Source organism: Lactuca saligna, chromosome 7, assembly GCF_052625555.1.
Source record: "Lactuca saligna cultivar CGN05327 chromosome 7, ASM5262555v1, whole genome shotgun sequence".
In the NCBI taxonomy this organism is placed as follows: Eukaryota; Viridiplantae; Streptophyta; class Magnoliopsida; order Asterales; family Asteraceae; genus Lactuca; species Lactuca saligna.
The window spans coordinates 10,214,422-10,286,510 of NC_136423.1; the positions used below are offsets into that span (position 1 = coordinate 10,214,422).

The following is a 72,089-nucleotide window of genomic DNA, read 5'->3' on the forward strand; positions in this document are numbered from 1 at the left end:
GATATGGTGATGGATTACGACTGTGAGATCCTCCACCACCTAGGGAAGGCTAATGTTGTGGTCGATGCACTGAGCCGCAAGATAACCCCGATCTGAGACATCTTCTTGAGGATGACAGAGGTGACTCCACTTTTGGAGCGAATCCGAGAGACGTAGGTTGAGGGAATGAAAGAGGAGCGCCGGAAGTGTGAGAGGATCATAGGCCAGGTGGCCGCGTTTGACTATGACAATCACAGGCTGCTGACCCTACATAGGAGTGTCTAGGTTCCATACTGGGGCGGAGTACGATAGATTCTGATGGAGGAAGCCCACAAGCAGGGCCGTTCCAAACATATTTTGGTCCCAGGGCAAGAGAAAAAAACGGGCCCTTAAAATACACAAATTTCATCAAGTTTTTTATAATAACTCAATGATTGTAAGAAAATTATTTGTACTATCTTCTAAATATAAAAATTTCCATAAAAAATTTGGGCTCCTTTAAAAGATGGGCCCTGGATGGTCACCCCTATCACCCACCCTCTGGGACGGACCTTCCCACAAGTCCAGGTTTTCCATCCATCCCGAGGCGAGAAGATGTATAGAGATCTTCACCTTGACTACTGGTGGCCCTGCATGAAGCGGGATGTAGCCCGGTACGTCGAGTGATGCCTGACCTGCAGGAAGGTCAAGGCAGAGCATCAGAGGCCTCATGGCAAGACGTAGCCGTTACATATCCCTGAGTGGAAGTGGGAGGATATTACTATGGATTTCATCACGAAACTTCCCAGGACCGCACGGGGAGTGGATTCGATTTGGGTTATTGTGGATCGGTTGACCAAGAGTATGTTGGATTAGGTGTCTAAGCTCATAACTATAATTGGTATGTAGTTGACGCAATAATAGCATGGTCCATTTGGGTTGCCTTCACCAGAGCAATTTGATAGGATGGATATTTGAGAAAGAGGTTATTTGTGATTTATTAATATATTATAAGAATAATATATTAATTGAGAAATCATATTATTTAATTGGTATTGATCAGGAATTAATTTGGAATTAATTTAGTGATCAAAAGAGACTGATTAAATTAACAGGGACTGATTAAGTAAATCAGTAATACATCTAGTTTGGGCTAATGATCCATGTTGATTAGGATGGACTAATTTTGTGTGGGGTTCCATGAAGACTTAGTCCAAAGGGATTATCATATGGATTATTGGATTAAAGGTCTATGGAAGTGAATTGGGGTTTACAAGTGAAACCCTAGTAATTCCACACTATAAATGTAACCCCTAGCACCACCAAAATGGCCCCTAAGAGTTCCAAGAAGAACCCTAGTTGTTTTAGTGTCTCCTAGCCTCACTCTCATTATCCTCCATTTTTTTCATGGTGTTTGTGACACATTTGAGGTGTTATGCTCTTGAAAGGCCAAGTTCTACAAGCTACAAAAAGAGGTATTCATCTAACTAGTTTTTTATGTTTCAAATATCAAAGTTGTATGCTAGTTAGGCTTCATGCTTTGGAAAATGAAAATTGCATGTATAACTAGAGAAAACTTAGATCCAAAGCATTAGGGTTGTATTTGCACCATAGGAATGTTATAGTGCTCAAAACCCAACAGAGTGCCTATTTCATTCCAATCCAGGAGAGCATTTCAGCCGAGAAGCTAGTCAACATCTACATAAGAGAGGTAGTAGCTCGACACGGAGTGCCAATTTTCATGATTTCTGATAGAGATGTACGATTCACTTTCAGATTCTGGAAGAAGTTTCACGACTAGTTGGGTACTCATCTGCACTTTAGCATGGCTTTTCACCCGCAAACAGATGGTTAGAGCGAGCAGACCATCCAGACTTTGTAGAATATGTTGTGGACATGCGTCCTAGACTTCGGTGGTAGTTAGGATACCTACCTTCCCTTGAAAAAGTTGTCCTAAAATAATAGCTACCACGCGAATATCGATCGTCCTCCCTTCGAGATGTTATATGGGAAGAAGTGCAGAACCCCAATATGTTGGGGTGAGGTTGGACAGAGGGTCATGGGGAGTACCGTAGTGGTACTCAAGACGATGGAGAGGATACATCAGGTCTGGAGCAGGCTTTAGACTGCTCAAAGTCGGTAGAATAGCTACACCGACAGACGCCGATCGGACATGGAGTTCCAGATTGGGGATATGGTTCTCCTGAAGGTGTCACCTTGGAAAGGTGTCATCTGGTTTAGGAAATAGGGCAAGTTGGGCCTCAGGTACATTGGTCCTTTCAGGGTTGTAGCCCAGGTGGGCAAGGTGGCGTATAGGCTAGATTTTCCAGCCGAGCTTAGTCAGATCCACAGTACCTTTCATGTTTCCCAACTGCGGAAGTGCCTGGTAGATGACTCTACAGTAATACCTATAAAGGATATTCAGGTGGACGATAGCCTGAACTACATCGAGTGACCAGTAGCCATCCTCGACAGGAAGTCAAAGGATCTGAGGAACAAGAGGGTTGAGTTAGTGAATGTGCAATGGCAGCACCGCAAGGGCTCATAATGGACTTGGGAGCTGGAGGACGAGATGAGGGAACACTACCCCGAGCTATTCCCAGACGCATAAGACTTCGAGGACGCAGTCTAAAATAAGTGGAGGAGATCTGTAATGCCTTGCTCCTAGTATGTATTTTAAATAAGAATTATTAATTTTGCGAAGGGACTCGATGAGTTGGAGGCCCCAAACTCGTCGAGTAGGATAGGATTTTGGACGTGGGACTTGAAGTGTACTCGATGATTTGAGAAGCCTCAACTCGACGAGTAGGGCTGCGAGAGTGAAACCCTAATTTTTAGGGTTTTCACCCTATTTAAGGACCTTCACCTTATTATGGCCTCCTTCATCGCCTCCCTCAGTCTAGCAAACCCCTAATTCATGATCTTAAGCCTTTTGAGTGTGTGTGAGGGAAAAGAGAGTGGTTCCTTGGTATTTCCTTGAATGAGTGGAAGTTAGAAGTGCTTAGTTGAAGGAAGAAGCTTTGGATCCAGAGAGTTCTTTGTCAAAGCAGCCATATTGAGGTATAAAGTATATACCTTGACTATTCATTTACTAGATCTCTTCATGGAGTAGTTTAGGGCCGTAAGGAGCCTATTTTGGAACCATTCACGGATGCAAGCATGTTTTGGATTCATGACTTCAGATCTAGAGCCTTTGAGGGACTTGTAACACCGTGAATTTCAAACAATTTTTTTTTTGAATTTGCGTAAAACATAATTCATTTAATATTCATAAAACAACCATATTAATTATCCAACTCAAGTCATTACAACATCCCAAGATCACATATGTATAAACTCCATGTGTGTGTGTGTACGGATCAAGTCGGCGCCTTCCCGCGGTTGTCACTAGTACCTGAAACAATGACATCAAACACTGTAAGCACAAAGCTTAGTAAGTTCCCCAAAATACCACATATAACACATATTAGCCACTCGAGGCTATAACTCTGTGGGTCCGTGCACCCAAACTCTGTGAACTGTCAGGTTCTAACTCTGATAAACATGCACCACATAAATCACATAGAAATAATGCAGTTCAACACATAACATACATAGCGTACAATACTCTATCACATAACTCTGGTTACCTACTCAAGGTAAAGTATAGTGAGAAGACTCACCTCGCGTATCTCGGTATCTCACGAATCCTAGAAATCCCTCGTGCTCGATCCTCCTAGCTCTAATCCTCCTATATCATCACATGTCTCTGATTAACACTTTATATTTCTAAGGTTGACTATCCCTAAGAAGTCAACACAGGTCAACGGTCAACGGTCAATGGTCAACTTTGACCGGACTCGGCGAGTGCGCTATGGCGACTCGGCGAGTCTAGATGTTTTCACCAACTCTCTAGAATTCCCATTCTACACGTCGAGTACTCCCCCTGACTCGACGAGTTCCATCTGGAAGAATCGTGGGGCCACCCCGACTCAACTCGCCGAGTCTCAAGAACAACTCGGCGAGTCCCAGTTCGACTCAGTCCACCTGCCGTCCCTCTCTAACTCACCCTGACTCACTGAGTCAACCTATGACTCGATTGGACCACTCACTGAGCGAACCCAAGGCAATCTTCAAACTACTCGCCGAGTCTGTTCATCGAACTCGGCGAGTCCATGCCATGCAACCACTCCAACTTGCTTCTAAGGTCAGATCTGCTTCCACAATCTATAGATCTGGCCTCCCTAGATTGATTCATCACGTAAAGCTTCTAGCTTGGTGTCCATAACACACCCCATGGCTCATAAATAGAATTTTGACCTAAGGCATAAGGATTCCAATCCAAAACCTCCATTGATTCCCAAAAAGCTTGGGCAAAGGGACACTCTGGACCTCCAAGGGTCCAGATCTATGGTTTAAACCACATAAGGGACCAAGGGGGCACTAGATCTTGCCACAAGAGGGTTCCACAAACCCTAAATCAAAATAAACATCAACAAGGAAGAAGATAACTCGAAATTATTACCACAATAGTGATGCTCTGAACTCCAAACTCTCAGAAGTGGCTCCACTTGCTCTCCCTTAGCTAGCTCTCTCTTTCCTTGCAAAAATGACACCTCCAAGATCAATAATGGCCTCCTACTTTGCTCCAAACGCTCACACTTGATTAGGGTTTCACTCAAGGGACTGGTGAGCATAAATGACGGCCATAAGGCCCTTTAAATAGGTCCCAAACCCAAGAAATTAGGGTTTCATTACATAGCACGGACTCGCCGAGTCCATATCCTGGACTCGCCGAGTCCAGGCGCGATCCCGCGACCAGATCCACGACCCTACTCGGCGAGTCTGAGCTCCAACTCACCGAGTCCCCTCTCAGAACACCAAAATCATAAACATAAATGATACCTGGAAATCCGGCTATTATAGGACTCCATGGCATAAAGGTGCCAACTTTATGGCCATGGGAGTCCCATGAAACGTGTGAACCACTTTTAAGGGCCTTTTGAGCTAAATAACCCATGCATGGATGTAAAGTTAGTAACTTTACGTGATATATCAACCCTAGGGAACCAGATCTATGGTTTGGAAGCATTGAACCCGACTACAAATGATTGTATGGATTTAGACTATGGGGGACTCAACGAGTTAGGTCGTGGTTCCCTAACCTTTTTTGTTACTGGCTAAACTCGTCAAGTCTAGGAGATGACTCAACGAGTTGGACATGTTTTTGGGTTTACAGATTGAAGAACTCAACGAGTTCAAGGTGGAACTCGGCGAGTTGTGAGAGAAATGTCCCGACTCTGTATAAAGGGGAACTCGACGATTTCATGAAAGAAATAGTCAACCAGGATGTTGACTTTGACTTCGACCATTGACCAGAGTTGACCCTTAAAAGGGTTATGAGTATAAAAGGGTAATTAAAGGAAATTGTTATGTGTAGGATTTTGAGAGGAGTTGATCCCAGAGTGGAGGACAGTTCAGCTACTACGAGACATTCGAGGTGAGTTATCTTCCAGTAGTAGTGGGTCGAAGGCACCATTTTTGGCCCACTAATAGTTGATTATAGTAGTGATGATTGTCTTTGTGATAATTGTATGGTATGTCACTATCTGTTATGCTATTTGTGCTACTATGCTATGATATTATGTGATAGTGGTAGGAAGGGGACTAGTCCCTAGACCTAGTTAAGATATACCAGCAGGGTAGGTTGGGTGCCCGGATATGCCTGACAGTATGTTATGTTATGTTTTTATGTGGTAGTGGTAGTAGTGAAATAGTCCCCGTAGCTGGTTGAAATAAACCGGAGGGTAGGTAGGACACCCAGATATGCTTGGCATGTTAGGTCGAGCACCCAGATATGCTTGACAAGGGGTAGGTCGGGCACCCCAGTATGCCTGACGAGGTTAGGTTGAGTACCCAGATATGCTCAACAATGTAGGTCGGGCACCAAGATATGCCTGACAGTGTGTTTATTGTATGCTATGCGGTATGATGGGGGAACTCACTAAGCTTTGTGCTTACAGTTTTCAGTTTTGGTTTCAGGTACTTCCTCTTCGAAGGGAAAAGAGTCGACATGAATGCAGCGCATCATACCCTATTTTCCGCACCAGAGATCTATGGGATTTATACTATGATATGATTTTGTTATGACATGTTTTGACTATGTGTACATTGGTTTTTGATATGTATTATTACTATGGGGTTTTCAAACAAATGATTTTATATTTGTTCAATTTAAAATGAAATTTTTGGAATGTATTTTTTGGGTGTTACCCATGAGGATCAAACGGATAAAATTCTATTTGTTAGGGTTTGAATTTCAAACACCTTATCTCCGTTTAAATGAAGTTATACCTTTAAATATTCGAAAATTAGCTTAAGTATTTCACATGTATAATTTGGGGGAAATTGTTAGTGCCAAGATCATCAACCCTATTCAGGATCCCAGATCTTCAATAACTCTCAGGATCCCGAACATATCTCTGGATCCTAACCATTATCATTATTATTATATTCTAACATTTTTAACGAATATATTTCTAGTTTTTTTTCTCACATGTGCATAGATGGTCAACATAAGACTCGTTCTTAACGAAGAAATGTTTTTACCAGGAAGAAGACCCCGGAATACCAAGTCAACCAGCATGTTCATATTTATTCGAAAGGTTCCCGAAAATATCGGACTTGTGGTTACAAGGACGGTTCTAAGGGGTTCCCGGTTTGGCACCGGCAACCCCTAACTTTTCTGGTAGTAGTGAAATTTTTTTCGATTTTTTTAGTTTTTTCTATCTATTTTTTATGTATCGGCAACACCTATTCATCCCGGCAACACCTAACATGTATTTATGCGTCTATCCCTAGGTTACTTAGACTAGACTATAAATACACATGTACTTCACACACTACACATAAGTAAACCTTTCAATTAATACAATTAAACAAAGCAGATGATCATTATCATCTTCCAATGTTTTATACCGAAAATCCTACCAAAGCAAGAATTGTTTCAAAAAATAAAATATGATACACCAAACATTCATAATAATTATGTTTCAGTTTTTGCATGTTTCTTTGTCGTGTTTTATATTTTATTTTTCATATTTTTAGAGAGAGAAGGAAAGAGATAATGTGAAAATAAAAATAATTAAGGTTCTAATTGGGATGTTTATAACTTTGATGTCTAATTTAACATGCTTTAAACTAATAGCAACCAATAAACTTGAGATAACTCGGTTACAAAATCAATATGTTCATAAAACTTTAACAAAACTGATGTTAAGGTTAAGAGGACAATAATGTTTTTTTAATTGATACATAGCTAAATCTGCTAAGGACCGTATGATCACTTTCCAAATATGAAATTTCAACTTTATATATGTATATACGAAATCCATATTATGGATATGTTTGGCGGACTAGCTGAAAAGCTAGCTGATGGCTGAAAAGGTAGCTGTTAAATAAAAAGCTAGCTGATAGCTGAAAAGTTAGCTGATAAAAAATAACGTTTGGTAAAACTAGCTGAAATATATAAAATTACATAAAAGGACATGTAAAAATATGTGTTTCTATAATTAATTAAGGGGTGTATTTGAAAATTTTTAAAAAAACTCCTAAAAAGCTAGTCTAAGTAGCTTTTCAAAAAGTTAACTTATAAGCTAGCTTTTTGGCTTACCAAACACGACAACATAAAAAAGCTCGAAAAATAAGCTAGTTTATTAGCTAGCTGTGGCGCAACAAACACAACCTATATGGATAATACTTCAAATAACAGTCAGTTATCAAGACACTGATAATAGACCACAAACTATGGATTTATAGAATCTGAATTCTAATGATTACCAATGATAATAGAATGTCAATATTAAATATTGATTTAATCCTATAAATGTGGGTTAATAATTTCAATTATAATTATGGAAGATATATACATAAAATAATATTTTTATAGCAATTTTCTTAACTAAATTAATTTTCGTACCGGGGCATTGCCCTAGAACCCTAAGCAACCTCTTTGACTATACTATTTTTATGAAAGAAAATCAAACTTGTTTTATATAAATATATGCATCGTATCTTGTGACTTATCTAAAATTAAATTTTTAATTTCGTAAATTCTTATAAATTCCATTAGCAATCTATAATTTTTATTACATTAAAGTTACCAACACCCAAAACTTTTTTTTAGTAAGTTTTATCAATAATCCTAAACAAAACGACCATGAGTTAACAACCGGCCAATACTAAAAGTTTGATTATTTTCAGGTGATATGTAACAAGTTGCAATAACACACAAAACATCAAACATAATTTGGAATGAAAATTATACTTTCCTACATATATAAGGAAACAAAATTCTCTCTCCACAAGTAATAGAGAAAAGAATCCCCATGTGGTTCTTTTTTTAAAACCTAAATTTCCTCCATTACCACCATTCTTTATTATTCTTCGTCTCTTTCTCCCTGTTCCTCTCTTTTTCTACTTCTACATGGCTACCAACAACTTAGACTTGGGTTCTACTTCACCTTTCAACCTCCAGCAAACCCTCCAACACCGTCCTGATCTCCACCTTCAAATCCCCCAGCAGGACTCCGAAGACGATACAAACCAAAACACCCCCGGTTCTGGTGATGGTAGCGGTCGCCGTCCTCGTGGTCGCCCTCCGGGTTCCAAAAACAAGCCCAAACCACCAGTCATCATTACCCGAGAAAGCGCCAACACCCTAAGAGCTCACATCCTTGAAATCAGTAGTGGGTGTGACGTTTTTGAATCTGTCGCTGATTACGCCAGAAAACGTCAACGTGGGATTTGTATAGTGAGTGGAAGTGGCACCGTAAACAACGTTAGTCTGCGGCAGCCGGCGGCAGCTGGATCTGTTGTGACACTTCATGGCCGCTTTGAGATACTTTCACTGTCGGGATCGTTTTTGCCTCCTCCGGCTCCACCGGGTGCCACCAGCTTGACAATTTACTTGGCTGGTGGACAAGGTCAGGTTGTAGGTGGGAATGTTGTCGGGGCTCTGGTTGCTTCTGGGCCGGTGATTGTTATAGCTGCTTCTTTCACAAATGTAGCGTATGAGAGGCTGCCATTAGATGAGGAGGAGGCAGCTGCAAGTAGCGGGGGAGGTGGTGGCGGAAACGGAGACGGAGATGGAGGCCCCAATCACCCCTTTCCAGACCCATCATCGATGGGTTTACCGTTTTTTAACTTACCCCTCAACATGCCAAACGTTCAGTTACCAGTGGACGGTGGTGGTTGGTCTGGTAACACGGCTAGTCGGCCGCCTTTCTGAGAAGAAAAAGGTCAGACAAGGTTAATGGATCATCATTTACCATCATTTCAACTTTCTTTTAGTTCCATTTTCAATGAGATTTGATTTGATTCGATCCACCTCTGTTGATCCAACTGTAGTGTTAGCTCTTTAAATTTGCGAATCAAGATCAAATCGTCATCTTCTTGTTGTTTGATAGTGTGTTTTGTGAAACCATTTTCATCTTTTGAGTTTGTTTATATCAACTCCAAAATTTATTACTTATTTTAAAAAAGGCAAACTTCTTGCAAAGAAGTGCCATGAAACATAAACTAATCTTCTTCCTTCTTGGGTTTGATGAGTTTTCAAATTTTCTTTTTAAAATGTTAAAGATGGTACATTTTAAATGCAATATGACGTTTTCACATATTTAATTGTATAATTAACGTGTAGTTATCAGTTCTTGGAATCAAGAAGTATTTTAATCGATTAAGGAGTCCAATCAATCAATTTGACTTTTAATATTAGAAACAAATAGACTTTTAAGTTTTAATAACATTTAATAATACACTTAGTATACTTTCTATATATATATATATATATATATATATATATATATATATATATATATATATATATATATATATATATATATATATATATATATATATATATATATATATATAGGTTAAATTTATTGTTCTTGACTGAACAAATACGAACCCCATTATTTTATTTTATTTTTTTTATCTTTTTCTGAGGCAGACTCCATTCTCAGGTCTTAGTTCCTTGATAAATTCGATGGATAAACATGTGTTCCCAGGGATAATAATAATCTTGCCATGTGAAGATCTAACCTTTTCCTGAATAGATGCTCCTTCCTTTTTTATTCTGAATAAAGATTTATAAATAAAGTTAATTGTTTACAACTCCAAGAGTCTCCACTTAATGAACCCAATTTCACGAATCATTATCTCCATAACGAGTACCTGGTTTCTAGGCTTTTCTCGCTCTAAAGTGACACTAATATTAAGTTAATCATATCTATAGTTCTATATATACCATACTTTGTGAAAATAAAAGTACACTAAAGCATAGGATTTTGTGTATACGTCTTCCCTTAGATATACCATTTCTAGACCGTTGATCATCGTCATAGTTTCGGGGACCATGGTCTTTATTATCCTTTGTATCTTTTTGGTTGCACTGATAAATTAGGGTTCATACTATAAAACCCTAAGAGATAGGGTAAGTGTTCTCGTTGAAAAGTTTGAAATATATCGTGAAGTCCTAATCGAGTTTGAATGCTAAGTTCATGTACTCTCGTCAAAGAGGCAAATGGGTACATCTGTATAGGAGTTTGTAATTACTGTCTGCTTTAGGGTTATGAATTGCCAAATTTTCTTATGTATTTTCTCACCTGTGTTGTTTTCTCTCTCACTATACAGGATCGATACTCACTCCTATACTAGGTGAACCATGTCAATCTTTGTGTCTTATGTGATTATTAATCTTAACGAGTACTCTAGGTTGGATACGTATACAATCCACATTGAGTTTCAAACAAAATAGAAAGTCGTTCTTATTAGGGTTTACTGAATGCCTTTAGCACAGCGACACCCAATTAATCTTAATATCTGAAAATTGAAAATATCGATGAGTATTAGCTGTGTGTGTAATTAAGATTCTAATTTGGGTGTTTCTGGTTATCAAATTCTTCACGGATGACAAACAGTTTAGTATCTATCAGCATGATAAAGTTCTTGATAGTATGAACCAGAATTATTAACATGTAGAGTATGATCCTTAAAATACTATTGTCGTATGAAATTTCGTGTTTGAATCTCATTGACCTCATCATCGTGTTGGGCCACACCAGTCTTTCAGAATGTGAGAGGATGATAAACTCGGAATTACCAACTATAAGATCAAAGACGTTGAATTAAAAAAGAAAAAGAAGAAAAAGAAAAAGGGCATAGATGATAGAATCATTACTTCTATACACCAGAGGATCGCCTGAGCACTTCCATTACTTAAATGAGTATAGGACTCCCTCTCTCTCTCTCTCTCTCTCTCTCTCTCTCTCTCTCTCTCTCTCTCTCTCTCTCTCTCTCTCTCTCTCTCTCTCTCTCTCTCTCTCTCTCTCTCTCTCTCTCTCTCTCAAATTATTATCAGCTTCAATTGTAATGATTAATTCACATAAAGCAGTAGCAATATATCTTGTTATTTTAACCCGATAGATACGGCTTGAGAACTTTTTTCAGCTTAAAATCTCAATAGTGCGCTATATAGTTTCAACATGCCGTACTCCTTAGAACTGGAGTTAAAAAGTTATTAGGTTGGACGTTTTATATAAAATCCTCTGAATTAACTAGTTACGCAAATGTGTCAAAAACCACTAAAAAAAAATACTATATATTTTGTTATTTTCTTTTCTTCTTGGTCACTGTATTTGGGCTGTAAATCTTATGTTTTTGGCTTACCTACCGTACTATATAATTACAGGGAAAAACTCTCTCCGTCACACACTGTTTTGACTGTCTTGTTCTTCTTGTATATTATATATATATACAAATATGCTCCTTTCATATGGCATTTAGTTTGAGGTTTATTCTTTTATTGCACTTTTACTTTTCTCACTTGCAGTTCTTTTCATGTTTATAGAACTCCCTTAAAGCCGCAAAAAACCAGAAACCCTAAATAAATGTGTTCTAAGCTAATGAAACGTGCATGTCTTCTTGGTATGTATTTCAATATTAAACTGGTAGTAATTAAGTGTCTTAAAATCAACGACTAAGGGTTCTAGACTTATTACTAAAAAAATATAAGTATTTTGACAGCTTAAATACGTTCGATATACAAATGATGTTAAAGTAGCAATTATTTAATTAGAGTACAAATGAGAAATCTTACCATGAAAAAAAAAACATGATTTTTGGTGCCCTATTCTACATTACCAAACAAGCATTAGGGTTTTCATCACTAAACATCTGAGGGGCATACACATAGTGAACAAAATACGGGACCTCACCATCCTTTGTCTTTGCTTCAACTTTCCTTTTCTCTTCGAATTCCACAATTTTTGTAGATACAACATCAACAATCACCTTTTCTTTCGTTTCCACCTTCACTTTTGGAGGAGGTATGGGTATGATCTCTGCGTGTTTGCGTGCTCTCTTTTGCATATAAGTCACAATCTTTTCAGCTTCGATAACTCCTTCGATTACAACACTTTGTGATTTTATGTCTGTTTTCACATTGTGTATACCTGCCATTTTTCATAGTTTTAAGTTCAACTGTGATCGATATATATATATATATATATATATATATATATATATATATATATATATATATATATATATATATATCACAATTTACATATGAAACTCCTTTTTTTCTTTTATTTGAATAAAGTGTTGTTGACATTAACCATGTATAGAAATTTTTTGATAAAAATGACAACACACATGGGAAGAAAAAATTGTATCATGTAATTTCTAAGTCAAAATGACACATCCATATATAGTTTTCTGGATTAAGTATTGTCTCCACAAGTCTGTTATGTAACAAAGAAGCAAAACCTATTACTTTCAACAATATCATTATGCCTTTACCTTTGTGTTTGAGGAGCTTCGCTCTTAAATCGTGCTCACACTTTTCACAGTGCATGTAAGCCTTTATTTTTGTCATCTTTATAGTTTCCTTCGTGCACAAACAAATGTTAGATACTGTTAGAATTTGACTCAGGGCCGGGCCAAGACGATTGGAGGCCCGGGGCAAAATAAAAAATGGGTCCCTTTCAAAAATTTTATGTATTCGTATATTACACTATTTTATACATACATAACAATGCATTTAAATTCGTACACCGTAGAATGGGGAAAACTAAAAGTACAATGTTATTAGAAGTACAAATATATTAAAGTCTCATCTCCTTTGTTTCTTTATTAACTTGTTAAGTTCTATTTTTGTACATAAGTTGTTGACCTCTAACTGAAGTAGATTTATCATCGACAAAAAGTTGTTAGGTGAATTGCTTAAATCCAGAATACTTGTTGTTGTTAATAACCTAGAAGTAGTTGAAAAAACTATACAGCAACAGAAAATTCTATACATATCAAAAACATAGAAATAGAAATAAAAAGAGTACTATTCATAAATCAAAAATAAGAATATTAACATTACAAATCGAAATTAAGCAATGAAGTTCAAGAATTATCTCTAACTCAAAAATATTAACATTTGATTATGTCTCTTACTTGAACAGCCTCATAAAAATCGAATTTCAAAAAAGAATAAGAAATTTCAAGAGCGATAAAACATACAGAGATTCACAATCATTATCATAAATCAATTTCACCTCTAATAGGCAATTCTGAAAATTGAACCTTCAAATTTCTAGCAATTAAGAAAGAAATCCAATTGAGGCAGTGACTGGAACTCTCGATTCAAATCTCTAGGCTAGATTCCTAAAATAAATCAAATAACTTGATTAACTTCCCATTGGTGCTATATCAGGAAAAGGAAATCGACAACAAGAAGGGAAACAATAAAGTTTCCCATTTTCTGAAATCGTGAAAAGAACGAGACACAATCAGTCTCTCAATTCTAAAATAACATTCGATTCACTAATGGTTGTTGTGGACGAATTCAGAAAATCATAAAAGAATGATTAACTTGAAATCTTGAATAAGAAATAGAAGAATGATCGTTAACTCTTGCTTTTGGAGAAGACGTCGTTTGGATTTTCCATGGAAATGTTTGGATTTTCTATAGAAATCTGATTGTTGAAGAGTTACGACGCCTTGGAATTAGGACGCACGCCAGATAAGTCTCGTTCTCTTTCACGCTCCATCTTTTGGATTAGTTCCTGATCAGAGTATTGGGGTTTGAAGTAGTCTAATAAGCTAAAAAGTAATGGGGTGTTAATATATAACCAAAATAACAAGTTAAAAATTAGGGCCCTATAGCATTTGGGGGCCCGGGGCGGTCGCCCAGCTTGCCCATGCCCACGGGCCGACCCTGATTTGACTATTTGTTCATCAAAGAATATGGTCTTATAGGCCACATTTGTCATATAGGAAAGGACATTTACGTAATAAGACTATTTTATATTAATTACATTTGACATGCACTAAATTAACCGTATAAATAAGGGAAACATGGTTTTTAAAAGATGTTTGTACCAAAGTAATGAAATGAATTAAATATCTATAGCTTCTTAATATACAATATTGAAATATTAGATCAATATTGAAACAAAGTAATGGTGTGGTGGTATGAGGTATATTCATGGGTGTTACTAGATGTGTGTAGGGCGTATTAACTACGATTGAACCATATCAAGCACAACTAGGCCTGTCAAATCGGGCCGTCGTGTCGTGTTTTTGTCTGACACGACACGACACGATAATATTTTTGTAACAAGAACACGACACGACACGATGTCGTGTTTTTTTTCACTAACACGAAAACGAACCAATTAAAAAACGACAACACGACACGACACGACAATGATAATATTACATAACTATTACTTTATTTAATTCATATTTAATCATATATAACACGATAAAAACGACAAACATATGCTCAATCGTGTCCATTTCGTGTGGATTTGTAAACACGAACACGACACGACACGACATCGTGTTTTTTATACTTGACACGAACACGACACGAAAACGAATTCGAATTTTGATTTCGTCCCAATTTCGTGTCGTGCCGTGTATTTTTGTCGTGTCGTGTCATAAATTGACACCCCTAAGCACAACCCATAAATCATGTTGGCTATAGATCGCATACCCTAGTCATTACAATTAAGAGCATTCACAATGCATAACTTGATCAATTATGGTTTAAAATATGTTCCATTGAACTTTTGATAGTTCAATATATTGTTGGAATTAACGAATAAAACTATATGAAAAGTAGAATGTCAATATGAGAATATTAAATTTTATAGAGCTCGATCCATCAATTGTGAATGCCCTAAGTCTGATTTCCATTTCATTCTTTCCTAGTTTGTGGTTGTATTATACATTATAGGTGTGTGAAAAAGATAACCGAAATATCAACCCAAAATCCAAAATATTAAAACCTTTAAAATGGAATATTTCTATAGGCTGACACTCTGATTTTGTTAATTTTATAAGATCATGATCTTAGTTTTAAGTAAAAAAAATTAACAAAATGAACAAAAACTTATGTTATTAAACTACATAGTATACCGAAAGTCAATCGTTTAAATGAAAAAATATATATATAAAAACCATGAGTACTCAAATGATTTATAAAGGTTAAAAATCGATTGATTATGATTTTGGCTTTGGTTTTAGATCGAAACCTAAAAAATCAACTCACTTTCATGCATAAGTGAAAATTTTCATGGTCAAGGAGAGCAACATGACCTTTTGTACAAAATCGTTGTTCACTTAGCCATAAGTATTGCATAATGTGTGTTAATGACGGTTTTAATCTTGCACGTTACGGCAAGAGAGGGTTTAAGAAAAAAAATTTATGAAAATTGATTGTGTTAGAGAGAGAGAAAGAGAGAGAGATATGTAGCAAAGACAAAAATAGCAATGCACTTTCTGTTTTTTGCCACACATATACACAACCATACACACATGATAAAGTCACATATACACACATAGTGACATGAAATGCAATTGCACACATTCACACACTCAACCATAAACACATGTATTTATATCTTTGTACTTTAAAAACTCATGCTAATTATACCCATACATAATTTGCAATAGGATTACGAATAAATATAAATAAAAATGTATATTATTTTCTCAAAACAAATATAAAAAAGAAACTATTTTTTATATGTGTACAACCTACATACATGAAAATAAATATGTTAAAAATAGAAAACAAATGTAAAACAAAATCTAAATAGGAATAGATATAAAATCAAATATGTAAAAATAGTAATTTTGTAAAAAAAAAATCAATTTAAAAAAAAATCATAAATACACATTATAAAATTTTATAATGTAAAAGTAGGAAAAAACCATTCAAAAAAACTTAATTTATAATATATTTATACTCCCTTCATCTCATATTTAATGTTTATTTTTTATTTTTTAAGTTTTTATTTTTCAATTTTAAATTAAATTTTTTATTTGTGTCATATATTATTAGTTGATGAAATTTATAACAATAAAAAAACATTTAAAAGCAGCCCACTTACCTTGTAAAATTTTCATTTTTGGCTTTTATTTTATTTTATTTTTCAAATTTTTTTTATATAAACCATTAAAAAAACTTATACTACTGCTGTTGCATATTTACCATCAACTATAGATTTTTGAAGTTTTTATTTTTCAATTTTAACTTTAAATATATTTTTTATATATTATTTGATGAAAAAAATAATAATAATGATTAAATCTATAATTTTTCTAGTGTAATGACCATTTCTGTATATTTAAAAAAACTATGGCGACTACAAGAAAAAACTATAACAAATGTGTTCACTCTTCGAAACGGTAGCAACCATTTGGTGTAGGAAACGAATGAAAAGTATAATTTGGTGATGAAACTGAATGAAAAGTGGTTATCTATTTAAACTGTTATTTAAAGCTCACTTTATATGTTCGTTGGATGTGTGTTAGATGGTTATTACGAGGTATATATGGAGATGGGTGTATGTAGGTTTAAAGAACATAAAAGGGACACCAATACATGGACACCCACAAAATGCAATCACACCATAACAATCACAACGATGTATAATTAGATGAACATATAATCTACATTTTCATTCCTAGAAATGCTCAACAACTATATTTCTCTTGTCTATAATAAAAAAAAGTGTTATGTTTATAAAAAATTTATCAATAATAATATATATTGATTCAAAGGTAATATTTAGAAAAATCTTAATATTTTGATTATTGGTTAAAAATAGATAATATTCGGAAAAATCCAAATATTTTATCCAAGTTACTGGAAAAATATAGGACATCAACTAAATTTGCAAAACCAACAAAAATATAGTTTTTCCGAAGTTTTAATCGATATTCTATGTTTTCCTGTATATTAAACTTAGTTTATCCTTTTTTCATAAACTGAATTAATATATTGAGACTTCACACAAGATTTCTCTTAAAATTAAATAAAAATTAAGTTGAATTAGAGATCTTACTTTCTTTGCATCCTTCTTCTCCAATATTTTCTTATCTTGGGATAGAATTTCAACCTTTTTCCTACTCCATTTCTCTAATCTTTCATGAATCTTCTTCACTTCAAAGGTTCCCTCCACTGTAATTTGACCTTTCTCATGCTTAGCATCCACTTTATGGACTCCTGTTTTAACACAACCAACAACAAAAAGTTATCTTTACAAAATTTGGTTAGGGTGGGCATAGTTGATCCCTTGGAAACTTTGCACTTAATGTTAATATTGTAAATTTGTATAAAAAATGAGAACCTTTTAGACGTTTTAAGTGCACCATAAAAGTTGGACAAAAAAAATTAATAGATAACTATTTGTTGCACTTATTAATCAATTTACATAGAGAAATTATATCCTCCAATTTTTTTTTATCTATTTTTTTATTATTTTTAGATAATAACAAATGTAATAAAAATTTATTAATTTTATTAAATATAATAAGTATCATAATTTTAAATGTGTATGAAGATGATAGAAGAAGAAAAATAGTAGGATATTTGATTTCTCTTTTACATATTAATAATAACGAGTTGGATTAACTCACTTGGCTAACAAGGTGTTTAACAAGAAGATCATAAGGTTCTATCTCAGGCATATACTAACCCGGCCGTTCAAAAAGAAAACATACTGATAATATATATATAAGGGGAAAATGACTTAAAAATCCAACGAAGTTTCCAAACCGTTTAAAAAACCCCAATCATGTTTTGTCTATTTAAAAAAACCCAACAAACTTAACATTTTATCTAAAAAGCTCAACTAAGTTACACTTTCTCGAAAGTCAAATAAGAGAAACAGATGATGTGGCTTTTTACCATATCAAAAAAATGATTTGTTAGACCAACGAAGTTTCCAAAACGTTTAAAAAACTTCAATCATGTTTTGACTGTTCAAAAAAAACCCAACGAACTTAAACAAAACAAAATTGGAATTTTCTAAACGATTTGAAACTTTGTTGGACTTTTTAGACAAAAGGTTAAGTTCGTTGGATTTTTTGAACAGACAAAACATGATTGAGGTTTTTTGAATGGTTTGAAAACTTGGTTGGGTTTTTAAACTATTTTCCCTGTATATAAGATATGTTTTAAGTTTTGAGTTTCCCCTTATATTTTTCTTTGGTCCGCTCCTAGTGGTTACTTTCTCGGGTCTTCTTGACCAAACAGAGGGTCATAAGGTTTGCACAAAAAGAATGGACGAAAAAGCCAGAACCAACCCTTATAGACCCGAATATAGTGACAAAAGTACGAGACAAAAACATTTTTGTCAATTAACGGAAGACATGGTAAGATACTTCCATGAAGCCTAGTTTAATGAAATTATTTGATTGTTAGTTAATCATAATGGCAAAAATAGAGTTTGAGATACTAATTAACGACTTGCATGAATGCGTCTTTATTTAATTATATTGAAATAAAAGCCAAACGTAATATAATTAAAAATGTTGCAATTTTTTAAGAAAGGTGGGTACCTGGGGTTCTCAAGAGAGGCTTCTTAATATCATGAGCACATTTTGGGCAATGCAGATTAGCTTTATAAACTGCAATGGTGATGGTTTCTTTCTTTTCTTCTACTATGGCCATGGCAAGAACTTGAAGATTTAAAATTGTTACTACAGTTATGAAAAGCTGTTTATGCACGGTGTTGTAAAAATGAAGTGCTCTTCACGAAATATGTTTGGTGGGAATTCGATTACGGTGGTTGACTAACCACTGCAAACATATGACCCAAAATCATGGTTGGTAGCCATCGCCCATCAGTGTGAGCATGTTCAGTCAATGGAATAGGGCCCAGATTTCTTGGGTATTGTTTGGTTTCCTGTGACGAGTTTGAGATTAAAAAACTAAACCCCGAATTAACAAGTATTAATCAATAAGAGCTCATTACTCATTATTTATTTATTTATTTATTTTTTTAGCAAACGCAAATCAATTCAACACATATATTATCTATTTTATCTATTTGTCAATAAATATTTACATAAACTTAACGGGTAAACAAGTAACAAGCTATGTTGCAACCTCTTTTTGGATGGCAAAACTAATTTTTAAAACATAATGTTGTTTATAAAACATAATATCAATCTGGAAATTCTAATATTCTAATTAACATATATATTTATATTTGTATTTTTTGTATTTTTACAAGTTTCAAATTCTATAATGGCATGAACATTTAGAACGTGTTCGGCAAAACTAACCGGTAGTGGATAGCTTGTCGCTGATAGCGGATAGTTTGTAGTTTGTAGTTGGTAACGTTTTGTTAAACGTTACGTGAAATAGTATTGAGATTTAGAGCGTTTTGTTCAAAATAAACGCTAGAAGCTTATAGTGTCAAATAAGGTCTTCTGTTCAAAACGGAGTGTTTTATAAATTGCATGAAGCTAGAAGCTCTCAAACACTCCAAAACGCTTCATGCCAAATACACCCTTAATAGATTTGTTTTTAAGTCATTAAGTGTTAGTTTTAATGTTAATTGAAAGCAATTTTTTAGATAATCTTATACAGAAGAAGTGAAAATGTTGTTTTTGAAAACCCTAATTAATCTAATTTAAGTTGGGCCAAGGCCCAACTCCAATTCTTAAGTTGGGCCAACTCCAATTCCTTAATCCAAAAGCCCAAAATACTAGGCCCATAACTGGCCCATTTTCCAAATTGGGCCAAACCTTTAATTGGGCCTCACCCTAAGATCCATTCCCATATTTGGCCCAAAACACTTCTATTCAAAAATTCCAGCAAAGGCCCAAACCATACTGGCCCAAAGGTGGCCCAATCAGAAACCCAAATCGCAAAAGCCCATAAGAGGGCATACGCTAAGCGTACCCCTCTGGTACATTGGGCTTACTTCGCCTTGCATTGACCACCATCGGGGTGGTTGGCTCTGTACACGGTTCGTACAACGGCTTACGCGGGGCGTATGCTTGTTAAGTCTAAAATCATGATAATTGCTTAAGCACTTAAGCCCATATTCTAGATCCATTGACTAAATGTACCTCAGAACCATAATGTGTAACGCCCGGGTTTCAGGGCTAAGCATATTTGTCAATGTAATAGTCTAGGTCAACTCTTGTAACACTTTTTGAAGTAATAAAGATGAAATATTTGAGTATTATGTGAATTATGTGTATTTATGTGCTTATTATTTAATTATAAATGTATAATTAATAAAGAATAAAAATAAGCGTCAAAATTAAAGTATGAGATATGCCCGATATCTTTATATAAAGTTGTAGTGGTCGAGAAAAAAAGATTTCGGGGATATAGAGAATGCCAAAATCCGAGTTATAACGAAGAAGTTATGGCTCGCTAAAGTTTTACGGAAAAACCGGCACGACACTGGGAGACGTAAATAGTGAATTTATGATGAAAGGATTTTTAGCCTTAGTGATCTAAATCAAAGTTGTAGTATATGCTAAACCGAGAACATCCATAAAAAGAACGCCCAAATCTGACTTCGTATGAGGAAGTTATGATTTTTCTAAGATTCGGCTTAGCAGTGCACGGCCCGAAACTCGAATTTTAGTTCGAGCGGTTTTTGGCTTACGCAACCTAAATGAGAGTTGAAGATCTCATTAATAGGAAAACAACGGTAAAAAGACAGACAAAAACAGAGTTCGTATGTAGAAGTTATGAATTTTACGCAGACGTTTAACAGTATAATCTCTTTGTACTGTTAAATTTAAGATCGGTCGAGAATTAACCAACGGAGTCAAAATGAAAGTTGTAGATCTTATTATTACCTACGCGTGGATATAAAGAACGTCAAAAACGAAGGTTGTATGTGAAAGTTATGGATTTTAGAAGTTGGAAGTGTGCTGTGCGAAAATGGGTGATGTGGCACAATCTTGGCCATTGCTTTCTCCCCAATGCTTGCCACCAGATGGTGACATGTGGCACCAAGTTCAGCCACATTTCACCCTATAAATACCACCTCTTCCACCCTCATTTTCTTCACACCTTTCTCATTCTTTCTTCTCTTTACTCTCTCTCTCTCTCTCTCTCTCTAGAACCTCTCTCTAGCCCCGAAATCCCCCGAAAAGCCTAGGGAACCTCCCTAGCACGAGGCGGAAGCCCCGGAGTGCTCGAAGGCTCCGAGAAGAAGATCTTTTCGGCTCGGGAACGCTGCTCCAAGCAAAGCCCGATTTTCTATAAAACCCGCTGTAAGTGAGCTACGTCTACGCTATTTTTAATATAGCTTTTATTTAATTATAGTAACGTTATTAGGAACTTATAATAAATACTTGGGCTACTATTATGGGTTATATAAGTATTTTTTAACGCTTATATAATAATAATAATAGCTAGACTATTAATTAGTCTCGGCGAATAATAGACTAAACTCTAGTGGTAATAATACTAGGTTTCGTCGAAGAAAATTCTTTTTAAGAAGCGAAGCGTTGTCTATGTTCGGAATCACCACCTTTTCAAGTGAGTGCATAGTTACTTTCATCTTACACATAGATATGAAGTATTTTATATATTACGTGCTATGTGTGCATATTATCTGTATACTTGTTATCTATGCTGGATGAATGTTTTTTTTTTATACAAGTTTTAAATGATTTAAACTGTATATGTATTTTATATCTACAAAAATGTTGGGGTAAAACATGGGTAGATGTAATAAGACGATGTGTGATAAAATGATGAGAGGCCTCAATGTTGTTGTTGATCCAGTCATCTAGCGGAGTATAGATGACGACCACGGACTCTTCTAGACAGTCCAGTGGAACGCTGGCAGGCTCGCAACCTGCAGGTGTTGTGAACGATGTGTTCACCGGTGTACTCCATCCCCCACATGGTTGCCTTTAGGACATTTATTGCTGAGGAACCCCCTTAGCAGTAGTGTCCATCCCGATGATGATCCTTAGGATAGGTCCCTTATGATAGGTGTTTAGGGACGTAATGTGAGGATAACGGGAACGGGTAATCGGGTTATTGTTGGTTGATGAAATTAATAAACTTATTTATTGTGGGTTGAAAACCCTATGTGCTCACCAGGCTCCCAAGCCTGACCTACTCAGTTTTATGTATTACAGGTAGTGGCGCATGAGCATAGATGTGATGTTTTGGATGAGGGATTATGGATATAAGCCAGTAGATATGAAATAATGTAGTAAGGCTTATATTGTATTGTTTATACTTATGTACTGTATCGAACATGACATCACAAGTCTTTTAATGAAATACATTTCTAAGGAAATGATTTTGATAAATCTTTATCATATTATTGTTTTGGGATAAATTCCGCAACCCTTTTATTAAAATATAACTCTGATTTTGAAATAAAGTATAAACAAAACCGGTCTTTTCTGACCGTGATTTTGGGGATGTCACATAAAGTCTCAAACTTAAGACTTTGGACATCCAAAAAAACCCTTAATACATAGTCTTAATCCATTAAGACCTTTCTACTACTTGCATGGGACACTTATAACCATTTGGACTTCATTTTTATCATTTAGAACCCTTCCTAGGGTCTAAAAGGATAGCTTAACATGTCTAAATCATAACATGCACAATATTGGGACTTTTGGGGACAAGAATGGTGTCATAAAGCTATCAAGGCAAGATCTACATCATACAAACATAAAGGCGGAAGCTTTTTACCTCCTGGAGCTTCTAGAGGACAAGATAATCTCAGATATTCAAGCTTACCTTACTTCTCCAACACCTTGATGCAATTTCCTCTTCTTCAACTACTCAAAACACACACTTTTAGCTCATATACTCAAGAGAAAGGATAAGGTACGTTTAGGGAAAACATCTCAAAGTTGTGGAGTCTGAAATGATAGAGGGTTATCAGCTCATAAGGACACATATATAGCACCCAAACCATAAATATTAGGGTTTTCTCCTAACGTGAGTACGCCCAACGTACACAAGTGTATGCCCAGTGTACTAAGGCGCGCCTAGTACTCTCAGTGTACCCTTATGTACGTGTAGCGTACTCCTCTTGTTCCAAAATTGTGTATTAGTCATTAGGGCATCTCGTGGCTATATCCTCCAGAACCCAAGGACTAAAAATGACAATGATAATAATGAATGAAAGATTCGAAAATACCTACAAAATCTTGTGATGTTACATGTGAGATGGGAACCCCCCATGGCCTTAATTGGAATGCCATGCCCCCCCCCCCCCACACACATGGTTTTATAACGAAGTGTCATGGGCACCCCCATGGTCTTTACTTGGAATGTCATGGGCACCCCCTACATGGTCTGACAACCAAGTGTCATGGTCACCCCCATGGTCTTTAGATGGAATGTCATGGGCACCCTCACATGGTCTGACATCCAAGTGTCACAGGCTTCCCCCAAGGTCTTCCATGAAAGTATCACAAGACAACTAGCATATCACGTACCACATAATCAACTAGCATACCACAAAACACGTAATGGGATGACCTTGGTGCCTTCGACCCATTAGTATGGTGAGGAGACTCACCTCAAATGCGTATTGTAGTTGAGTAGGTCCAAACTTCGAGTATCAACTCTACCACCTCCCTGGTCAAGGTCAAAGTCAAAGTCAAAGCACTACTAGAAAAAAGACCTTTAATGACGCGCTTTTTACGACACGTGATAATTAACGATACACAAAAGGACGTGCCCTTAAAATAGTGTCATCTCTCCAAAAAATTTAAGGATTTACGTCACGCTTTATTGCGTACCCTTAATTTGGTGTCTCAAGAAAAAAAATAAAAACACGGAGGGCGCTTTATCTTAAACGCGCGTCGTCTGTACCTGTCGCTTTATAATTTTAATGAAACGCGCTTTTAGTAGACAAGGGGGGAAATGAAATCCCCAAAATTTTGAAAACCCGCCTTTTTTTTTCTATCTTCTATCTATCTTTCATCTTCAACATAACAAGGACGAGCATTGCACTCTTGATTTCCCTAACTCTTTCTCATTTTCTGATTCAAACTTGAAAGAATCGAAAAAAAAATATCTATCAATTTTGAAGCCTAAAAAAATCTAACAAGGACGAGTATCCATCGATCCGACTTCCAAAAATAGAGGGCATTGATTCCACGTCTTTCGGGGTTGGGAGGAAGGAAAAAATGTTGGTCCCGTGTGATCTAATTGGTAGAGGGCATCGATTCCCTAACTCTTTCTCATTTTCTCCACCATCGCTGCTTTCGCTAATATCCACTCCGACCTCTTATGAACGCAAATGGTAAAGATCTGCTTCGATTTCCCGATTAGTCTTCATCGACGGTGGTGGTGAGTCGGAGGTGCCATGTTGATGTGATTATTACAATCGATTGCAGAAAATGAGAAGATTTAGGGTTTTTTCTTGGTCCAGTGGAATACTTTCAGGTTTCGTCTCGACTCCTTTTATTTTATTTTCTTTCTTTTCCTTTCCTTCTGCCATCTGCTTCCTTTCCCCACCTCTTCTTTCTTATTTGGATTCTCCAGGCGATATGCTACTGTGGCGATTCAGTCGGTGGCGGGTCAGCCTCAATTTCATAACATTTTAAGGGATTGCTGTTGGTGTTCATCGACGGTCGTGGTGGGTCGGAGGTGCCATGGTGATGTGAAGAAATAGAGAAAAAGGAATATAGTCATCACTTGCTGATACCGACGACGATCCGTTTTCTGCATTAGCCAGATTGAATGACTTCAATGGAGGTTCGTATTTCTTTTGTATGTTTTTTTAATCCCAATCAATGAATGGATTTTTTCCCCTGTATACGTTGGGCATCTTTCTTTTTTTTTATCCCAATCAATGAATGGATTTTTTCCCCTGTATGTTGGTTTTACAAGTGCAAGTATATTAATCTACTAATAATCCCAACTTGACATGAAGTTGATAAGTAACAAGTAAGAATAAATTGTGTTTCAGTGAGTTTGTGTTCGACCCAATTAAATGGCAGCGGAAGCAAATGAACGAGGACTTCCTTGACCTATCAAAGATGTTCAATGCAGTTAAATCGCTTGTTCGAGTGCCTTCTGTAGACCCCAAATATAAAATTGCTCTTCTTGCTTCTAAGCAGGTTCTTCTTCTTCTTTCTAGAAAAAATTGTTAGTGAAAACCAAAAATAGTATTACATTAGTAAGGAGGTTACTGGTGCAGGACCATTGTCTTGTTGATCTACTGCATGCTTGGCAAGATGGAAAACTTCCGGTTCAGATAAGCTCTGTAATCAGGTAAAGCATGGAACTTTTTTTTTATTTGTTATCTTTGACCAGTAAATGATGTGTATAATATGTCTGTATTTTGAACAGCAATCATGATAGGGTGGGGAATACCCATGTGATGCAGTTCCTTGAAAGACATGAGATTCCATATCATTATCTGTCCAAGTCAAAGGAGAAGAATGTAGACGATGAGATATTGGGGTTGGTTGAAGATACAGATTTCTTGGTCCTTGCTAGATACATGCAAGTAAATGTTTTTCTAGTAGTAGTATAGCAGCAGGATTGGGAAAAAGGTCTTATTTGTTTATTTACCCAGGACAGGTGTTGTCTGGAAACTTTTTGAAAAGATATGGGAAGGATGTGATCAACATACATCATGGCTTATTGCCATCATTCAAGGGAGGAAATCCATCTAGGCAGGCAGGTTCTGTGTTCCAATTTCCAAATTCTATTTTAAGCTTTTTATGTTTTTATGTTTTTTACTGGAGAATGACAGGCTTTTGAAGCTGGGGTCAATTTGATTGGTGCCGCAACCCATTTTGTCACGGAGGAGCTTGATGGGGGCCCAATCATTGAGCAGATGGTAATCAAAGAGTTTTAAGTTTCTCAGTATCAGTAGTATGCAGTATATATATGCTAAGGTGAAAAGTCAAATAGTTTCTGTTTGGGTTTGCAGGTTGAGAGAGTCTCGCACAAGGATAATTTGCTGAGTTTTATTCAGAAATCTGAGAATCTTGAAAAACAATGCCTTATGAAGGCAATCAAGTCATATTGTGAGTTACGCGTTCTACCTTATCAACACAACAGGACTGTTGTATTTTGAGTAAGCTCAAAATGATGCTGATCAAAACTACAGAGTCCATTATATTCCTTGTGTTGCAAAGTTTTTGTATTTCATTTTAATTATTCATTCTAATTTAAGTTGTTCTTGTTCCAATCCAAGATTTTTTGTTATTCCCTTCTTGGAATCGATAAAAAACCATCACTATCTCTAGTGGTGGCCATTACTCTGCTTCTGTGAAAACTGTAAAATGTGCAAAACCAAAAACATGAATTTTCGGAATTTATTTTTTTATCAGGTTGTGAGCTCTGTAAAATGCCTAGAGGATGAATTAGAACCTAACTCTTCTATATATGTCTAATGTCTTAACCTTTACCACAAACAGATGAAGAAGATACCAAATACAATAAGATTAAAGACGCTTTTCTTACAAGACCAAGTTGAAAAGCAAAGGAACTGTTCTTTTTACAGCAAAGCAAATAAATTTTGTAGTTTGATACTTTAAAAAAGTTGAAAGGTTACACGGTTAAGATGGAAACGAAACATAATTTTCACAACACATGGAAAATCAACACAGGTCAGCCTAATGAAAACTTAAGTAGTGGTTTAGTTTGGTATGAAAAAAATGGAATTGCTGATGGAAATCATTGTTAACCTCACTAATCAGCAATTCAAAATCAATATTACTAAATACTAATCTAATGGTATATAAAATTTTCATGTTGCATAAGAATCATGATACACAATAAAAATCATAATACTTAAAACAAACTATTACATTTGAAAAGTCTTGCTGTTACTAGGAGGAGTCTTGAATTGGGGAAAATGGAAAAAAGGAAGGAAAGAAGGAGAGGTTACATATAGACTTAAAGAAAGAAAGACTTAAAGATCAATAACACGAGAGAGATTCTGAATACGATTGAGCAAGAAATCCCCTTGCTTAATAGTCGCTTGATACAGAGCATTCTTTGCATCTGGGCGGTTGGAAGGGTAAAAAAACTGCCAACATTCTTGCAGTAATGGCATCTGCAGCTGCTGCATCAGGTGATGATAGGCGTGTCCATTTCTCTTTCTAATTATACCATCTGTTTTTTCTTGATAATCCGTACTCAGTTTGGTCCATAGTGATTTCTCTTTGATCAGCCCAAATATCCTTGATTGATAACTTTTTCATAAAATTTCTCAAACATGCACAGGATGATGATGATGATGATGATGACGTTTCTCACGAGAAGGATATTTATCTCCAATTTGGTGTAGTATTAAGTGATGTATCTGCTTTTTTTGTTGATGGTGACTATCATTGAAGTCAACGTTCGTTGACAGGAGGATTTGGCGGTTCTTCGCAGTCTAGTATCGTTAGTTTCTTGCCTATTATTGATAAGTGTGGTGTGACTTGTAAGCTTCAACAGGTATATTCATTTCAAGTTTGAAACATGATTATTATAATTATATGTTTTCAGTTGATAACACTTCATCTCTCCATCTAGATCCAATCAGAGAATCCATCTTTCCCCACAACAAGATTGGTCGTGCGGCTTCCTTTCCTTGGATTTCAGTTTCCCCCTGCGCGTTATCATTGACTGATGCAAGTTGCAAAGATCTTTCAGGGAGAGGATAATGATAACGAAGGTCTTGTCCGCCCTTGGGATCAAGCTGACTCTGAGGGTTGGTTAGATGTTCTTAATTGGAAGCTTGGTTTGATTCCTAGAACCACTCATGCTTTCATCCAATCCAATCAGCATTGTGATTTCTTAAACTTTTGGAATTTTTTGTTTATCGTTATTTTGGTGTAGGGTGTGGGAAATAGGGAAGCTATTTGGCAGAGGAGATATTTCTTAATCAGAAAGGGCCAAATTCAGGAAGATCACCTTATCAACCAAGTCTTTTCAAGATTTTGTGAAATTAGGCATAACCACAGACAAGATCAGAAACCTACTGATTTTGGTGAGTTTTTATTACAATTCAATTAATTTATTCACATAATTTTGATCATTTTTTATTTTAATTTGTTATATCAGAGCTTGAAATGATGAAAGAAAGATTTTCAAATCTTTTTGTGGGGGAGGATATTTTCGATAGTAGGGACAAAATTTACTACATTTATATAAGAAGCTTATGGCTTGATCATATCAGAAAAAGAGGAAGCAGATGAAATTCAAGGTACTTTTCATCAATCATTTTACTGTTTGACTAAGTTTTTTAACCTGAACTCTCATTGTTCATCATTTTAACTTATCTTTTATTTGATTTCATAATGCATCATTGTGTCTTTAATTCTTATCTGGTTGGCTTGGTGTATAGATGCTTCATGAAGGATTATGCATTGGTATGGATAGTATGATCTTTTCCTTCATGTATATATAGATTGTAGAATAACTTTTTTAATGTTTTGCAGCCTGACATTGTTACCGGTGATATTAATTTGTAATTTTTTTAATTAAAATGAATTATTTGTATTTGACATATTAGTGAAATGAATTATCTTTGTTGTTTATGGTATTTTATTTGTATGACATTAAATTTTATGAAATGGATTATATTTTTTGTATATGATATTTTATTTTATATTGTGAGGCATTAAATGCAAATTTAATTTGAAAATTAGTAAATCTATAAAAAATAAATTTTTTTTAACATTTAAAATTATGATACGCAAACATGCGTGTCATCTTCATTTATGACATGGCCTTTCTTGACAGAGGCTTTCTTGATACGCATTGCGTGTCATTAACACGCGCGTCGTAAGGTTATGACACGCGAATGCGTATTGTCTTCCTTTATGACAGGGCCTTCCTTGATACGCATTGCATGTTGCAACTGCGCGTCGTAAATGCGCGTCATAAATGTGCGTCGTCTCTCTTTATGACAAGGCCTTCCTTGACACGCATTTGCGCGTCGTCTGAGCGTTTTACGACGCACAATGAGCGTCGTAAAAGGCCTTTTTTCTAGTAGTGAAGTCAACGCTTCAAGATGACCTAACATGTCGAGTTACCCTTTAACTCGTCGAGTCCACCCCAAAGTTAGAATTGTGATATCGCGACCAACTCATCGAGTTTTCCTATATCTCATCGATTTTCTCCATTTTCCAACAGAATCAGGGTAACCCCAACCCAACTCATTGAGTTCCCTTATGAACTCGTCGAGTTCTTCAGGCTGTCAACTCACTTAATACACTAAGCCCTTTTTCTTGAATCCAAAGGTTCCAAACTTTAGATCTCCCTTCATAGATATGTCTAGAAGGGTAAAGTTTCCAACTTTACCCCAAGGATCATCTAATAAGATTTAGACCCAAACCCTAGCTCCTTTGAGGAGGGTCTTGACCCATTAAGCCTCTAGCCCTTGCTTCAATGTTCCATATTGCAGATCTGATGTCCTAAGGTGAACAAAGCACGTAAAGTTTCAAACTTTACGTCCATTCATGCTTGAAACACACTCCAAGATCCACTTTAGGCTTAAAAATGAACATGTTGCATGAATGGGACATGTAGGCTATTAAAGTTTGCAAGTTTATTCCTCTAGAGGTCTTATAGAGGCCATATCTACACCTTCAACCTCTGGAAACCTCTTTTCTTTCGACATCCAATCCAAAGTCCCAAAACCAAGCCTAAAACTACAAAATATGAGATCTAATAAGCTACATGTCAAGGTTATGAATTTATACCTCTGAGATGTTACCCTTGATGTAGAGTTTCTGGATCCAAGTTCACTTATCCAAGCTTGATACTTCTCTCTTCAAAACCTACTTCAAAGATCTCAAACAATCACTCAAACACTCACAAAATTCAATGAATTAGGAGTAAAGTGATTCTAGGGTTTTCTCTGGGAAAAGGGGCTGGTAAGGAGGCCATCCCTAGGAGTTAAGTCCTTTAAATTGGGTGCAATACCCGAAAAATTAGGGTTTTCCTTTCTAGTGCCAACTCATCGAGTTGGGGCTCCCCAACTAGTTGAGTAGGTCCTCTAATCTACGCGGCTAGAATGCTTTCTACTCGTCGAGGAGCCTCCCAAGTCGTCGAGTTCCTTCCCATATTTAAAAATAATTATAATTAGTTCATACTTGAACCAAGTGTTACACACCTCTTTCACAAGAACCAATGAAAGGTGATTTAGTCATCTTTCCAAGAAAACAAGATTTGCATGTATCATGTGACCTTAAGTGAAATGATTCCAACACTCCATCCTTTTGGAGTTGGGCATTGCGTTTCTTGTTGACATGTACAAGACGACAATGCCAAAAGCATGCTTTGTCTAAACCATCAGACGAATCAATTTCCAAAACACTATTACCTAAATTGTCTATAACCATCATAGTTTAATACACACCATCAAAAGGTAATGCTTCAAAATAACATACATCATTTTTATAAGCATAAATAGAACCATTATCATTATCAAAAGAATATTTGAAAATAAACCATGAAATGTAATGATGTTTGTCGTCATTTTTGACGAATAGCAATAATTGTTCAAATCCAAACATAACCCACTACTAAGCACTAAGTAATGAACACCAATCATGGTAACAAGTGACGATCTCCTATTGCTCATAATCAGGTTCTTCTTCCCATGCTCCACATCCTCACTTCTTTTTATCCCCTGCAAGTCAGAACAAATGTGAAAACACATCCTGTATAAAGGACCCACGAATTAGAATGTGATGATTTTTGGATAGGATAGTTTTAATCCAATACTTCAATTCTTTTAGTGTGGGTTAATCTAATACTTAAATTCTCCATTTCAAAAGTACTCATGAATATTGCAGCAAACCATTGCTATGTCTAAAACCTTAGTCAATCTACAACCCAATTCATGATAGCCTTAATTCATTACTTACTTCCAAAGTATGATCGACTATGGATATGTGAATAATCTAATTATTTGGGAAGTAAAACATGCAAAATGAAACACACATATAACCAATTGACAGAATACAGTAAACGATATTTTTAAATAAATCTCCATTATTTAATCATCAAATGTCAATTACATTTATTTGTTACAAGTTTCTAAATATCAATCTAATCACTAAATCTAATATCATCCTTCAGACCAATGATCATCGCATGTTGAATGTGCTTAACCCTACTTAGACCCTTTGTGAGGGGATCGGTAGGATTCTCTTGAGATGATACCCTTTTTACGACGAGGTGTCCTTCTTCTACTCTATGTTTGATAAAGTGGTATTTTCTGTCGATATGTCTAGATCTGCCATTATCACTTAGTTCCTTTTCCAAGGCAACCACTCCTTCATTATCACAGAAAATCTCTATTGGCTCCTTTATGGTTGGCATGAATCGAAGGTCTCCAATGAATTTCTTCAACCATATAGCCTCTTTTGATGATTCGCTTGTTGCAATGTACTCTGATTCATAGGTAGAATCAGTCGTTGTTTTCTGCTTGGAACTTTTCCAAGTTATCGCTCCTCCATTAAGGGTAAACATCATCTAATTTGACCGAGACATTCCTCGGGACCAAAGAAAAGTCACTAGAACGGAAGTCGGCACCGAATGCAGAAGAAGGAAAATAGTCACTAAACTAGAAGCCGGTGATGAGACAAAATTCTTTCTTCCCGAAAGACAGCCCGTAACCCCCAATCTCAAAAACCATTTCCTCTACTTGGCTTCGGGGGTCCGTGACAACTTCGTGAAAAAAGATGTAATGTAGAAGCACAAGGTCCCCATTTACATTAGGAATGTCTAGCCACCTCCTAAAACATGTATTCCAAAACATGGTCTCGCACTTCGGGTGTCTCTCTAAACGTTGCAAAAATTTGTTCGCCGATTTTGGTTTACAAGACAATGTAAGGGATGCATCAACAACCTTGTCGTGCTGCACAAATAAAAAAGGTGTTATCACTTCATTCCTAAACGAAAACTGACCTAATATTTTGTTCCAGGTCCTTGTGGTCGGACTAATTCCTTGTGTTCTGAAACAATTCATCGCATTCTGGAGGCTTCCAGAATGAAATTTTAAGATCCAGAACAATACATTCGATGTAAGTTAACAATACCCAAACATATAAACTATTTTTAAGTTGGTCCTACAATAATGACATTTATAATTTAAACTTCGGATCGTTTTCAGTTCATTCTGGAGGTGTTCTACGAATTCTCGAATAATAACTGTAGATGAATAAGCATGTTATACAAACAAGCAAACTAGGTTTTTGAAGTGAATAATGGGGATCGTAGTGGTCTTTTTCCACATTGGAGTTGCGTGCCAAAGATCATAGTTGTGTGTTAGAGATCGAAATCAGGATCGGGGTCGTGTGTCAGAATCGAATCGGAAAGTCAGAGCAAGATGTGGAATGAAGTCAAGGGTCCGGATTTTTTCAAATTAAAATCCAGAATTTGAATTTCAAATTCCCAATCCGGAACACGGACTGTTACTCCGGAATGAGAATTCTGGAAGTAAGGTTCTTGTCCACCCGAAAATGAGTCCGAAATATGTTACAGAATACCTTAGATCAAATGATCATTTTAAAAAAATAATAAAAAATGGTTATACTACTCAATTTCACTATGATATAACTATATAACTATGAAATATAACTATTTGATGCATAAAATATTAAAATGACATGTATCGTCAATTGTGAACTCAACTCTTATGTCATGCACCACCAAGCTGAGGGACTAAATTCTAAAACTTAATTGTTGAAAGTCATTCCCATTCTTCCATCCCTTTTTTAACCTCTCTTCGGAAAATTTACCATTTCTGCTCCTTACGTTGCGCTTCACTCACTCCCAGAGCAGTTGAACACGTTTCTCAGTCTGTGTTCTCTTCAAATTAAGATCATTAGAATCGTATACAGCATCCATCAATGGCGGTAGGATTGGGCGTGAATGATTTCATAGCTTGTTGTGGAAGCACAAAATTTGCGGAACAAATGGTCGCCGATGGACCTTTTGATACTTACGACAAAGCTGTTGTCGCAGCCAAGAACATCTGGTTCAATAAGGTCTGTTTATTCTTCTGTGTTTTTATGTATAATCTATTAGATCGAATTTTGATTTTGATGGATATAGTGACCACAGGTTGATGTACATGGTTGGCTCGAAGCATTTGCTGCCCATCCCCAAATTGGGCAAAACCCTTCTTCAGCTGCTAACAAAAGTTCCACAAGTGTTCAGTTAGCTCTCTTTTTCTCTACTTTCGATTAGATAACAACCGATTGATTATTGCTAGCTGGATCATCTCAAAACTTCTGATCACATTTATTAAGAGATCTGCTTGATAAAATTTAGAAGCTTCATCCTTTTAGATATGAAATATCCTTGATTTTATGTTTTGAATTTTGATGGGGTACAATGGACAGATTTCAACCTGGAAATTGATCTGAATCATAAATTTCCAATGCCTTTATGATAAGTATGTTGACCTTCATAACAAAATCGTATAAATAGAAGTTTGTTGTTTCGAATTCACATGAAACTTTATGTAATTACGACATCAACAGTAAAGAGTTAATGAATAGTAGAAAGAAGATCCATGGAGGCGATCTTATTGCTTTCTCTGTTTGTAGGTGGAGCAAGGGGGAGCAATCCACTGCTCTAGCCACTGCAACCGATTCTAGTCTACAGGTATCTTTATGTCAAATCCAATGCTATTTATATTACCTTTGTTTAATCATTCACAAATCGTGAATATAAACATTAAGGTACAAATATATAAATTGGATTACTTATGCAGGAATTATATGAGTGGAATTCTCAGTATAAGCAAAAGTTTGGATTTGTTTTCCTTATATGTGCATCTGGAAGGAGTACTCCAGAAATATTAGCCGAGTTGAAGGTATACCCGTATTTCTTCCAAATAAATATTCATACACTGCTTCTATCTCATTTCTATAAATATAAATATATATATATATATATATATATATATATATATATATATATATATATATATATATATATATATATATAACATTGTGTGGTTGACTTATTGACTCTTCTTATGATACTGTTGTAGAGGCGTTTTTCAAACAGGCCGATTGTTGAGTTTGAGATTGCAGCCCAAGAACAAATGAAAATAACTGAATTACGCCTTCAAAAGCTTTTCTCAAATGTTGATGTCACCAAAGCAGAAGGTAATATTATATTTATATTATTTCACAGCTTTGTCTTTTTTAATTTATTTTAAAAAGTTTGGAAGTCCATTCATATTCATCTTTTTAATGTGGAAGGCCGTGTGACCATTTTAGGAGGGCATTTAACCGCTCCATCCATACCCACACGGGTTCGCCCGCCCATCACAACCCACGTACTAGACATAGCCCGTGGGTGTCCAGCTGGCGGAATAGAAGTCCTATTGGAAATGTACACTTCCCAAAAGTCTGGCCCGGTGTTTGGCCAATCAGGTGATGACATGTGGACATTTCAAGGCTCGTCTGCTACCGATAAAGATGGAAGAAGCGGTCAATTGATGAAAATAGTCAATGAGTTGACTCCGGGTGTATACCGAATAAGCTTCAACACGGGTAAATATAACCCGGATGGTTTCTTCCCGTTTGTTTCAATAGTTTTTGAGGTCAAAGCGTCGCAAAAAATGGAACATTTTCATGTCCCATTGTTGCTTTCTCCTTTTTCATTCTCGACCTATAGGGGTAGCTAGGTGTCTTTTTATGTTATTGAATGTTGTTAATGTGTAAAAGTATGTTGTTATTTCTTGTGTTTCCCTTTGTGACACTTTGTTATCATGGGTTTGGGATGATTAAGTTTGTATGGCATCATTGTTATTATAGAAATAATATTTTCTATTCACAAAACCATTTTTTTGAACCTTGAATGATCTGATTATCCCATTTAATGGCCTCTAGATTAAATAAAACAAAAAGATAAGGTCAAGCTTAAAGCACTCCTATATTTACTATGTTCCAACACTTTGTCATTAGCCACAAAACATTCGCTTCTAATTTTGGAAACATTCAAATGAATATATATATACATATAACTTACATATATTTTTGTTGAATGTCCTATCTCTATATTACAATTTTGACTTTTGAAATCAAGAAAGTTGTTAAAATGCAAGCTATCAAAGAAAAGATCAGTGATATCCGAGGGTTGCGTAAGTCAAAGTCCGACACCAGAGAAGAACAACATCAGGTACGGTTGTTTGTAAAATTTGGTTTTCCCCGATCCTCTTGTTCAAAATGATCATTTTGTGATTAGACAAAAATTATATAAATGTTATGATTATGAAAGTATGGATAATAACATTATTAAGTATGTAAATGGAAAAAATACAATAACGGTTTATCTACTTCACCTTTTTATGGTATAATCTTTAAACATTGGCATGTATTATCTTTTAACATAATTGTATATATCTTTTTGTAATTTGTAACAATTTGTAAATATGGGGGCGTTTTTGTTAATTCTTATATTAAAAACAAATTCGAGTAAATTATAGTTTTGGTCCTATGGTATACATCTTTTTACAGGTTCAGTCCTAGTTTTGTAAGTTTGACACCACTAAACCTCATGGTTGGCAAATCCATCGGTTTTGGTTTCTATCACGGTTACCGTCAATGTCATTCCTATAAGTACGCATGAAATAACTTTTTTGCCCTTGGACCAAACTTAGTAAAACTAAAAATTTTTATGGGCGAATTCTATAATTGAGATTAGGAATAAGAATCTTAAATTTTGAATTAAGCCCCCATTGTGCTCCTAACTTCCATCCCCAAGGCATTCTCCCTCTCACCACCAGTCCACCTCCATTGCAACCCCATAGTCGACGACTCCAAAACCACCAACATGTTGTACCGCCTCACCTCCCCTCACAACCTCTAAACCGACATCGATGTGCTTCTCCTCCGGCCACCAATAAACCTTCGTAGGTCGTGACTGTCACCTTAGCAACACAACGGATGCCAAATTTCCATCTTGATTATGATTTAGTTTTAGGTTGAGGAATTCGTTTTTGTTTTGATTTAGTTTAGGGATTTCAATTTGGTTATGATATATGGTTTAAGTGGTGATGGATGGCATTTTTAAGTGGTGGTGGGGGGTCAGTGACAACAGTGGTGGTGCTAGTGGTGGAGTCAACGGTAATAGGTAGAGGTCGATGAAATCAATGGCGAGTCTAAGATTCGGGGGGTGGTGTTTAGGTCGGGCTGTCAAATCGGATAGTCGTGTCATTTTTTTGTCTGACACGACACAACACGACAATGTTTTATATAACATGAACATGACACGACACGATGTCTTGTTTTTTTTTCATTAACACAAAAACAAACCAATTAAAACACGACAACACGACACGATACGACAAATATAATATTACATAACTATTATTGTATTTCGTTCGCACTTAAAAATATATAACACGACAAAAACGACAAACACGAAAAACACGACAACCACATGCTTAATCGTGTCAATTTATGAACACAAACATGACACGACACGACATCGTGTTTTTTAATCTTGACACGATAACGACACAAACACGAATTTGAATTTTGATTTCGTCCCGATTTCGTTTCAGTTCGTATATTTTTGTCGTGTCGTGTCATAACTTGACACCCCTAGGTTTAGGGATTTCAGTTTGGTGGTGATGATTGGTGGTGGTGATGTTGATAGTCGAGATGGTTGTGGTTGGTGAGTCCGAAAGACATTGGTGGAGCCTATGGTTTTATTGGGGCTTATTAATAATTCAAAAAACAAGGGAAAGACATAATAAGGCCATCTTGTATACTCTCCACGCCAAGGGTCGTGGAGAGCTTCTAAATCAACCGCCTCAGGCCACCACAAACCACCGGAGTATTCTCCAATATTGGAAAGAAGAGAGAGAAGAAGAAGTTGGGAGGAAAGAAGAAGACCATTGGCCATTTACAATCGTGATGCCTACCACGAAACAGCTCCTCCACGGACAACTTTGTTGTGAGCATGCTGGTTGGTCTAATAACATCTTAGTTATTTCAATAATTCATTTGTACATGATATAATATAATAATACTGATAGTAACTAAGATAATAACTAAAACCGATAGATTTTATTAAAATTTAATGATGTCAAATTTTCAAAATTAAAACTAAATCTCCTATAAAAAGTTATATATCATGGGTAACAAATATAATTAGTCAACAAAATATATAGATGAAAAAAAAAACTATGATGGGAACCCATACACATGTCATGCCATGTTGGCAACTTATCATTTCTCGTAGTATTTACATGTTTTACGGTTCCTTTTTTTAGGGTGAATGGATTTTCTAATATTTGATGTAAGGGCACATATAAAAAATATTAATTGAAGTATTAATTATAAGAAATATTACCATAATTAAATGTGATAAACATTAATTATATATAATATTACCATAATTAAATGTAAAATATATTAATTATAAATCATATTGATTATAATTAATATTTATCATATTTAATTATGATAATATTTCATAAAATTAACACTTTAATTAATGTTTCTTATATATATCCTTAGAATACATATTAGAAAATCCCTTTTGGGGAATGCAATATGTGTTGTTTTTGTTTGATAAGGTGACATATTTTGAACTTTCTGCCATAAAAATGGTTTTCAATTGAATTGTTGAAAACTTGTTATAAAATAACAATAAATGATATTTAATCTGTTTTCTTAAGTTATTTATTTAGTTATATCTAATAAATTAATAATTTTTGTTTGTTCTAATTATACCATTTAGAGTGAACTTCAACCGGAAAATTTTGTTATATTGGATGTCACATTAACATCACGTAGGATTCAATTAAATTTATCAAATTGAAATCCTTCAACGATGTAACAAGAACCTAAAAAGTTGTTTATTTATGTGTTAGATACAATTGAAAGACTACTGATTCAAAGAACAAATTAACTGTTGTTGGTTGTTATTTTATAACATTAACCATCTTTTAATCATGTTTTAATTTTTTTAGAACATGTAAACATAAAACAAAAACAAAAATATCAACATCAACATGAACTAATTTGGTTTTTAGGCTGAGTTAGAAAGAGCACAAAGTGATCAATTAGCTCAGGAGGCAAGGCTAATACGACAAGCTGAAGCTGCAATGGGCCTACAAACCGAGGAATTTATCTACCATGGACCCAAACTCACAGGTGACCACTTGAACAAAACGGGCTATGGCAATGGCTTAAACAATCGACATGTTGCCGATCACTCAAATGCACGTGAGCATAATGGCTATGATGGTGCGTACGCCACATCCCCGAACCATGATAGCCGAAAGATGGCCATACATCACAAGTGTTTGTAGACTAAAGTTATTTTTCTTTTATACTAGCTAGGGGTTTCTTTTTTTATCAAGAGTGTATATTCCAACTATTAAATCTATTCAAATATGTAAACTTGTTTAAATTTGTGATCATACTTATGGTATTTATTTAAAAAAGAAATGAATATGATCGGTTTAGACATTTTGTTTTGTTTTTATGAGTGTTTAGATTAAATCATTCTACTAAAATGAGTTCAAATTTAACACTTTATTTACTAAAGTAATTTATGTTACTTGTAGTGAAAAAGGTTTATATAAAGTTAAAGTACAATAAGACTTAAATAATTTAGTTCTATTTTTGTTTTCAAGAAATTCGATGATATAATTTTGTCCCACCAAATTTTAAGGGAAAATTAAGAGTAATAACAATGTACTTTACTTTTTTCTTTTTACTAATATATTAATTGTATTTTAATTTTTTATCCATAATAAAACCACAGTTATACTTATTTACCTATAATAACACTAAAAGTAAATATTGTTATATTTTCTTACCCAAATACTTCCAATTTTTTAATATAAAACCCAATAATAGCACTATGTGATCCATAATAACAATGCCAATTATATTTTCTTACCCAAATACTTCCAATTTTTTTACCAATAATAGAAAGATATTTGTGATTTTGCCAATAATAATAATAATAGGTACCAAATAAAATATATTGTTCATATTTGTAGCAAAATCTAAGTAAATTCCTATACGAATAAAAAGTATAAACTACAATAAATAAAATATATATATATATACACTAAAGTTGTGTTTGGCACGCCACAGCTAGCTGATAAGCTAGCTTATTTTTTAAGCTTTTTTATGTTGCCGTGTTTGGTAAGCCAAAAAGTAGCTTTTAAGCTAGCTTTTTAAAAAACTACTTAGACAAGCTTTTTAGGAGCTTTTTTAAAATTTTCCAAATATACTCCTTAATTAATTATAAAAACACATACTACTACATGTCCTTTTATGTAATTTTATATATTTCAGCTAGTTTTACCAAACGCTATTTTTTATCAGCTATCAGCTAGTTTTTTATTTAACAGCTAGCTTTTCAGGTAGTACGTCAAACATAGCCTAAAGTCCTGATATTTTTCACGATTTGACAAGAAAGTTATAATTTTTTTTTTACAGTAAAGTCATAACTACCGACAATTTTTGATACACTTACCATTTTTTGTTGGTTAGCCGATAATTAAAACTTTACTGTCAAAAATATAAAGTTTAAGACTTTTTTTTTTCTTAAATCATTAAAAATATTGGGACGTTAGTGTATAGTTTTAGTTTCCATAGAAACAAATAATTTTATCAGCCTCGTGAGACCTAATTCGTAACCCAAGAACTTTTAATTGTGATTTACATCGCAACATCACTGTTTTTTTACCATCATCTTTACTCTGCTACAATCATTGATCACAGAAAACAAATGCAAAAGAGAGAGTGAGAAGACTTGTAAATATTTCTTTTTACTGAAAAGATGGGACAACTTATACAAACAAAAACATCACACCCCTAGTCAAAATGGTGATAATGTAGAGAATGGGTAAAAATAGCAGTTTCATCTATTATGATTTCTTAGTTCTCCATTTTTAGGACTGCAAAAATCCAACATAACATTGATTCTTTTTTTCTTTCTTGATTATCTCTATTTTTTCAATGTCGGTTTGTTGAAATTAAAAAAAAAAACTATTTAACAAGAACCAAACGTTAAAGATTTCAATAGAATTTAGCTGACAAGAACAGGTTTCAATAACTTTTATGTTTAAAAACTATCATACCATTAAATTTCTAACAAAAAATGATATATATATATATATATATATATATATATATATATATATATATATATATATATATATATATATATATATATATATATATATATATAGATATACACTAAAGTCCAAATATTTTTAACGATTTGACAAGAAAATCCTAAACTTTATATTTTTTTACGGTAAAATATTAATTCACGATTTGACAAGAAATTCATATACTTTATTTATTTTGACAATTTAGTCATAATTATCGGCTAACCGACATGGTAAGCATGTCAAAAACTGTCGGGTAGTTAGAATTTTACTGTTAAAAAAAAATTCATGATTTTTTTGTCGTATCATTGAAAATATTAGGACTTTATAGCATATATCCCTAAATAAAAAGATAAAGTAAATTATTGTATCCAACAATAATCATAAATCATATCATTATTTTTTATAAAAAAATAGTTAAATTGTTGCTGAAGTATGAAGTACGAATTATAAGAGCTTACGGAGTGCTGACAAATAAAAGGCCGGTTGGGATAGTACCCGTTGGCGCCAACATTAATAAAGTTTTTTTTTGTTAAGGATATAGGAAGGCAATAATGAAGGATAATTTTTTTTATTATTATTTTGTTATTTTTATTTTTTTGTTTCTTGGTTGTTGCCAGGTTAACATCACAAACAAACAAATTGGGTTTTATTATTATTTTTAAATTGTAGCCCAATAGCCAAGCGTAATTACATTTAGGGCATGATCCATTAACATTAGTTTTTTGATTCAATTTCAGCAGCCTATTGCCCCATTCCACCCTCTTCTTCTTTCGTCCGCCAGCCTATGGTTAGCCTGCTGGGGCACCGACCCGTTTGGTAAACCAATTGCACCCGACCCGATAGTGTTTTGCACTCTACTAGTTGTGCTAACCATAAACCATTCTAGTTAGTCATTGTTCTTACGACTCTCAGTTGATCTTCATGGCGCCAACAAATCAGGTATACTATTTGCTTATTCTTTTATCTTTGATTATCTATATCATGAAAATGCACTGTTGTTTACATGATTATACCTTCTTCATCTTGAATCGTTTCAATTTATGCCTACAGTACCTGTTTATCATTTTCATCCCCACATAGTGTTTAAACAGAATTGATTGAAATTTGTGGCCCAATTTCTGTTTTTCGAGTGTCGGACGAGAGTAAAATCGATATCTTGTAGACTGAATTCCCCTTCTTTTATACCTTTTAAGCTAATGATCAAGGGGTTTGAATTGGGGTTCCTTTAGTCGATGAGGAAGTTCTTAAACCCACTGATTTTGTAACCGTTTTACTTTTTAATCAAAGTGAAAATCAATTTCGATGTCATCCAGTGAAGTCAAATAAATCAATCACATGTCAAATGGTTCATTTTACCACACAATTCAGTATAATCTCCTTCCCCCTTTCCTTGACTTTGATCCTATTTTGGCTTTCATAAGTGAGTGAGGAAATAATTAGTTCAAATTCCTTCATCATCTTAAAGCTTCTATTTTGGTACTGTGTGTTATTCTCTATGATTCTCAGACACCTGAAACTCCAGTAAGATTCACATTTTCTTTCCTCAAAAAGCTTTGATAATGAAGAATTCCTTTCATATTTTTAGAACAAATTTCATCATTAAGAATTTAATTAATTGGATATCAATCTCTATTAGTGTGTGGCTCCATTCATTTTTTGGAGTGAAGACCATGGAAAAATTTATGTTTGACCATTGTTGACCATGCCAAATTGATCCACTGTTTAGCTTTTCAAGTTCATGGAAAACAAATTGAAGCTTGAACTATCTTTGTATGCAGGTATTGGTTAAAGAGAGCTCACATGTGAGAGCCATCATATTAAACAGGCCTAAGCAACTTAATGCTCTTTCATTTGAAATGGTAAGATAGACATATTCTATTTATTTATTTATTTTTAAAATTGTTTTTTTGAAGCATTATAACTTTATTATGTAGCTAAAAATGAAAGTTGACATATCATTTGTATCTTATCTTTCTAGATATCCCGGCTCTTGGAACTCTTTCATGCCTATGAGGAGGATCCCAATGTGAAGCTGATAATCTTGAAGGTACCCCAAAAAAATAAAAAAATAAAAAATAAATAATCTTGGAAGAGCATTAATGCTCAATTTTGGAATGTGAATGCAGGGTGAAGGAAGGGCTTTTTGTGCTGGTGGAGATGTTGCAGCTGTTGTTCAGGATATTAACAAAGGTTAGGGTTATATGCAAGAAAGATGAATGTATTTTCATTATTACTTATCCCTTTTTTTTTTTTTTTTTTTTTTGGTATCAGGTAACTGGAAACTTGGTGCAAATTTTTTCTCAAAAGAATTTACATTGAATTATTTGATGGCAACATACACTAAACCACAGGTAATCAACTCTCAGAATTGGGTGCTTTCCTTTTATAGCTTTTACAAATATAATTATTCAGGAAATTCAAAATCTTTCATTTGACCATGATAATCTTTATGTTGACTTTAAATCATATTTCAAGGTATCACTCCTTAGAGGAATTGTAATGGGAGGTGGTGCAGGAGCTTCAATGCATGGTAGATTTCGAGTTGCTACAGATAATTCGGTATCTCTATCTCTCTTTCTATATTCATCTTCTTCAAGAAACTTTTCAACATTTATTTATTTTTATATTTCTTGTTGACATAAAACTATTTTCTCCATATATATAATTTTTTTTGTAGGTTTTTGCAATGCCAGAGACTGCAATAGGGTTATTCCCAGATGTGGGTGCCTCTTTTTATTTATCAAGACTACCTGGATTCTTTGGTAATTTCATTTTATATCTTATATTTTATGGTACAATTAAAATTTATAACATTTTTTAATGTTGGAGTTTATATTTTATGGCAGGGGAATATGTAGGTCTTACTGGTGCTAGATTGGATGCTGCAGAAATGTTTGCATGTGGTCTTGCAACTCACTTTGTTCCTTTAGAGGTATTAATTAACTTATCTTTTTCCAAATTTTATTAATCCCTCTATCCCAAAATGTTGTATTCATTTTACATTTTAAAAATATTACTTCTTGAAGTTAACATTTCATGGAATATCTAAGTTTTTTATTTCTAAGAAATGGAAGTAGGATTCTATAATAAACAAATCAATAGAAATGCATTGCTATTTCTTGTATTCAACACTTCATTTTTTTTTTTTAATTCTTGAATGACATGTATTCTATCAAATGAACAGAAATTATCCTTATTAGAAGATGCATTATGCAAAGAAAATACAGGTGATCCAAAAATCATCTGCAATATTATCAATGGCTTCTCCTACACTCCTAAGTTGAAAGATAAGAGTCAATATTTTCGGTATTCTTATACTTATATATTCATGCTCTTCTATTTTTTTTTTATATTCTTCACTTGAATTTTTGCTACCCTATATTACAGGTTGAAAACTATCAACAAATGTTTCTCACGAAGAACAGTTGAAGAGATTATATCTGCACTTGTAAGTTCAACAACAGTTGATTCACATCAACATGAAATCTCCTTATTTTATGCATTTTGCATAAAAATGATTTCTTTCTCCATTTGTAAATTCTTTACTTGTGACTTTCATTTTTATTTTTTAGGAGAAAGAGGGTGATAAAAAGATGGATGATTGGATCTCTTGGACTCTTGAGTCTTTAAAGAAAGCATCACCAACAAGTCTCAAAATTTCTCTTCGATCCGTAAGGATATACAATGCCCTTCATTTTAAATATCTTATTATTTCCCTAAAAGGGTATTTTTGTCATTTGGTGTGCAGATTAGAGAAGGGAGACTTGAGGGTGTTGGTGAATGTCTTATCCGTGAATACAGGATGGTTTGTGCAGTCATGCGAGGACAAGTCAGCAAGGATTTCCTTGAGGTACTTTCAAAAATTATTTTTACAAATAAAACAACTTTATTAAAACTATGCATTGCATTTACATATAACATAAATCATTCATATGAAAAAAATTCATTTTATTCCTACAAACCAACCAAAAAAAAATCATTTGTTTTTTTTTTTTTCCTTAACAAGATCAATCTCTTTCTTATGCAGGGATGTAGAGCATTACTAGTTGATAAGGATAAAAATCCAAAGGTAAAAACATAACTCCTTTCTACAAGACATCATACAACAGGTTGTACTGTGTTTCACATGCATTTTTATTTATTTCTGTTTCAGTGGGAGCCTTCAAAACTCGAGTTTGTGAGTGACCGAATGGTTGACCATTACTTTGAAGGATTGAAGGTTGAAGATTGGGAAGATTTGAAACTCCCAATTAGGTCAAACTTACCTTCACATGCAATTTCTAAGCTCTGAGAGTTATCATTAAGAGGTAAATTAGGGTTTTCTTTTATGGTGTAATAACAATGTAAACTTATGGTTATCAAATGTAATAAAAATTGGCATAACATTCTTTGTGGTGACCATGGAGAAAAAAAAAAGGTAACTTAAGAGTTTACTTGTGAATTTTCATCTCCTTGTATTGTAGCAACTATTATTGAGTTTAAATCATTTTTACGTCTTTGTAATGACTAAAATGCCACTAATATTGTTGAATACTCGAGACCACGGTTTGTTAATAACACAAAGTCAAGTTGTAAATTTGCATTGCTTTGTAAAGCAACGTTGTTTCTTTTGTCAAAATTGGTGAAATGGTCTAAATAAAGAGAAGGGTGAAATGGTCTTGTCCTTTGAAGTATGAGAAACGGTCTTGTATTTGTTTAAGGCTTTAAGCAGCAATATTATGTTTGCAACTTGAGTATATCAGCGTGTTTTCAAGAAAAAAAGGGCTACTTTGATAGTTAAAGCTTCAAGTTAAACAAACGAACACTAAATGAATATACAAATAGTGGAAGCAAATAATAGCAACAAAACATGGAGTCATCCTAGCAAATACTATCTTCATCCTCCAAACCGCATATAGAGGCTTGTTGACCAAAACCAAATGCACTTTTCCATTATTATTTTCTTTATTTATTCGAACAAGGTCATATACGTTTATATTTCATAATTTTGATTTTGGAGGTGATCACCATAGAGTAGTCGAATAATAACGCTATCGTCCCACTTCTTTAATCTCTCATAGATTTAAAATATTAAATATACTAAACTTTAAGATATTCCAATAAAATGTATAGAATAAAACCCATAAATTTTTATTACATAAAATGGAAAAGGTTCACATGAGGGTTGTTATAAAGTCTTACCAAACTAAGAATCTCCATCAAAATTTAACATGCCAAGATCACGGTCTATATATAAACGCCATAGAGGCTCTCATTGACCAAAACAAATTCACCTTTTTATTATTATTATTATTATTTTCTGTATTTATTTAAACAAGATCATATGTCATCATTTTGATTTTTGAGGTGATTATCACATATATAGTAGTTAACCAAAAACTCTACTTGACTATATATTATTTAACAATCTTGAGTTTTTCTTCTACTAATTTGAATTTTCTACCTATTGATACCTATCCGTTTCTAGTTTGCTCCATAACTCAAGCAATAAAGTTGACAAAGTTAACTATATGATTTTTTTTTCAAAAAAGACATTAAACTAAATCTCTTTAATTTTTGTATGATAAATAACACATTTCATATGCGTGATTTGAATAGAGTTGCAGAAATAGATTAAGTCAGCCGCGACTAACATTTTTTTTTTTGTGTGTGTGTGTGTGGATTGATTGAGTTACGCTTACGCAATAAGTTAGACGTGCTGCTACTATTAATTATCAATGTATTTATATTTAGTTTATTATAGGTGTTAACAGATTGTCACACTTTAAATTTTTTATAAAATATTAATTGCTATAAATGTCAAACTAAATATTATACTTGGTAAGAGTTCAAAGATAACCGTTATACTTTTAAAGTTTAAGGAATTTTGTCAACTAAAAATGATTTTCTTTTGTATCATCAAATTCAAATAAACCGAGTATAGTTAAACTTAATTGCAATATAGAATCATTATGATCGTTACACATATTATGTCAATCTTTTGGGGATTAGGATATAACATAATACAGTGTTATTATTATTATTTTTAAATGCATGAATTTTTATCGCAATAGAAATGAACTATAATTCCGATTATTTTTAATATGTCATTTATCGTCATTATACATTTCAATTGTTTATTATATTTTTTTAAACAGCAAACGAATATACACCCTGACTCTAATCTTAATCTTAATTTCACACCATTGTGTATAGCCTATGTAGTTTCGGCCCACTTTCTTTTAGGCCCTATTGTGTATGTATTTTGTATTTATACATGATAATACATAATGCAAAGTAACCAGTTATGGGAGATGCTCACAAATGCATGGTATCTTTCTCTCCTTATCTAAAAACCCTAGCCTTTAAGGTTAATATACCATAGTTGAAAAACCCTATGGAATAACAAACATAAAATCGTGTATCCCACTTAGCCTATATTTTGATCCTTTAAACTAAGATACATAGCTGATAGCTCCAAACTCAGTGCATAACTGCATTGGATACAATGTCTTCGATCATCTCGCTGCAACCCGCACCCGATTCCATTGTGATAAAATGTGTTTTAACATTTATATTTTGACCCAAACTTTCGTGTATATGGCTTTAGCATAATACGGATAAAAATATGTGTGTATTTGTCATTATCAAAAGGTTTACTTTGTGAATTATTTTATCATACATACATCATCCTGCCCTATCCAATCATAGTTCGACATTTATCCTTGATGGTAACAAGCTAATTTCATATTTACAAGGGTAATAAGTCAACGGTTATTAAATAAATTATGTTACATAGTATTAGGCAAATTTATAAACCACTTTGCTCTAAAATTTGTCTTTTATATGATGGTTGGTCAAAGTTTTGGATACTAGTCCCATTTTTGACTACGTATGGCAAACTAATGTATAGTGTTATCATCTTTTTTCTACACACATATGAAGCAAAAAGACAAGGCTTGTATGTCGACTAGTGATATTTACTTACTCAGAAATGTTCCTAAACTAGTTTTAACACATGGCTACAAGAAATGTCGCCACTAATAGTCAAAATGTCATGTTTATTGTCATTATTGGTGAAATAACGCCACTATTGAGTCGATCATTATACTTTATCGTCAATACTCTGGTGTTCCCCTAATATGCCACATCCACTGAGGTTGCCGTGTTGCTCTTTGTCGCCCTTATGTTTATTTATTTTTTAATATTATTTTCTCGATACACTCGTAAATTGCTTTCAATGCAAAAACAATACCAAAAATTACACCAAAATAGCAGAATTGTCGAAAACACATCTACTCTAATAAATGAAGTTTTTTTTGCCACTTGTCATATTCTCATTCAATTTGCCACATGTAATTTTATGGTAATTTTAAATTTATTTTTATTCCACTTGTTATTTTATGGTTTTTCTATTTTATTAAATGCCAAATATAATTTAAATCTAATAATAAATGCATATCAATTTCATTAATAGACTTTTCTTCTAATTTCAAAATTATTAAATTAAAGTTTCATTAATTTCTTTTATTTATTTATCTAAATTATTTGTTTAAATTTAAAAGACAAAAAAAAAAAAACACTTTAATTTTTATAATTCAATTCTCACTTTTCTTATAAATTAAAACTTATCAATATTTTGAATTTTATATTAATTTCTTTTAAATAAACTCATGTGATACATGGGTCTCACACCTAGTGAACTAATATAAAAGTATTATGTTAAAGTTATTTATCGGGAAAATGACTTGTAAAATATTTTTCTTTTTTACACATTTAGTCATTGAATTTTTTTGTTCATATTTGCCCCCTTAAACTTGATATTTTGTACATAGTTAATCCTTATGACCAGTTGGTGTGAGTTTAGTCGGTTTCCAACGTTCTTTACAGCTCCATTGAGATTCTGGTCATCTTCTCTGGCCAACATGATTTTTTCGATGAAAAATATCATTCAATCGCCCCTTCCATATCATTCCAGCCACCTTATATGACATCTACACCCCCCCCCCCCCAAGAACATCTTCAACGATCAAGTTCAAATTCAACCGTCAACAATCTGCACCTGGTGACCCTTGACTAGTTGCGCCGTGATCCATTAAATGATAAAATAGTCATGAACACTAAAAAATCGCATCGTGACCCTCAATAAGTCATGCCGCTAAATTTTGCTTAACAACCTTCGTCATTAAGGACTTAATCCTTCAAGTCCAGAAGCTCAAAACTTCAAATTCGATTTTCACATGGGTCTTAATTGACAAAGTTTACCACTTTATTCATAAGCAAGGCTAAATCACTCAATAATCGAAACCCTAAGTCCAAAAGTGTCCAAAACACACTTATCTTCATGCATAGAGCAAAGAGGGCTCTTGCATGCACTCTTTATTTAATCATATGATCTGATTTGGAACAATAGATGAATCAAAAGCTCAAGAGTTCTCCAAACTCTGTAGAGCAAGTGTAACACCATAAATTTCAAAACAAAATTTTCGATTTTCTTATAAAACATAATTCGATTAATATTCATCAAACAACCATATTAATTATCCAATATAGGTCAATACAAAATCCCAAGATCACAATGTAAAAACTCTGAGTGTGTGTGTACGGATCAAGCCGACGCCTTCCCGCGATCATCACTAGTACCTGAAACAATAACATCAAACACTATAAGCACAAAGCTTAGTGAGTTCCCCAAAATACCACAAATAACACATATTAGCCACTCGAGGCTATAACTCTGTGGGTCCGTGCACCCAAACTCTGTGAACCCTCAGGTTCTAGCTCTGATAAACATACACCACATAAATCACATAGAAACAATGCAGTACAACACATAACATACATAGCATACAAATACTCTATCACATAACTCTGGTTACCTACTCAAGGTAATAGTATAGTGAGAAGACTCACCTCACGTATCTCGGTATCTCACGAATCCTGGAAATCCCTCGTGCTCTATCCTCTGAGCTCTAATCCTCCTATAACATTATATGTCTCTAATTAACACTTTATATCTCTAAGGTTGACTATCCCTAAGAAGTCAACACAGGTCAACTCTAGTTAACGGTCAACGGTCAACGGTCAACTTTGACCGGACTCGGCGAGTGCTACGGCGACTCGGCGAGTCTAGACGTTTTCACCAACCCTCTGAAATCCCCTTACTACACGTCGAGTATCCCCCCTTACTCGACGAGTTTCACCTGAAAGAATCGCGGGGCCACCCTGACTCAACTCGCCGAGTCTCAAGAACAACTCGGCGAGTCCCAATTTGACTCAGTCCACTCATCATCCCTCTCCAACTTACCCTGACTCACTGAGTCTACCCATGACTCGATTGTACCACTCACTGAGCAATCCCAAGGCAATCTTCAAACTACTCGCCGAGTCTGATGAACAGACTCGGCGAGTCCATGCCATGCAACCACTCTAACTTGCTTCTAAGGTCAGATCTGCTTCCACAATCTATAGATCTGGCCTCCCTAGACTGATTCATCACGTAAAGCTCCTATCTTGGTGCCCATAACACACCCGATGGCTCATAAATGGAGTTTTGACCTAAGACATGAGGATTCCAATCCAAAGCCTCCATTGATTCCCAAAAAGCTTGGGTAAAGGGACACTCTGGACCTCTAAGGGTCCAGATCTATGGTTCAAACCTCATAAGGGACCAAAAGGACACTAGATCTTGCCATAAAAGGGTTCAACAAAACCTAAATCTAGATAAACAACAACAAGGAAAAAGATAACTCGAATTTATTACCACAATAGTGATGCTCTGGACTCCAAACCCACAGAAGTGGCTCCTCTTGCTTTCCCTTGGCTAGCTCTTCTCCTTCCTTGCAACAATGACACCTCCAAGATCAATAATGGCCTCTTACTTAGCTCCAAATGCTCACAATCGATTAGGGTTTCACTCAAGGGACTGGTGAGCACAAATGACGGCCATTAGGCCCTTTAAATAGGTCTCAAACCCGAGAATTTAGGGTTTCATTACACAGCGCTGACTCGCCGAGTCCATATCCTGGACTCGCCGAGTCCAGGCGCGATCCCGCATCCAGATCCGCATCCCTACTCGGCGAGTCTGAGCTCCAACTCGCCGAGTCCCCTCTCAAATCACCAAAAATACAAATATACAAGATACCTGAAAATTCCGGCTGTTACAGCAAGTCATAAAGGGACCAGAGCTCATAAAAATGGAAGAAAAACTAACAACTCATAGATTTGTGGAAGAAAAGAGATAAAGCTTGGATCTTTGAAATTATAAAGGTCCAGAAGGAGCAAAAAAAGTTGAATACTTTAAGTGCTAAGCTTTAAAGTCCAATCTTTCTTGTTTCCTTTGCTTAAGAACATAAAACTACACAAAAAGTGGATTTAGGGAGATGATAAGCTCCAACATTTCAAGAGAGGCTAGGGATTCATTAGAGGTGCTCAAGGAGGTCGTGGAGGTTGCAATTTCCGAAACCCTAGGTTTAATACCCTTAAATAGGCCCAAATCTCGAGGTCTAAGGCCTAAGCCCACACATCAGGATTCGTACCGTGACACCTTATATAACATTCAAGTTTTCGTAAGTTCCTCTTTCAGCCCTTAATGCATTTTTTAACATTTTGGTCCCCTGATTAGTACGCGGGGTGTACTCAATGAGTACGCTTAGCGTACTAGCCCATATGTTGATCGCGGGTTTCACCCACGTACGTAGAGCGTACGTGGAGTACGCATGACATATGTAGTACAGGGGCAAACCCTAATTTTTAGGGTTTACACCATATTTAAACCTCATTGTGTCATCTTTTAGACACTTATGATCAGACTACATCTTCATTTACCATAAAATCAAAACCCTAAGAGCACTAGTGAGTTTTTGAGCTTGAGAGTGACTTGTTGGTGTTTTGTGGTGAAGAAGAAGAGGAACACTTGGAGGATTGGCTTGAGCTTGTAGATCCAGGATTACCTTCTTATTTTCAAGCTTTTGAAGTAAAAAGTTCTCACCTTGATGATCATTTATGTTAGATCTACTTTGTGGTGTTTGGGAATTTTTGAGTCTTTTGAAGTAAAAATGAGCTTTTGATCTACTCCAGAAGTAATGGATGTTAGATTTTAGCTCCATTTCGGCCCTATGTTCATAAAAATGAAAACTTTATGGATTTTGATGGTTCATGCAAGTGTTAAGACCTTTATTAAGCTCTTTTTGAGATTTTAAGTCCCTTTAATCCATGCATGAGTGTAATGTTGCCAACTTTACATGATGAGTCACCCTTCAGGACTAGATATGAGAGGTTGGCTTGAGGTCTCAACCAATTAAGTGCTTAATGGAGTATGGTGGAAAACTGAGGAGTACGATAGACGTAACTAGCTGGTACGTTGTGCGTACTAGCCCCAGATGGTATGCATTAAGCGTACGAGATAAGTGTGCCTCGCGTACTAAGCAAACGAGCTTTTGGGCTTGACGTTATCAATATTGGGCCATAGTTTGGGTTTGTAAGTTTGGGCCTTTGTTGGGCCATTAGACTTCTGTCTTGGAATTGGGGCTAGTATATTAGGCTTCTTTGGATTTAGGCCCATGATGGGTTGTAGGTCTAATTTGGAAGATTGGGCCATATATTGGGCTTTAGGTTGCCATTTATGATTTAGGCCTTCTTAGTAGTTGACTTGGGCCTTGGCTTTAGGCCAAGTTAGATAAAGGGTAAAATGGTTTTTTTTTACCCTGGTTATGAACTAAGTAGTTGAGACTCTTGGTTATGGGTCGAGATCCAATTAAAAATTGAATTTTATTTTGATGATGATAACGTAGGGATTTTTCTGGACCAGTAGACAGAGATTTATTTGAGTGATTCGACAGCTAGAGGCGAGTTTCCTCACTGTGTTTAGCAGGCCGAAGGAACCAATGCCAGCCTATGGTTAGTTATGTTAGGATGTTAGATGTTTGCGTGACTTTTGCATGTGTTATGTGCTTGTATGCTTACAGGGTAGGGCCCGATGATAATTATATATGTTATTTGTCTCTGTGATTATTGCATGTGTTATGTGTTTACCTGTTATATAATTATATGTATACCAGGATGGGACTGATGACTGATATTTTTCTGTATACCGAGCGGAGCTCGATACCGGGGGGGGGGGGGGGGGGGGGCGATGCCAAGCGGGTCCTGATGACGGGTTGGGCCCATTATGTGTTTATTATGTATGGTATGTGGTATTTTGGGGAACTCACTAAGCTTTGTGCTTACGGTTTTCAGTTTATGTTTCAAGTACTTCTAGTTCGAAAGGAAAGAGCTCGGGATGATTGCACTGCATACACCACCTCATTCCGGATTTTATGATTACTCTGATGTTGTCTATTGTATTTGATACACTTTGTTCTACTATGGTTTGATGATGATGTTTTGGGTAATAGTTTTATTAAATTAAAAACGAAAATTTTTTGTCTTAATTTTTGGGATGTTACAAGTAGGAATCAGAGCCTTAGTTTGAGGGATTCGGACATACTCGCGGGTGTGTTTGAACTCAAACTGAGGGCTTGGTAGATTTTTTCAAAAAGAAATGTTTTATAAAAAAGATTTCTAATAAAAGAAGAAGAAAAAGGGTGTGGTGCATGCAATCGACCAAGCTCAAGTAAGTTTTCCCAAAATACCCATACATGATTTATGATATGCTTTGATTTACAAATTTATGAATCATATTCTAGTTAGGGCTAAGGATTTGCTCAGGATCTGCATGATAGAATGCTAGGAGAGATGCCTTTATATTCCTACTGTATGAGCTTGTAGACTTACATGCTAGTACTGGTCAGTCAGTGATAGGATGACCTGATTAGGTTATGCTTGATTCCGATTAGTCAATGCTCGAATGCTACTTGCTTTGTGCTTTTAGGAGTTCTCACTAACTTCAGCTCACTAGTAAGCAAATATTCTAAGTTACATATTGCAGAAACAAAATAATTTTAGAAGGTTAGGTTTTAACTCTATTGCATAACTCTTGTTTGAGTCCAACCATTGTAGTGTGAGACCTTTCGTTCGAAGAATTATCTAGTGTTAGTGATATATAATGGTATTAATGAGCTATTTATAGGGTGCTAATAAGAGTTCCTTCTGCAGCTGATGGCGGAGAGTGGTGTGGTGTTTTCCCTAGGAAAACCTAGGAAGAGATATAGTGATGGGAGCTTGGGATTATGAATGATTATTTGTATGGATAGGAAGTGACTTGGAGGATTCAAAGAGATCCTTGAGGAATGTATAGATAGATGTGGAAGGTAGTATGGTCCCATATTAGTGGAAGTAGAGGATCTGTACTCAAGTCAAGGAGAACTGCAATGAAACCGGGGAGCTTGTAGAGTACGAGACTCCTCGATATATATATATATATATATATATATATATATATATATATATATATATATATATATATATATATATATATATACAAGAGTATTCTGATGGTTTTTATGGTCTATTTTCAATATGGTGACTCTTCGAGGCAGACTGGTTGGTGGTTGTTGACGTACCCCATCGGAAATCTGTCAAACACAACGGAGCCGTTAATCTGACAAATGAATCTAAGTGACGAACAACTAATGTTGGGTCCTCGCGCTCGCTCCTGCGCTCGCACTCTCATTCTTATTCCTTAGCGCCCAAGCATCAAGGCCAGAGTCGGGACAAAAAAATACCAACCCACTCACAAGGTGACAGGTGTGGTCCCTAGAGCATCACACCTGGAAAACCTACGCCAATGGTAGGAAACCACTTGTGGAACACGGTTTACTAATCAGAGTTCATCTGGCTCTGACAGAACCTGAAAAAGCAGGAAGTACTGTCGGGGATCTGTTCCCCCTTTGCCACAGGTATAAAAGGCACCCCTCTCCCCCAAGAGAAGTGGATAAGATAAAAAAAACCCTTTAACACTCTCTTTGCGCTTTAAATCTTCTCTCTCTCTCTCTCTCTCTCTCTCTCTCTCGGACTCTCAGCCTCATTCCAGGACAACCTCTCGGATGACGACCGACGGTCCTATTTTCTTTGTTGTAATTCTTAGGCTCTTCATTTCCACCCCTCGGAAAGACTTAGTTAAGCCGGTGACATATCACAACAGTTGACACCATCCGCACGTGCACCTAGTGCGGCACAACCTGATTAACAACAACACATGTCTACAATGGTTAGCACAGGCACTACATCGACGTAACACGACAACATTGGGCCATACACCTTTTCACTCATAGTACGACAACCATCAGGTGGTAATCGATTACTTCCCTAGTAAACGGAGCGCTGACAGCAAACACACAATGAAAGCAGGATGGAGTGTCATGGTTAACAGCCCATACAAGAAACGAGAACGAACTCGAGCAAACCACGACATGCAAGCGCTGACCCGATAGGATAACAATATTAACTTTTTTCCAGACGACCCAAGACCGCCTGAGCGGGATCCCAGAGACCTAATCCTCCTAACCGCATGCATAAGACACAAACAAATCCACCAATTCTACATAGATAATGGAAGTATCACGGACATCTTATACGCACATTGCTTTCGGCAATTACCAGAGTCATGGAAGAAATAGTTGAAGCCTCCAGTAGGTAGACCCCTGTTCGGCTTCACGGGGTACAGTCTATGGCCTCTCGGCACAATACACCTCCCATTGATGCTAGTCAGCGATGACATGAGAGAGAACAAAACAAGAACAATCGAATTCTCTGTAATCTGTCACCTAGTGGAACACAACATATTGTTAGAGCATCCAATACTCTACGAGCTACAGGTCATGACGTCAACAATTCACATCATAGTTAAATTTGACACAAGGACCAGATCAGCAACCATCATCACCAATGCCCCATACAGACGGACGTGTCATCAAATCATGGCGGCAACAGACCGATTCAGTGCCCCTAAGTGACTTAAATTCTTTATTATGGGTCAAGATCTAATTATTAATTAGATATTTATTTGATGATGTTAGCACGAGCATTTTCCGGAGCAGCATACTGAGATTTTATCTGAGTGATTATGCAGCGTGATGTGAGTTTCCTCACCGTGTTTAGAGGGTCGAAGGCACCAATTTCAGCCCATGGTTTGTTATGTTTAGGATGCTAGGTGTATGCGTGACTCTTGCATGTTATATGTGTTTATATGTTTACTAGGCGGGTCCCGATGACTATCTTGTATGCTATTTATCCTTGTGATTATTGAATATCTTTGTATGATTGTATGTTTATATGTTTATAGGTATACCGGACGGGGCATGACGCCATATGGGGCCTAATGACTTACATATATGTTTATCGAGCGGGGCTCGATACCTGACGGAACCCGATGACGGGCGGGGCCCATTATATGTTTGATATGTATGGTATGTGGCATTTTGGGAAAATCACTAAGCTTTGTGCATACGGTTTTTAGTTCATGTTTCAGGTACTTTTGGTTCTAAGGGGAAGAGCCCAGGATGATTGCAGTGCACACACCACATCGTTCCACATTTTTATATGACTCTATTTTACTTGTATGATATTGATACATTTTTCATTCACCATGATTTCTATGATGTTGTTTGGATGATAGTTTTATTAATTTAAAAATAGAAATTTTTAGACTTGATTTTTGGGACGTTACCAGTTGGTATCAGAGACTTAGTTTGGGGGATTCATACATACTCTCAGGTGTGCCTGAACTCAAACTGAGGGTTTGGTAGAATTTTTTTTGAAAATATATGTTTTATGAAAGGGTTTTCTAATAAAATAAAAAGGGTGTGGTGTATGCAATCGATTAAGCTCAAGTAAGTTTTCCCAAAATACTCATACATGTATTATGATATGCTTTGATTTGTGAATTTGTGAATCATATGCTAGTTAGGACTAAAACAGGTTTTGCAAGATAGAATGCTAGGAGAGATGCCTTTATATTCCTCACCGAAATCCCTTAATTTCGGTCTTAAAGCCTTAATCGAGAACCAAGTTCACGGTCTAAATGTGTTCTCGGTCTGAGTGAGTTCTCGGTCCAAGCAGTTTTCGGCCAGGCTTGAAGATTTGAAGATTGTTCTTGGTGTTCTTGGTGAAAATTATGAAGATTTGAAGGATTTTTCTTGAAAACTTGAAGATTCTTGTATGACACTTGAGAGAAAAATGAGTGTGTTTTTTGTTGGAAAAGTGAGCAACGACTCAGTATTTCGAGTGAAATTATATATATCGAGAGGGTTCTTAGTCGGAGGGGAGTTCTCGACCGAAATCTATTTTCGGTGGGGGTTTGCAGTCTGAAGGTTTTCGGTGTGAGGAGGATTTTCGGCACGAAGGTTCTCGGTTCTAAGGGGAAAAGTTTTTATTTTAAAGTGCATTATTATTCCTAACATTAAAATACTTACATAAACATCATTTATATAATTTAAATCATATTCTAACCTTAAAAGGGTTTGACTTTTATTGACTGGAAAACAACGGGTTGTTACAATTCCTTCAGAAGATGATGGCGGGGAGTAGTGTGGTAGTTTGCTTAAGAAAACCCAAGAAGAGATTTAGTGTTGGGAGCCTTGTCTAGTTGAGGAATATATGTATGGACAGGAATTTACAGGATTCAAGCTGATCATTGAGGAAAGTACGGATAGATGTGGAGGGTAGTATGGGCTCGTACTACTGGAAGCAAATGATCCATACTTGAGCCAAGGAAATTTTCAATGATACCAAGAAACTTGTAGAGTATGAGACTCCTCTATATTATGTATGCATGTTATGATGGTTTGCATGGTCTATTTTCATTATGGTGGCCTAACGAGGAGGTTAAATGTAACATCCGAAAAATACGACCCAAAAACTTTTGTTTAATAATTACTGAAAACATCATGTCAATATCATAAAATAAAGCCCATACGTCAATATCTCAAAACCATAGCAAAGTATTATGAGAAAACTGTATCAAGACTGTATTAAATCACATCTACGAAAAACTAAAACAACTCCCAGGACAAACTGAAGCTGTGGTGTGTGCGATGCCATCAACCCGAGCCCTTCCCTTTACTTGCGGAAGTACCTGAAACCAAAACTGAAACTGTAAGTACAAACTTTAGTGAGCTCCCCCAAACTACCACATACCATACAATAACATATAACACATACTGGGCCTTGCCCACTGCATCGGACCGAAGTACGGAAACTGCATCGGACCAAAGTCCGGAACTAACCAGGGCCTTGCCCTCTGCATTAGACCGAAGTCCGGGACTAACTGCATCGGACCGAAGTCCGGAACTGACTGGGACCTTGTCCCCTGCATCGGACCAAATTCCAGAACTAACTGCATCGGACTGAAGTCCGGAAACTATCTGAGCATAACATAACATAGCATAAACATATCAACTAGCATGAACACATAAATTGCATATTGCATCGGGTCGTAGCCCGGAATACATAACACATAAAACACTATCTGAGCCACAAAGGCATCAAGCATTCTAACTACTGCATCGGACCGAGGTCCGGAAACCACTACTAATTAAACAGGCCGGTATTGTGGCCTTAGACCCGTTCCTACTGGAAGGAAACTCACCTCGTGATGCTGACTGCTGAACTCCTGAATGGGAAATCCCTGACTACTGCTCTGACTGCTTCCCAACTCTTTTGAATGCCAAATGAAGGAATGATCCCAGATTTATGAGCTCAAGGTGCTCAAGTTCTTCTTCTTCCACTTCTCTTCTTCTCCTTCTTTACAAAATAAGCTCAAAGATCAAACACACACAAACAAGGAGCAAAGGGGACGAACTAAGGTCTCTCTAGAGTGAATGATAAGTTAGGAGGCCAAATAGGAGGATATAATGGGGTTTAAATACGCCTTAACCACTAAAATTAGGGTTTGCCACCTGGTCGCGTACGCTGGGCGTACCATAAGGTACGATGCGCATACGCTCAGCCTCCCTGCGTTTCATTTAATTAGTACGCCCAGCGTACAAGGGGGTTACGCCCCGCGTACGGCTTATGGGCTGCTTACACTTCAGCCCAAAAAGAGGTCCACTCTCACTAACAATTCAATTATAGCCCAATAAATAAACTGAAGAATTAAATAAATTTATACCTCGGAAACGATCGTTACAAATCTCCCCCACTTGAATCAGACTTCGTCCTCGAAGTTTGCTGTTGCTGAATCTGAAAATAACTCTGGGTAATGCTCCTGCATCTCATCCTCTGATTCCCATGTCCATTCTGAACCCTTCCGGTGCTGCCACTGCACCTTCACTAGCTGAATTACCTTGTTCCTCAGGGTCTTTGTCTTCCGGTCCAGAATCGAGACCGGCCTCTCAATATAATTCAGGCTGCTATCAACCTGAATGTCCTCCAAGGGAACAACTACTTACTCATCCACCAAACACTTCCTCAAATTGAAAACATGGAAAGTGTTGTGGATCTAGCTAAGTTCTGCCGGAAGATCCAACCGATAAGCAACCCGCCCCACCCGGGCCAAAACCCTAAAAGGACCAATGAACCTGGGGCCCAGCTTGCCCCTCTTTCGAAACCTGATGACACCCTTCCAAGGTGATACCTTCAGGAGGACCATGTCGCCTTCCTGAAACTCCAAGGTTGATCGCCTCCTGTCAGCATAACTCTTCTGCCGACTCTGCGCAGTCTGCAACCTACTGTGTACCTGCTGGATCAACTCTATCGTCTTGAGCACCACTTCGGTGCTCCCAATGACACGCTGACCGACCTCACCCCAACAAATCGGGGTCCTACACTTCCTCCCATATATCATCTCGAAGGGAGGTCGGTCAATACTCACATGGTAACTGTTGCTATACGAAAACTCAGCTAACGGAATATATGTATCCCAACTGCCACCGAAATCTAGTACACATGCCCGAAGCATGTCCTCCAGGTTCTGAATCATCCTCTCGCTATGTCCATCCGTTTGGGGGTAGAAAGCGGTGCTCAAATGGAGACGAGTACCCATCTCGTCATGAAACCGCTTCCAAAATCTGGAAGTAAAACGGACATCTCGGTCTGACACCACTGAAACAGGCACCCCATGTCGTGCCACCACCTCTCGTACATAAATATCGGCTAGCTTCTCAGCCAATATGCTCTCCTAGATCGGTATAAAATGAGTACTCTTTGTCAACCGATCCACTATAACCCAAATCGCGTCCACTCCTCGACTGGTCCTGGGAAGCTTAGTGATGAAATCCATGGTGATATCCTCCCATTTCCACACAGGAATGTCTAATGGCTGCATCTTGTCGTGAGGTCTCTGGTGCTCTGCCTTAACCTTCCTACAGGTCAGGCATCTTTCCACATACCAGGCCACATCCCGCTTCATGCAGGGACACCAATAATCGGGACCTAGATCTCTATAAATCTATGTTGCCCCTGGATGGATGGAGAATTGAGACTTATGAGCGTCGTCCATCAGCACTTTCCGTACTCCACCCTAGTACGGCACCCAAACCCTCCCATGAAGGGTCAACAATCCTCGACTATCGTAGTCAAAGGAAGATACTTGGCCCACGATCCTCTCACACTTCTGCTCTCCTCCTTGAGGCCCTCGGCCCGTGCCTCTTTAATTTGCTCTAGCAATGGAGTAATCATTGTTATCCTCAAACAAATGTATCTGATCGGGGCTACTGCTGCCTTACGGCTTAGGGTGTCGGCCACTACGTTGGCCTTCCCTGGGTGATAATGGATCTCACAGTCGTAATCCTTCAGCACATCTAACCATCTCCTCTGCCGCATGTTCAGATTCGGCTGGTCCATGAGGTACCTCAAGCTCTTGTGATTCGTATAAATGGTACAACGGACCCCGTAGAGGTAATGTCTCCAAATCTTGAGGGAAAACACCACTGCCCCCAATTCTAAATCACGCGTAGGATAATTAGCCTCGTGAGGCTTCAACTGTCTCGAGGCGTAAGCTATCACACGGCCACGCTGCATCAACACTGCTCCCATACCTACGATCAAAGCATCACAGTAGACTACAAAATCCTCTACTCCCTCTGGCAGGGTAAGAATCGGTGCCTCGCACAATTTCCGCCTGAGGGTCTCGAATGCTGCCTGCTGCTCAGGCCCCCAACGAAACACCACCGACTTCTTAGTCAGTCGGGTGAGCGGTACAGCTATCTTGGAGAAATCCTAGATGAATATCCTATAGTACCCTGCTAAACCTAGGAAGCTCCTAATCTCAGATGGAGATCTCGGGACTTCCCACTGCATCACGGCCTCTATCTTGGCTGGATCTACCAAAATACCCTTCTGGTTGATGAGATGTCCATGGAACTGCACATCGCGCAACCAGAACTTGGACTTGGAGAACTTTGCGAAAAGTCTCTCCCTCCTCAAAATCTCTAGCCCCTCTCTCGGGTGCTCCTCGTGATGCTCCTGAGTCTTGGAATACACCAAGTTATCATCTATGAATACTATCACAGAACGATCCAACATCGGCCTGCACACGCGGTTCATGAGATCCATGAACGCGGCTGGAGCGTTGGTGAGCCCAAACGGCATCACCACGAACTCATAATGACCATACCGGGTCCTGAAACCAATCTTATGCACATCCTCGCCTCTGACTCGCATCTGATGATACCTGGAGTGTAAATCGATCTTGGAAATTCAAGACGCACCCTGCAGCTGATCAAACAAATCATCTATCCTCGGAAGTGGGGAACGGTTCTTCACCGTTACCTTATTCAGCTCCCGGTAATCTATACACATACGGTGCGACCCGTCCTTTTTCTTCACAAACAAAATCGTTGCACCCCAAGGCAAACTGCTCGGCCTGATAAAACCCTTGTCTGGCAGCTCTTGCAGCTGCGTAGATAACTCATGCATCTCTGGGGGAGCCAACCTATACGGTGCTTTGGCTATCAAAGCCGCACCAGGGATCAGGTCATTCCTAAACTCGACCTGCCTCTCGGGAGGTATTCTAGGCAATTCATCTGGAAATACATTCGGGTAGTCTCGCACTACTGGAACATCATCAAACGTCATCCTGCCCTTCTCCCGGGCATCTATAACATAGGCAACATAACTGACGCGACCCTACTAGAATTGGCACCTCGCCCTCGCCGCTGAACACAAAATTGGTCCACGCTGTGTTCTCTCACCCTGAATCACTAACTCTCCCCCACTGGGAGTGCGAACCCTCACCAACTGCAACTCACACTCTATCACCGCCCCATTGGCGCTCAGCCAATACATGCCCACTATGACTTTATTCCCTCGCAAGGGGATAGGGACCAAGTCCACTGGAAACTGCTCATCGAATAACTGTAGAGAACATCCTCTGTGTACTCTTGCCACCCTAACGGTCCTGTCAGCTGCTATCTTAACCTCAAGTGGACAATCTAGCTCCCCCGGAGCTCTACTAAATCTCTTGCTAAGCGTAACTGAAACAAACGATCGGGTAGCCCCCGAATCGAACAATACTGTAGCTGATATGCTGTTCACGGAGAACGACCCTATACAAAACATATAACCATAAGAAACAATCAATAATAAATGTAGAGGTAAGGAGAAAAATACATACCCGTCACCACGTCAGGAGTCGCTCGCACATCCTCTGTTGTCAGCTGAAAAGTCATACGCTTTGCCACTGGCATCTCAGCTCGGCCCTGATGGCCATCTGTAATCCTCAAAGTAGCAGGAGCAGGTGCGGACACCTTTCCTGCAGCAGCTAAACTCAGACACTGGGACTTTTTATGTCCCCTCTAATTGCAATGGAAGCAAATCAGGTTTGATGCCGCAACAAAGGTAGTAGTGGTTGTACAATCTCTGCTCATATGCCCAGTCCGACCGCACTTGTAGTAGCTGGCACTCCCTAACTTGCACGCCCCATCGTACAATCTCCCACACTTGCCACACCGAGTGTGGCTCTGCTGACTCGTAGCTTTGTGATTTGAAACCTTGGACTTTTTGCCCGCACTCCCTGTTCCTGGAGCCGCCTCCAGCTTCCTCTTTCTCTCCATCTCAAGGTCAATCTCTCTCTCTCTCTCTCTCTCTCTCTCTCTCGCCCTAGCAATCATGTCATCCAGCATTTTACATCTGTACCGACTCACAAACTGGCGGATATCACTCCACAGCATCTCATGATAATGATCCTTCTTCATTTCCTCATTAGTCGCGTACTAAGGAACAAGAAGAGCCCTCTCCCTGAACTTGGCGGTAATCTCCGCCACTGTCTCCGTAGTCTGGGTATGATCCTGAAACTCTCTGGATAACTATTGCACCTCAATGACCGGTGCGAACTCAGCTCTGAACCTGGTAGTAAAATCAGTCCAGGTTATAACATCCAAAGTTGTGTTATCTCCAATGGCATGACCAACCTCCTCCCATCAATCTCGTGCCCTGTCCTTCAGAAGACAGGACACCAATCTGACCTTGTCCCCCATGGGACATCTGCTAGTGCGGAAAGCGTTGGCCACATCTGCCAACCATCTGGTACTTTCTATGGGGTCCCGCGCCCCATCATAATCCGAATCTCCGTATGCCCGGAACTCGCTAAAAGTAAGCATGCACGACCCCATCATGGCCGCCACCTCAGCACGGAAGGTGCACAACCTCTCGTCCATCAACTCTAAGATACCCTCCTTGATCGAACCGAAGATCACAGGAGTCTGCTCAAGTATGGTGCGAGTAATTTCTGAATAGATAAACTCCCTATTCTGCTTATCCAACTACCCGGCCTCCGGGCCTGGTCCTGATCCCCCTCTAGCACCTGAACTGCCGACTGTTGGTCTAAGGCGTAATACCACCATTCTGAAACACAACATAATAAACGTTTAGAAAAACTAATATATCTCGAGGAATCACTACTACCACAAGTTTCCTGGTCTCATCTCAGCTTCCTAGATTCGAGTACGGATCCTCTGCTTCCAGTAGTATGGGCCCCTACTACCTTCCACATATATCCGTACCTTCCTCAAGAACTGCCTTGACTCCACCAAGTCACTACTACTGCTACTCTCATCCTAGGCTTGCCCTAGTGAAAATCTCTGACTCTACCCGATCCAATCCTCAGCTACTGAAAGCCTCCTTGTGATGCCAATTAGCCATCACCTAAATACAAACACATGCGGCGAGGCTCAGATAATCCTTTGAGTAAAAGACTCGTCCCTACAATGGTGAGACTCAAACAAGAGCTGCACAATAGGTCCAAATATAGCACTCTGAGATTATTCAACCCTGTTCACATGTGACATGATGTATTCACCTAATGGCTAACTCCCATCACTCAGAGTCCTACAAAGCACAAAGCAACCAACATTCAGACACAGGAGACTACTCAAGCAATTCTATCCTCTTAACAAGAAAGTGTACTAGCATACAATGCTAAGCTCATACTATCAGGCATAAGCTAAATAGGCTATCGTTCTGCTGTATACTCGAAACTAGCATGCAATCTCTCATAAAGCTAAAACACATATAGCAGGCACATAAGACATCCTCCTAGATCCTTAGTCCTATTCTAGCATGCTGTTCTACTGAAATTGAAATAGATAATCATAATATAACTTGTATGGTAATTTGGGAGTACTTACTTGAGCTCGGCTGATCGCATGCACCACACCCTTTTCCTTTTATAAAAACTCTTCTTCTTTCTAAGTTCTTTTCCGAAAATATTTTTCAAAAACATTTTTCTTTTGAAAATATTTACCGTTTCCTTAGTTTGAGTTCAGACATACCCGGAAATGTATCCGAATACCTCAAACCAAGGCTCTGATACCAACTTGTAACATCCCAAAAATACGACCCAAAAATTTTTATTTAATAATTACTGAAAACATCATGTCAATATCATAAAATAAAACTCATACGTCAATATCTCAAAACCATAGCAAAGTATTTTGGGAAAACTGTATCAAGACTGTATCAAATCACATCTATGAAAAACTAAAACAACTCCCAGGACAAACTGAAGTTGTGGTGTGTGCGATGCCATCAACCCAAGCCCTTCCCTTTACTTACGGAAGTACCTGAAACCAAAACTAAAACTGTAAGCACAAAGCTTAGTGAGCTCCCCCAAACTACCACATACCATACAATAACATATAACACATATTGGGCCTTGCCTACTGCATCGGACTGAAGTCCGGAAACTATATCGGACCGAAGTCCGAAACTAACCAGGGCCTTGCCCTCTGCATCAGACCGAAGTCCGGGACTAACTGCATCGGACCAAAGTCCGGAACTGACTGGGACCTTGTCCCCTGCATCAGACCAAAGTTCGGAACTAACTGCATCAGACCGATGTCCGGAAACTATCTAAGCATAAGACAACATAACATAAACATATCAACTAGCATGAACACATAAATTTCATACTGCATCGGGTCGTAGCCCGGAATACATAACACATAAAACACTATCTGAGCCACAAAGGCATCAAGCATTCTAACTACTACATTGGACCGAGGTCCAGAAACCATTACTAATTAAACGGGCCGACATTGTGGCCTTAGACCCGTTCCTACTAGAAGGGAACTCACCTCATAATGTTGACTGCTGAACTCCTGAATGAGAAATCCCTGACTGCTGCTCCGACTACTTACCAGCTCTTTTGAATGCCAAATGAAGGAATAATCCCGGATCTATGAGCTCAAGGTGCTCAAGTTCTTCTTCTTCCACTTCTCTTCTTCTCCTTCTTCACAAAAATAAGCTTAAAGATCAAACACACACAAATAAGGAGAAAAGGGGATGAACTAGGGTTTCTCTGGAGTGAATGATAAGTGAGGAGGCCAAATGGGAGGCTATAATGGGGTTTAAATACGCCTCAACCCCTAAAATTAGGGTTTGCCACCTGGTCGCGTACGGCGGGCGTACATAAGGTACATTGCACGTATGCTCAGCCTCCCCACGTTTCATTTAATCAGTACACCCAACGTACAAGGGAGTTATGCCCCGCGTACGGCTTATGGGCTGCTTACACTTCGGCCCAAAGAGGTCCACTCTCAATAACAATTCAATTATAGCTCAATAAATAAACTGAAGAATTAAATAAATTTATACCTCAGAAACAATCGTTACATTAAAGAAGTGGTTCTGTTTTGGGCTCTAGAGCTGGACAGTTGGATGAGTAGATGCGGGAGTTCATTTCTTCTGAGATTACCTACAACATACTCGAGAAAACTCTAGTGATCTTTGGTACGATCAAGGAGGGTATCATTGAGGTGTTGGAGGATCGCTTCGGTTCTTTCCGTTATGAGATGGTGGCTTTGATTAGGGCAAGTTTGTTGACCTTCAGGGAGTTCCGGGCATGTGGGTCTCCATATTACTTCGAGGAGAAGGACCCGATCATGAGCAGGCATTGGTTAGCAGATGTTAGTAACACCTTCCGCACTAGCAGTTGTCCCGAAGGTGAAAATTTTAGACTTGCTTCCCATCTTCTGAAAGACAGAGCTTGAGACTAGTAGGAGAAGGTTGTGCACTTACAAGGTGATGAGTCAGTTGATTCAATGACAATGGTTGATTTTGTGATTAGATTTCGAGCTGAGTTTGCACAAGTAATTGAGGTGCATCAGTTGGTGAGCGAGTTCCAGGACCTTCAACAGACTACTGAGACGGTTGTCGAGATCACCGTGATATACCTTGAGAGGGAGTTATAGGTTCCGTAGTATGTGGCGGACGAGGAGATGAAGAAGGCGAGATACCATGAGATGCAGAGGAGTGATATTCGGTAGTTTATGAGCCGATCTAGTTGTAAGACAATAGAGGATATGATTGTGAGAGCCAGAGAGAGGGAGCTTGATCTAGATGGAGAAAAAGAAGTCATATTAGGATCAGGTTTCAGGGGGTTTGGAAAAGAGGCCCAGGGTATTTGATTCGAGATTGAGAGGCCAGCAGGGATGGAGCCGTTCTGGCAAGACGCGCGATGGGGGCATGAAGGGTGGGTGGTTCTGGTTGCTTCAAGTGCGGCTGGATAGGTCATATTAGTAGGGATTGCATCACTACAACTACCACCACTACCCCAATATCTGATCTAATTTTCTTCCATTGCAATCAGAGGGGCCACAATAAGGCCCATTGTCCGAGTTTGGCAGCAGCAGGAGCGATGGTAGCACCCACTTGAGCGATTCTATGGAACACTGATGGCTGCTAGGGCAAGGAGGATATGCCTATGGTGAGAGCAGGGCTTTTCAACTGATGGTCGAGGAGGCTCGCGCAACACCTGATGTGGTGACGAGTATGTATCTTCTCCTCATCTCTTTACTTTTGTTGATTTCTCTGCTTATATTTGTGTGTTTTATTTTAGGATCATTCCTTGTGAATGGTATCTTCACATTGGTATTGTTTGATTCGGGGGCTACCCGATCTTTTGTATCGCATGCACTTAGCAAGAGGTTTGTCGGAGCTGGATTGCCCGTTAGATTTTGAGATTGCAAAGGATTGATATGTTCAGGTATCGAGGGTTCATAGGTGTTGTGTTCTTAAGATGTTTAGCGAGCAGTATCTATTTTATTTGGTTCCCATTCCTTTGTACATGAATAAGGTTATTGTGGGGATGGATTCGTTGAGCCCCAATGGGGCGTTGATCGATTGTGAGCATCATTTAGTATTGTTCTAGCCCCCAAATGGGGTAGAGTTAGTGGTTCAGCGAGAGAGAGAGAGCTCGGCGTGGCCGATTCTATATTCAACAACTAGGGATAGACGCTATCTTCATTAGGGTTGTTCTGTATTTGTCGTATATGTTATGGATACCTAGGATAAGGGTAAGGCGACTATGGATGATCTTCCAATTGTACGAGACTACCCGGGTGTGTTTCTGGAGGATTTTCTTGGAGTGCCTCTGAAGAGCCAGGTAGATTTTAGGGTTGACCTGGTTCTTAGTGTGGCTACGATAGCCAAAGCACCATATAAAGAGTTGAATAAGATAACATCAAATAACCGTTATCCACTCCCGAGGATTGACGATTTGTTTGACCAGCTTTAGGGTGCATCTTGGTTTTCCAAGATTGATTTGTGTTCGGGTTATCATCAGATGAGGGTCATAGAGGAGGACGTGTAGAAGGCAGCTTTCCGGACTTGTTATGGTCATTATGAGTTCTTGGTGATGCCAGTAAGGCTCACCAATGCTCCAGCCACGTTCATAGATCTCATGAACCGCGTATGCAGGATGATGCTGGATCGGTCTGTGATTGTATTCATTGATGATATCATGGTCTATTCTTAGACCCAAGAGCTTCATGATGAAGACTTGAAGGAGGTATTGGACACTTTGAGAGGGAGATACTTTATGTGAAGTTCTCCAAGTGTGAGTTCTGGTTTTGCGAGTGGAGTTTCTGGGGCACCTTGTCAACTAGAATGGTATTCTGGTTAATCCGGACAAGGTCAAGGCCATGATAAGGTGGGTTGTTCTGAGGTCTCCATCTGAGATTCAGAGTTTCCTTGGGTTGGCAGGCTACTATCAGAGTTTCATTTAGATTTTCTCCAAGATAACGGTTCCTCTGACTCGGTTGACAAAGAAAACAACCACTTTTTGATGGGGGCCTGAGCAGCAGACAACTTTGAGACCATGAGACAGAGATTGTGTGAGGCCTTGATTTTGACCCTCCCGGAGGGTGTTGAGAATTTTGTGGTTTATTGTGATGTGTCGATCATGGGTTTGGGTGCAGTTCTGATGCAGAGGGTTCGCATGATATCTTACGCTTCGAGGCAACTAAAGCATCATGAGGCGAATTATTTGATGCATGATTTAGAGCCAGGACTTGTAGTTTTCATCCTCAAGATTTCGTAACATTACCTCTATAGCATCCTCTGTACTATTTACACGGATCACTAGAGCCTGAGGTGTCTGATGGATCATCCAAATCTGAACACGAGACAATACTGGTGGTTAGATGTGGTGAATGATTATGATTGTGAGATCCTTTACCATACGACGAAGGCCAATGTAGTGGCTGATGCTCTTAGCCGTAAGGAGGTCGTGGTTACGATCATGGATATTTGTTTGAGGATGACCGTGATTACTCCACTTTTGGAGCGGATTCGAGAGGCTCAGGTTAAGGCTATGAAGGAAGAGCACCAGGAGAGTGAGCACATAGTGGGTCAAGTGGCTTCATTTTATTATGATAGTCGAGGGTTATTGAATCTTCATCGTAGAATGTGGGTTCTATATTGGGATGTTGTGCGTCAAGTTTTGATGGAGGAGTCACATAAATTGAGGTTCTACATTCATCTTGGGGCGACGAAGATGTATAGAGATCTTCGTCCTGCTTATTGGTGGCCCTACATGAAGCGGGATGTAGCTTGGTATGCGGAGAAGTGCTTGACTTGCAAAAAAGTCAAGGCCGAGCATCAGTGACTTCACGACAAGAAGCAACCGTTATATATTCCTGTTTGGAAATGGGAAGAGATTACCATGGATTTCATTACGAAGTTCCCTTAGAATGCATGCAAAGTGGATTTGATCTGGGTCATCGTTGATCGACTGACCAAGATCCTGAATTTTATTCCGATTCAGGAGAGTATCTTTGCGGAGAAGTTGGCTGAGGTATACATCAGGGAGGTCATGGCACGATATGTGGGACACCTGATTTACTTGCAGATTTTGGAGGAGGTTCCGTGACTAGTTGGGTACTCATCTGCTTTTTAGTATGGCCTTCCACTCGCAAACTTATGGTCAGAGTGAACGGACCATTCAAACCTTAAAGGATATGCTTCGAGCATGTGTTTTGGATTTCGGAGGGAGTTGGGATACGTATCTCCCTTTAGTGGAGTTTTAGGATAAAAATAGTTATAACACCAGCATTGATTGACCTCATTTTGAGATGATCTATGGAAGGAAATTCAGGACCCCGATATGTTAGGGTGACGTCGTACAGTGAGTCATGGGGAGTATTGAAGTGGTACTCAAGACTACCGAGTTAAATCAGCAGGTTCGGAGTAGAATCCAGACAACTCAGAGTCGACAGAAGAGTTATGGCAACAAGCGCTGATCAAATCTAGAGTTCCAGGTTGGGAATATGGTTCTACTAAAGGTTTCACCTTGGAAAGGTGTCATCCGATTCAGGAAGAGGGGCTAGTTAGGCCCCAAGTACATTGGTCCTTTTAGGGTTTTGGCCCCAGTGGGTCGGGTAGCTTATCACTTGGATCTTCCCAAGGAGCTCAATCAGATCCATGGCATGTTTCATGTCTGTCCGTTGTGGAAATGTTTAGTAGATGATTCTACGGTGGTTTCATTAGAGGACATTCAGGTGGATGATTACTTGAATTATATCGAGAGACCAGTGGTGATTCTTAACTGAAAGACAAAAACCTTGAGGAACAAGGTTGGTGAGCTGGTAAAAGTTCAGTGGAAGCATCATAAGGGTTCAGAATGGGCGTGGGAGCCGGAGGACGAGATGAGGGAGCACTACCCAGACTTTTTTAGGGCAACAGACTTCGAGGACGAAGTCTAATTCAGGTGGAGAATTGTAACACTCGAAAATTTGGTATGTTTCATTTAGCCCCTTTATTGAAAAAATCATTACATTCTCATCCCTAGCTAGTACGTGGGGGCGTACTCTTAGTACGCTTAGCGTACTACCTCATTCGAGATCGCGGGTTTCATCCACATACACGGGGCGTATGTGGAGTATGTGCGTACATGGCGCATGGGAAAACCCTAATTTTTAGGATTTGCACCCTATTTAAACAACTTATCTCACTCTTGGACACTCTATTGACCAGCCTCCATCACCCTATTCCCTAATATTGAAACCCTAAGTGTAATTGGTGAGGTTTGAGCTTGAAAGTGCGTTTGTTGGTGTTCTGTGGTGAAGAAGAAGAAGAGAAGCATTTAGAGGTTGCTTAGGAGTGGATTGAGCTAGTAGATCCAGAGTTATCTTCACCTTAGAAATCCATTTGAGGTAAAAAAGCTCTCATCTTGATGATTCTATGTGCTAGATCCAACTTATGGTGTTGTTTATGCATTTTGGGTCTTTTGAGTTAAAGTTTAGATTTTGATCTACTCCAGAAGCCATGGGATTTTAGATCATAGTTCCATTGAGGTCCCTTTTCTGTAAACATGCACTCTTTATGTAAGATATTGGTCCATGCAAGTCTTAAGGCCCTTGGACTTCTTACTTTGGGCCATGGTTAGGCAGTTGATTTTCTTGGTATTAGGTTCATGATAATTTTGGGCCAAATTTGGAAGTTGTGCCTTGTTAGATCTTGGGATGTCATTTAGGAATTTGGGTCTTTTTGAGCAATGGGTTGGGCCTTATTTTTGGGCTAAGTAAGAAAAAGGGTAAAATGGTCTTTTACCCTTGATATTGGACAAGCGACTTAGATTCTTGATTACGGGTCAAATTCGAATTATTAATTGGATATTTATTTGATGATGTTAGCGTGGGGATTTTCCAGACCAGCAAAATGAGATTTTATCTGAGTGATTTTGCAGCTTGAGAAGAGCTTCCTCACCGTGTTTAGCAGGTCGAAGGCGTTAATTCCATCCCACGGTTTGTTATGTTTAGGATGTTAGTTGTCTACATGACTATTGCATGTTATATGTGTTTATTTGTTACCGTGTGGGGCCTAATGACTATCTTGTATGATATTTATGTTGGGTTTTAGCCATAAGAACTTTCCTATGTGCGCATGCAAAACCCTATTGCTTGGATCTAGGCTTTCTAATAAACATGCTTTTGAATCCAAGACTCCTAATGGCTAATTAGGTTAAACAACAATATTAAAACAGATCTAGAATCATACCTTTGAATCCCTTGTTGATCTTGTTTGTCTTGGAGCTTCTAGAGTCACAATTGTCACTCCTCTAATGGCTTACAAACACCAATCGCAAGCAAGATGATTTAGGAGAGAGGAGAGGGGAGGAATTCGACCAGAGGTTCCTTGCTTAAGGTTGTGTGTCGAACTCCCACATCCATAGGGTCTATTTATACTATCAGACTCCTTAAGGGTTTTACCCTAAACCCTAATTGGATAATCTTCTCTTAAGGCTATCCAAATCCATTCCATAGATAACCCTATGGACGATTTTGAGCTATCCTAAAGCTCTTAGAATCCGTCCAAGGTGTATCCTAATGGATTTATAGTCTAAAGTCTAACTATCAAACAATTGACAGTTTATACCCTCTTATTTAATTAATCTCTTTAAGTCACCAAATTAATACCAATTAATTCATGACTTATATTAATCAAATAGCTAAATATTATTCCTTATAATATTCACTCTCTCTTAATAAATCATCCTTCAAGTTGCTATGGTGAAATGCGGCAAGATATCTCTTCTACCCTCTTAGGATAAAATTTACAGATAAACTTCGACTTATATGCATTTACTTATTCATTAACCAACTATACACAACAATGCGTTTTATAACACCAAGTTACTGATGCGTTTTCGCATTATCAATGCACAATCAATTAATAAATAATAAACCATATATCTAGGTTTTAAGACCATATGATATTATCGTCTTGCGATCACCTTTTATATCGTATTCCATAAAGTGATTCCAGCAAGCGCGGGTTTATTCCAATGCTCAAAACCAGTTCATAAGCACTCATGAACGTTGCAGCAACCCTTGCTATGTCTAACACCATTTAGACACTCTACACACCAATTCATGACAATCTTCATTCATATCTACTCCCAACATATGAACGATATTGGACCATTTGAATAATTCGATTATTCCTAATAAACTCAATTATTCTGGAAGTCAAAACATGCAAAGTGAAACAATAGTTAAACAACTAACATGTGATAGTAACTTTACTCATAAATAAAACTTCTTTATTTAATCATCAAATGTCAATTACATTTAT

The 72,089-nt window shown here is 37.2% G+C and overlaps 4 protein-coding genes and 1 pseudogene across 5 annotated transcripts; 4 read left to right on the forward strand and 1 right to left on the reverse strand.

Moving 5' to 3' along the window:
• The first annotated feature begins 8,291 nt into the window (after positions 1-8,291).
• Positions 8,292-9,516, forward strand: LOC145005821 (AT-hook motif nuclear-localized protein 23 pseudogene; annotated as a pseudogene).
• Positions 9,517-12,021: 2,505 nt separating this feature from the next.
• On the reverse strand, positions 12,022-18,983 carry LOC145005969 (Heavy metal transport/detoxification superfamily protein). Its single transcript, XM_078965067.1, has 4 exons — positions 18,850-18,983; positions 17,352-17,512; positions 12,802-12,889; positions 12,022-12,452 (listed from the first exon to the last, which is right to left on the reverse strand). The coding sequence occupies exons 1-4, from the start codon at positions 18,959-18,961 to the stop codon at positions 12,133-12,135; spliced, it is 681 nt and encodes a 226-aa protein (XP_078821193.1). The 5' UTR covers positions 18,962-18,983; the 3' UTR covers positions 12,022-12,132.
• Positions 18,984-25,106: 6,123 nt separating this feature from the next.
• LOC145006651 (formyltetrahydrofolate deformylase 1, mitochondrial-like) lies at positions 25,107-25,793 on the forward strand. The gene is made up of 4 exons (XM_078965730.1): positions 25,107-25,149; positions 25,196-25,374; positions 25,455-25,528; positions 25,607-25,793. Exons 1-4 carry the CDS (start codon positions 25,107-25,109, stop codon positions 25,791-25,793), a joined length of 483 nt encoding a protein of 160 aa, XP_078821856.1.
• A 7,167-nt stretch (positions 25,794-32,960) lies between these two features.
• On the forward strand, positions 32,961-35,070 carry LOC145006530 (transthyretin-like protein). Of its 2 annotated transcripts, none has more exons than XM_078965610.1 (6): positions 32,961-33,261; positions 33,338-33,432; positions 33,826-33,883; positions 33,993-34,094; positions 34,275-34,392; positions 34,489-35,070. In XM_078965610.1, the coding sequence occupies exons 1-6, from the start codon at positions 33,124-33,126 to the stop codon at positions 34,914-34,916; spliced, it is 939 nt and encodes a 312-aa protein (XP_078821736.1). In that variant the 5' UTR covers positions 32,961-33,123; the 3' UTR covers positions 34,917-35,070. The 2 variants fall into 2 exon arrangements, with proteins under 2 accessions (XP_078821736.1, XP_078821737.1); XM_078965611.1 differs by having other exon boundaries at positions 34,507-35,070.
• A 6,097-nt stretch (positions 35,071-41,167) lies between these two features.
• LOC145005971 (3-hydroxyisobutyryl-CoA hydrolase 1-like) lies at positions 41,168-44,882 on the forward strand. Its single transcript, XM_078965069.1, has 14 exons — positions 41,168-41,318; positions 42,158-42,238; positions 42,358-42,426; positions 42,506-42,569; positions 42,651-42,730; positions 42,855-42,938; positions 43,057-43,141; positions 43,226-43,311; positions 43,564-43,685; positions 43,767-43,827; positions 43,952-44,050; positions 44,128-44,229; positions 44,407-44,448; positions 44,533-44,882. The coding sequence occupies exons 1-14, from the start codon at positions 41,301-41,303 to the stop codon at positions 44,668-44,670; spliced, it is 1,131 nt and encodes a 376-aa protein (XP_078821195.1). The 5' UTR covers positions 41,168-41,300; the 3' UTR covers positions 44,671-44,882.
• The last annotated feature ends 27,207 nt before the right edge of the window (positions 44,883-72,089 follow it).

Bases quoted from the DNA above. Each gene is read 5' to 3' on its own strand.
- LOC145005969 (XM_078965067.1), bottom strand. From the start codon at position 18,961: ATGGCCATAGTAGAAGAAAAGAAAGAAACCATCACCATTGCAGTTTAT. The intron at 12,890-17,351 runs GTAAGATCTCTA...TTGTGCACGAAG, and splicing joins AGAAGAAGGATGCAAAGAAA to GAAACTATAAAGATGACAAA. The intron at 12,453-12,801 runs GTAAAGGCATAA...GAAAAATGGCAG, and splicing joins GAAGCTCCTCAAACACAAAG to GTATACACAATGTGAAAACA.
- LOC145006651 (XM_078965730.1), top strand. From the start codon at position 25,107: ATGAATGGATTTTTTCCCCTGTATGTTGGTTTTACAAGTGCAA. The intron at 25,375-25,454 runs GTTCTTCTTCTT...TTACTGGTGCAG, and splicing joins CTCTTCTTGCTTCTAAGCAG to GACCATTGTCTTGTTGATCT. The intron at 25,529-25,606 runs GTAAAGCATGGA...TATTTTGAACAG, and splicing joins CAGATAAGCTCTGTAATCAG to CAATCATGATAGGGTGGGGA.
- LOC145006530 (XM_078965610.1), top strand. From the start codon at position 33,124: ATGGCGGTAGGATTGGGCGTGAATGATTTCATAGCTTGTTGTGGAAGC. The intron at 33,262-33,337 runs GTCTGTTTATTC...TAGTGACCACAG, and splicing joins AGAACATCTGGTTCAATAAG to GTTGATGTACATGGTTGGCT. The intron at 33,433-33,825 runs GTTAGCTCTCTT...CTCTGTTTGTAG, and splicing joins AAAAGTTCCACAAGTGTTCA to GTGGAGCAAGGGGGAGCAAT.
- LOC145005971 (XM_078965069.1), top strand. The intron at 43,828-43,951 runs GTAAGTTCAACA...TTTATTTTTTAG, and splicing joins AAGAGATTATATCTGCACTT to GAGAAAGAGGGTGATAAAAA. The intron at 44,051-44,127 runs GTAAGGATATAC...TTTGGTGTGCAG, and splicing joins TCAAAATTTCTCTTCGATCC to ATTAGAGAAGGGAGACTTGA.